General features: G+C 39.9%; 1 protein-coding gene across 2 annotated transcripts; it reads left to right on the top strand.

Annotated features, from left to right (window-relative positions):
• Positions 1-19,154: 19,154 nt before the first annotated feature.
• ZNF157 (zinc finger protein 157) lies at positions 19,155-48,528 on the top strand. 2 transcript variants are annotated; one of them, XM_043897587.1, is made up of 5 exons: positions 19,155-19,487; positions 21,513-21,719; positions 42,103-42,229; positions 42,523-42,618; positions 44,749-48,528. In XM_043897587.1, the coding sequence occupies exons 2-5, from the start codon at positions 21,555-21,557 to the stop codon at positions 45,771-45,773; spliced, it is 1,413 nt and encodes a 470-aa protein (XP_043753522.1). In that variant the 5' UTR covers positions 19,155-19,487; positions 21,513-21,554; the 3' UTR covers positions 45,774-48,528. The 2 variants fall into 2 exon arrangements, with proteins under 2 accessions (XP_043753522.1, XP_043753523.1); XM_043897588.1 differs by having other exon boundaries at positions 44,767-48,528.
• The last annotated feature ends 19,606 nt before the right edge of the window (positions 48,529-68,134 follow it).

The following is a 68,134-nucleotide window of genomic DNA, read 5'->3' on the forward strand; positions in this document are numbered from 1 at the left end:
GGCTCCAAAATCACTGCAGATGGTGACTGTAGGCATAAAATTAAAAGACGCTTGCTCCTTGGAAGAAAAGCTATGGCCCACCTAGACAGCATATTAAAAAGCAGAGCCATTAGTTTACCGACAAAGGTCCGTATAGTCAAAGCTATGGTTTTTCTAGTAGTTGTGTATGTATGTGAGTGTTGGACTGTGAAAAAGGCTGAGCACCAAAGAACTGATGCTTTTGAACTATGGTGTTGGAGAAGACTCTTGAGAGTCCCTTGGACTGCAAGGAGATCCAACCAGTCCATCCTGAAGGAGATCAGCCCTGAATATTCATTGCAAGGACTGATGCTGAAGCTGAAGCTCCAATACTTTGGCCACCTGATGCAAGGAGCCCACTCATTAGAAAAGACCCTGATGCTGGGAAAGATTGAAGGCAGGAGCAGAAAGGGACAACAGAGGATGAGATGCTTGGATAGCATCACCAACTCAATGGACATGAGTTTGAGCAACCTCCAGAAGATGGTGAAGGACAGGGAAGCCTGGTGTGCTGCAGTCCCTGCAGTCGCAAAGAGTCGGACACAACTGAGTGACTGAACAACAACAAAAATCTAGGATCAGTATTCTGTTTTTCTCCATCCTAAATTCCCTTCAGAGAGCAGTGGGGGAGCGGGGAGCAGGCAGCAGCTGCAGTGGCTGCTGGCCACAACACCCTTTGTTTACTGAAATGGCAGGTGACATTCTTTGTCCACGCCAATCCTTCCAGGTGTCCTTTTGAAGTTCTCTTTTGTCTTCATACTTTCTTCTCAGCCATCATTTCTTCTCACTCCGTGCACTCTGTATTAGTGTCGCTGTTCCCATGCCTTCAGTTGCCATGTTAACGCAGAGTGCCCTCATGTTTCTATTCCATACTTTTGTTTCTCAGGTTCAAGACAAGCATTTCAAAAATGGTTCCTTGGAACATGAGTCCCACAAGATACTGTATGGAAAGAAAACCAGGTCCATGGTCAAATGATTTTGGGAAATACCTTTGCTCTTGGAAGTTCACAATGCATATTAACATATTAAAGGTTCAGAACCTGTTTAACTTTGTGTAACCAAACATTCCCCTTAATTTCTTTTACATGGAGCCCTCTCCTTTATTTTTCCTTTAACATTTGCTAATGCCCTAAAGAACTATCATTTGGGGGGAAAACTGCTTTAGGAAATGCTGCCCTTAACCCCTTTATCCAACTATCTGATGGATATCTCTATTTGGATGTCACATAGATGCAACAAACTCATCTTGCTCAATACAAATCTCATCCTATCCTTATAATCTTCAGTTCCAGAATGCATGCATGCTCAGTCTTATTCAACTCTTTGGGACCCAGTGGACTGTAGCCCATCTTCTGTCCATGGAATTTTCCAGGCAAAAATACTGAAGCAGGTTGCAATTTCCTACTCCAGGGGATATTCCCAACACAGGGATTGAACCCATGTCTCCTGAGTCTCCTGCTTTGGCAGGCAGCTTCTTTATTGCTGAACCACCAGGGATGCCCCTCTCCCTGCTTTTTAAATTGTACTTTTTAATATGTATTTGTTGCAGTGAAGAGCCAATTCTGACTCCATGTTGGCTCTGCTTTTGTTATTATAATCATATATAATGACCTTCTTCAGAGAACACTGCCTCTCTGCCTGACTGTTGAACTAATGTGCCTTTGTTCAGCTCACAGAGAGATAATAAGACTGCCCACCTGTGACTGGCTGCAAGAAAAGAGATTAACACATCCCTTCCCCCATGTTGGCCACTCCAGGTGATGTTTTACAAGACTGATGGCTCTTTTTACTTCCTCACTACCTCTCCCTCTCTATTCTACCTTTTTATTTTAGTTCCTCACTGCTTTTCTCTCTGATTCTAAAAAAGAAATCTGCATCCAGACCTAGATAAGATGGTTATTTTGAAATATTAGTCTGTTATCATCTTGGTCAGCTGGCTTTCCAAATAAAGTCCTATTCCTTGTCTCAACACCTCATCTCTCAGATTTTTTGGCCTATTGTGTGGCGAGCAGAGAGAGTTTGAACTCAGTAACATTTATTTTCCTCTTTTCATCCTTACTTTACTTCAACTCCAGGCACACTCCTTAAAGCATCGTGTCATTTATGTCTAGCAACATATAGAAGTATTGGGTTGCCCTAAAAGTTCATTGCTTCCTTCATAGCTCAGTTGGTAAAGAATCTGCCTGCAATGCAGGAGACCCAGGTTCAATCCCTGGGTTGGGAAGATCCCCTGGAGGAGGAAATAGCAACTCACTCCAGTATTCTTGCCTGGAGAATCCCATAGACAGAGGCTTGCCTGGCAGGCTACAGTCCATGGGGGTGCAAGAGTCAAACACAACTTAGCAAACCACCACCAAAAGTTCATTTGACTTTTTCCATAAGATGGCTCTAGTAGCACTTAGTTGTCCTTAACTTGATTCAAAACAATTTTATTAGATCATATTGTGACAGCTGTCATATCAGCATGCATTAAAAAACTTACTAACATTGGTGATTTTTTGTGTAGTCATTTTAATATTGAAGAAAAAAGCAACATTTTTGGCATTTTATGCTTTATTATTTAAAGAAAGGTAACGCAAATAAAGTGCAAAAAAGATTTGTACAGTGTATGGAGAAGGTGCTGTGACTGAACATATCAAAATGGTTGTCAAAATTTCATGCTGGAGATTTCTTGCTGGACGATCCTCCATGATCAGATAGACCAGTTGAAGTTGATAGTGACCAAATCGAGACATTAACTGAAAACAATCAATGTATACCACACGGGAGATAGCCAACATACTCAAAATATCCGAATCAAGCACTGAAAATCATTTGCACTAGCTTGGTTTTGTTCATCGCTTTGATGTTTGGGTTCCACATAAGTTAAGGGAGGAGGACCTTCTTGACTGTATTTCTGCACGAGATCCTCTACTTAAATGTAATGAAAACATTCCATTTTTAAAAACAAATTGTGAAGGCAATGAAAGGTGGATACTGTAAAATAATGTGGAGTGGAAGAAATCATGGGGCAAGTGAAATGAGCCACCACCAACTATACCAAAGGCTGGTGTTCATCCAAAGAAGGTGATGTATATATCATGGGATTGTAAGGGGTCCTCTATTAAGAGCTCTTTCTAGAAAACCAAAGGATTAAGTACAAGAAGTACTGCTCCAAATTTGACCAACTGAAAACAGCACCTGGTGAAAAGCGTCTGGAATTAGTCAACAGAAAATACAAAATCTTCCACCAGGATAATACAAGACCACATGTTTCTTTGATGACCAGACAAAAACTGTTCAGGTTGGCTGGGAAATTCTGATTCATCTGCCATATTCACCAGACATTGCACCATTGCACCCTTGGATTTTCATTCATTTTGGTCTTTACAAAATTCTCTTAATGGAAAAAAATTCCAATTCCAAGGAAGACTGTAGAAGACACTTGGAACAATTCTCTGTTCAAAAAGATAAAAAGTTTTGGGAAGATGGAATTAGGAAGTTGCCTGGCAAATGGCAGAAGGTAATGGAACAAAACAGTGAATATATTGTTCAAGTGGGTAGCCTTTCTCTTCTCCAGGGGCTCTTCCCCAGGCTAGAATATTGGAGTGGGTAGCCTTTCCCTTCTCCAGGGGCTTTTCCCAACACAGGGATTGAACCCAGGTCTCCCACATTGCAGGTGGATTCTTTACCAAATGAGCCACACACACACACACACACACACACACACATGCATATATATATATCACCAGCAGTTAATATTTGTAAGTACATAGGGTGAATTGGAACTGCGTAACTCAGATGGGATTCAAAACCAGGCAAAACTCAGATTGAGACTTGAGCCTGTGGCCTGGGACTTGAACCTCACTGCCTTTTTTTGTGTGTATGCCAAAACTTGGGTTTGAACCCACTGTCATTTAATTGAAATCACTCACCTGGCCTCAGGACTTAATGCTTGGGTTTTTATGTCTTGTCACAGAAATAATTCAGAGAGAGACAAAACAGATTTGCTTAGAGAGATACACATTCCATAGACAAAATGCAGTTTGTCTCAAAAGGTGAGAAGGTCCCCAAAATTTGGGCTGGTTAGTTTTATGAGCTGGGTAAATTCATAGGCTAGTGAATGGGAGGATTATTTCAACTATTTTGGAGAAAGGGAAGGAATTTCTAAGATTTGGTCACTGCCCACTTTTTGGCCTTTTATGATCAGCCTTGGAGCTGTCTTGGCTCTGGTTGGTGTATCATTTGACATATGCTAACATATTACAATGAGTGTAGAATGAGGCTCAAGGTCTACTGAAAGTGGAATCTTCTGCCATCTTGGACCTAGTTGGTTTTAACTGGTATCCTCAATAGCTATGTCATTCTTTTAAAGGTTGTGCCCTAGCCCTTCCCTCCTGTTTCAGAATCAGCCACTATATTTCACCATTATGCAACTAAATCCACTTATGACCACTAAATGTCTTCATCTTAAGATTTAGAAAGATGCCCATATATCTAAATATAAAATATTTATTCTATTTCCACATGTGCATATTCATATGTTTCATTTATAACAAATACATCATATTATACATGTGTATGTGTATATAGATAGATAGGCAATTGAAACTGAGCAGAACCCTGTGGTGCCCTCGTAGGCACAAAAGACATTTTGTGTCCCTCATTTTCTCATTTGTAAGAAACAGGCTTCCTTCCACCACTTCTTTGACCTTCCCTAAGTGTCAGATTGCTACCAAGGCTTTTGCTCCAAATCATACCCTGGTTCCTCCTTCAAATGGAAACCATTTGTTCTTAACCTAAGTTTCAAGAGGAAGCTGCAAAGAGAAAAATAACTGGTTAAGACCAACTAGGCCCAAGGTGGCAGATTTGACTTCTGGTAGACATTGAGCTCATTGTAATACATTAGCATATGCTAAATGACACACCCACCAGTGCCATGACAGGTGGCAACTGCCATGACAGCAATCAGAAAAGCCCACACGAAGACTGAAAAAGCCTGTCCAAACCACACCCCTGTCCTCAGATTGTTGTTGTTCAGTTGCTCAGTTGTGTCCCACTCTTTGCAACCCCATGGACTGCAGCACACCAGGCTTCCCTGTCCTTCACCATCTCCTGGAGGTTGCTCAAGCTCATGTCCATTGAGTCAGTGATGTCATCCGACCATCTCGTCCTCTGTTGTCCTCTTCTCCTCCTGCTTTCAGTCTTCCCCAGCATCAGGGTTTTTTCCCAATGAGTCATTTGTTCGCATCAGGTGACCAAAGTATTGGAGCTTCAGCTTCAGCATCTGTCCTTCTAATGAACATTCAGGACTGATTTCCTTTAGGATTGACTGGTTTGATCTCCTGGCTGTCCAAGGGACTCTCAAGAGTCTTCCTAAACACCACAGTTCAAAAGCATCAATTCTTTGGTTCTCAGCTTTCTTTATGGTCCAACTCTCACATCCATACATGACTACTGGAAAAACCATAGCTTTGGCTATACAGACCTTTGTCGGTAAACTAATGTCTCTGCTTTTTAATATGCTATCTAGGTGGGCCATAGCTTTTCTTCCAAGGAGCAAGCATCTTTTAATTTCATGCCTACAATCACCATCTGCAGTGATTTTGGCGTCCAAGAAAATAAAGTTTGTCACTGCTTCCATTAGTTCCCCATCTATTTGCCATGAAGTGATGGGATCAGATGATCTTCGTTTTTTGAATGGTGAGTTTTAAGACAGCTTTTTCACTCTCCTCTTTCGTTTTCATCAAGAGGCTCTTTAGTTCTTCTTCCCTTTATGCCATAAGGTGGTCTCATTTGGATATCTGAGGTTATTGATATTTCTCCCTGCAATCTATACATGGTTTCTTCATCCAAATTGAGTTGAGAAGTTGATTTGCAAACTAGATTCCCGTTTCTTCATTCTTTGGCCACTGAATAAAGCTTGTGCTATTCCACTCTTAGCATCAGTTTCATGATTGACTGCAAATCTGATAGGAAAAATAAACTCCCTGACCTAGCCAAGTGTCCTCGGCCCAGGCTAGGACCCCAGGGTAGGTCTAGTTGAGCAATTTGGTAACAAGATCCCACAGGTTAAGGGCTCAGTTCTACAAGACTGCCCTCCCCCCAACGCCCTTCAGATGCTAGTCACAAGCCCAGATTGTCACCTGTACTTCTGACTGATTAGGTATAAACTAGGAATTTCCACAAAGCAGAAATCTGATTAATTCACAGAACTCAGAAAACATTTCACTTACTAGATTACAGGTTTATTATAAAAGAATATAACCCAGGAACAGCTGGATGGAAGAGTTGCATAGAGCTGGATGTCTGGGAAGGGAGGGAGGGGTGGACTTTTTATGCCCTCTCTAGATGCACCCCTTTTCCCAAATCTTCACATGTTCATCACCCTGGAAGCTCTTTATTTCCCCTTCTTACCTGAAGGATAGTTTCACCAGATAAAGAATTTGCACTTGACAACTCTTCTCTGTACTTTAAAAAATATTTTGTCACTGGTGAGAAATCTATTTTCATTTTTGTCTCTTTTGAATTTTAAAAAATTGAGATATAATTGACATATAGCATTGTATAAGTTTACAGTAGACAATGTATTAATTTGATACATTTATATGCTGCAAAATGATTATCATCACAGCATTAGCTAACACCTCTATCCCATTACAAATTATCATTTCTTTTTTGTGATGAGAACAATTAAGATTTGTTCTCCAGGTAACTTTCAAGTATATGATACATTATCACTAGCTATATTCACTATGCTGTGTATTAGATTTCCAGAACCTATTTATCTACTACTTGCAAATTTGTACTCTTAAACAGCATCTCTCCAATTTCCCTACTCATTTTGCTGTCACTTAAATTGGTGTTCCCCTCGAGGTAATACTGTTTTTTTTTTTTTTTCTGGCTGCTAAAGGGAGCAGATTTTGCCACCTCAAAATATGTCTTTTGGCATATTACTTTAAGCTGGTTATTTTTTAAAAGACAGAAGCCCTGAGAAAAGTTCTGAAAACTGAGTAGAAGTTACCCTTTTGTAAGAGACATTTACATTTATAAGAGAAATCTCCATTTGTTAGGATATCTCCCTTCTGTACCAGGAAGAGAAAGATGACTTTAAATCTCTAGAAAGCTCTTATCAATGGAGAAGGCAACAACTTCAGTCTGCATAACAACCTCAAGCCTGTGTACCATGCTTTCCCCAGTCATCTCCCATAACTGACTCCCCTCCCACACCCTCCAAGATTTTCTTTCATCTTTAGTTGTGGGAAATGAAATATTTCCTGCCAAATCCGTGGGCAAGAAATGTCACAGCCATCCCTGATTTCGGGCCTCCAAATGTGAATGAGGGCTCCCAAAAGAGAACACGATGCCTGTGATCCAGCATATGCTGCCACCCCTCACGGTAACTGCTGAGGAGTTAGGGGGAATGCGAACCCGGGTCTCCAGCATTGCAGACAGACGCTTACCCTCTGAGCCACCAGGGAAGCCCTCCCGACTGGGAAGATCCCCTGGAGAAAGAAATGGCAACCCACTCCAGTACTCTTGCCTGGAAAATCCCATGGACAGAGGAGCCTGGTAGGCTACAGTCCATGAAGTCGCAAAGAGTCAGACACAACTGAGCGACTTTACTTACTAGGAGGAATGCAAGAAGCAGCATCCACCATATGGGGGCTTCCCAGGTGGCGCTAGTGGTAAAGAATCTGCCTGCCGATGCTGGAGAGGTAAGAGATGCAGGTTCAAACCCTGATCAGGAAGAGCCCCTGGAAAAGGGAATGGCAACCCACTCCAGTATTCTTGCCTGGAGAATCCCATGGACAGAGGAGCCTGGTGGGCTGCAGTCCAACAGGGTCACACAGCGTCGGACACAATTGAAGCAACTTAGCATGCACGCGTGGTAAACAAGGAATTAAGGATGCAGACTATCAAGAAACAGGATTTGGATTGATGCTTTTGAACTGTGGTGCTGGAGAAGACTCTTGAGAGTCCCTTGGACAGCAAGGAGATCAAACCAGTCAATCCTAAAGGAAATCAACCTTGACTATTCATTGGAAAGACTGATGCTAAAGCTGAAGCTCCAATACTTTGGCCACCTGATGTGAAGAGCCCACTCACTGGAAGAGACCCTGATGCTGGGAAAGATTGAGGGCAGGAAGAGAAGTGGGCAACAGAGGATAAGATGGTTGGATGGCATCATTGACTCAATGGACATGAGTTTGAGCAAACTCTGGGAGATGGTGAAGGACAAGGAAGCCTGGTGTGCTGCAGTCCATGGGGTCCCAAAGAATCAAACATGACTGAGCCTCTGAACAACAACAAAGCTGAGGTGCATATGAACGGAATCAATTCAGTGAGCCCAGAGGCTTGCACCTTCCTATACATAGAACACTAAAATTCCTTAGCTGTATATCTGGTTTTCCTTACTAACAGTACTCTTTGATGTTCATACTGCCTTCCCTCTTTGTTGCAAATTTGTATATAGCTTGATTCCCTCTCCCATTTCCTTGGAGCAGTCACTCAGGGCTACTGAGGTGCGGCTTCCTGGGCTCAGAGTCCTTAACATTCCCACCAAATAAAATAACTCTCTATTTTCAGGTTGTGATTAATTTTTTAGTCAACAGTTGGAAGATGGTATTTAAGGTGATGGCTTTGGCCATTTCAGAGAGTTAGTTTTCCTGGGTATCTCCCATGTGTACAGGAGTTATACATGTTATTAAACTTTTGTTTTTCTCTTGTCAATCTGCCTTATGTCAGTTTAATTATTAAACCAGCCAAAGAACCTAGAAGGAACAATTTCTCTCTCCCTTCACTGCTTTTAAGTTATTTTTATTGTCTTTAGTTTTCAAGTTTAATTATGATATATCTTGACATGAATTTCTTTGGGTTCATCCTGTTGAGGTTCCCACAGCTTCTTGATCTGTAGGTTTGTGTGCGTGTGTGTGTGTATATGTGTGTGTGTGTGTTCAGTTGTGTCCAATTCTTTGCAACCCCATGGACTGTAGCCCACCAGGCTCCTCTGCAATGGGGTTTTCCAGGCAAGAATCCTGGAGTGGGTTGCCATTTCCTACTTCAGAAAATCTTCCCAAGTCAGGGATCGAACTCATGTCTCTTTTGTCTCCTGCATTGGCAGATGGATTCTTACCAACTGCACCACTTGGGTTTGTATCTTTTGCCAAATGTGTGACATTTCATTAATTATTCAAGTACTCATTTGGTCTTAGTGTCTTTCTCTTATCCTCCTGGTATTTCCATGATATGAATGCTGGGTCTTTTATTATTGTCTTACAGGTCTATGATGCTCTGTTTAATATTTTCAGATTAGGTAAATTCTTTTGATCTGTCTTCAAGTTTACTGATTCCATCTTCTGTCATCTCTACTCTACTAGTGAACCCATCCAGGGAGATTTTTATTTCTGTCATTGCATTTTTTGTTTCTGTAATATCCATTTTTCAAAATTGGGAAAGGAGTACATCAAGGCTGTGTATTGTCATGCTGCTTATTTAACTTCTATGCAGAGCACATTAAGCAAAATGCTGGGCTGGATGAAGCACAAGCTGAAATCAAGACTGCCAGGAGAAATATCAATAACCTCAGATATGCAGATGACACTACCCTCATGGCAGAAAGCAAAGAGGAACTAAAGAAACTTTTGGTGAAGGTGAAAGAGGAGGGTAAAAAAACTGACTTAAAACTCAACATTAAAAAAACGAGGATCTAGTCCCATCACTTCATGGCAAATAGATGGGGAAATAATGGAAACAGAGACAGACTTAATTTTCTTGGGCTCCAAAATCACTGCAGATGGTGACTGCAGCCATGGAATTAAAAGATGCTTGCTCCTTGGAAGAAAAGCTATGACCAATCTAGACAGCATATTAAAAAGCAGAGACATTGCTTTACGGACAAAGGTCTGTATAGTCAAAGCTATGGTTTTTCCAGTAGTCATGTATGGATGTGAAAGTTGAACCAAAAAGAAGGTTGAATGCTGAAGAACTGATGCTTTTGAGCTGTGGTGTTGGAGAAGACCCTTGAGAGTCCCTTGGACTGCAAGGAGATAAAACCAGTCAATCCTAAAGGAAATCAGTCCTGAATGTTCATTAGAAGGACGGATGCTGAAACTGAAGCTCCAATACTTTGGCCACCTGATGCTGACTCATAGAAAAGACACTGATGCTGGGAAAGATTGAAGGCAGGAGGAGAAGAGGAAGACAGGATGAGATGGTTGGAAGGCATCACCGCCTCGATGGACATGAGTTTGAGCAAGCTCCAGGAGATGGTGAAGGACAGGGAAGCCTGGCGTGCTGCAGTCCATGGGGTCACAAAGAGTCAGACATGACTGAGTGGCTGTATAACAACAGATATCTATTTGGGGTTTAAAAAAAAACTTTGCTGAGATTCTTCTCATTTTTCATTTGTTCCAATAGAATTTGTAGAGTTTGTAATGATTCTGAGCAGAGCTCTGTGGGACTCCTGGGCACAAAGGCTTTCTCTGTCCCCTGTTAAATGGAATATCTCCTGCCATACCAGTAAACAAGGATGTAACAGCCATCAGCGATTTTGGCCTCCAAATTTGAATGAAAGTTCACAAAAAGGAACACAACATCTGTGATCCAGATGATGCCACCCCTCCCCATGGGGATTGCTGAGGAGCTCAGGAGATTGTGAGAAATCAAAAAACAGGATGCTGGCTCCAGATAGCTGAAATGCATATGAAAAGAATGACTTCAATAATCCCAGACTCTTGCATCTTCCCATACATAGAGGAATTCTAAATTCCTTTACTTGATATCTGGTTTTCCTTACTTAACAATAATCTTTGATGTTCAGACTGTCTGTTCCCTTTGCTGCAAACTTGTATATAGCCGGACTCCTTCTCCCACTGCTTCAGAGCAGTCTCTCAGGACTACCTGAGATGCTATCTCCTGGGCTTGAAGTTCTAAGATTTTCCCACTGAATAAAACACTCTCTACTTTAAGGTTGTAAACTAATTTTTTTAGGCTACACTCCCATTTCTTTGATTACAGGAAACAGCTTTTATTCAGCCTCCATGATCTTCCCCGAGTTCCAATGGGCAGATTCAAGCAGTTGTTAATTAAGGAATGGAGGGTGTTTCAGGAAGTGAGACCCTCTCTAGGCCCTGAGAGTGGGCTCTTATCTAACACTCAGAAAGGAATTGTCTGAGGACACATGTGCTGATAAAGCAGGTGACTTTATTGGGAAGGGGCGCCTGGGGAGAGAACAGCAGGCTGAGGGAACCCAGGTGGACTATGCCACATGGCTTGCAGTCTCGTGTTTTATGATAATGGGGTTCATCTCTGGGTTGTCTCTGGCCAAACATTATGACTCAGAGTCCTTCCTGCTGGTGCATTCATCGTTCAACCAAGATGGCTTCCAGAGAGAAGGATTCTGGAAGGACATGGAGACTGGTGTCTCCTCTCTCCTTTTGAGCTTTCCTGAATTCTTCTGGTTGGTGGTGGCTTGTTAGTTCCCTGTTCCTTACCAGGATCTCCTGTCCTAAAATAACTCATGCAAATGGTTACTGTGGTGTCTGGCCAGAGTAGGCAGGTTCAGTCAGTGTTTCCCCAAGTGCAGCGCTGGGGCAAGGTCTTATTTCCTCATCAAGGGATACACACATTATCTTTCAGTTATTTTGCAGATACTGAAACCCCCTCCAGGTGGGAGAAGTTAACAATTAATAATGGTATGCTGCCTACAAGCATGTAGACCCCAGACCAGTTGGACCTGAAGGTTGATAATGCTGACTCCTACTTACCTCACCACCAACTCATCAAAAGAAAGTCCACGAGCTGATCACACCCACTCTGAACCATTACTATAAAACATCTCATTATCTTCCTCAAGTTGGGACATGCGGGTTTGAGAGGGCATTAGCCCACTGTGTCCCCCTTTACCTGGCAAAGCAATAAAGCTATCCTTTTTTACTTCACCAAAACTCTGTCTCTGAGATTTTATTCAGCACTGGTGTACAGAGAAGCTGAGTTTTTGGCATCAGTAATTGATTGTTGAAGCATTTTTATACTGGCTGCTTTACAATCTTGTCGGATAATTTGAACATCCAAGTCATCTCAGTGTTGGCATCTGTTGATTGTCTTATCTCATTCAATTTGATACCGGTTCTTGATATGACAGATGATTTTCTATTGTATTCCAGGCCTTAATCTATGATGTTAGGAGATGCTGGGTCCTATTGAAATGTTTTATTTTAGCAGTCAGTCACCCTCTTTTGGTTTGCTATGAAAATTTTGGCCTAATTTTGGTGCTGTGGTTCCAATATCAGTTTAATTTTCTGAGCTTTTGTGGTGTTATTTCCATCTGCTTGGTCTATCTGGTTCCTCTGGGGCTTCCACTTGTCTTTACTGGTGCTGTGTAAGGGTATGTAGGATTTCTACAGGTCAGACCTCTGGGTTTCTCAGTGATAGAGGGGTGTGATAAGCCCCACTGACCAATTCCTTCTGACTGCCCAGGTGTCTTGGTGCCAGGAAAGGGAATCTCAGATCTACAAGGTCAAAGTGACATCCTGGTTCAGGATGCTTGCTGTAGTTAGGTCCGTCTTGTTGTTTCTATCTGCCTGCCCTGGTGCCCTCGGCAGGGGAGAAGTTTTTCAAGTCTGGCTGCCTGGTGGGATTCTTTTTGCCTCATGTCTCCTGTTGGGAGAAGGGAATCTCAGATCTCTTGGGCCTTCAAGGTAAAAGAAATTTCTAGGCCTGGTCTCTTGCTGTGGCTGTATCTCTCCTGCAGGTTCCCTCTGCCTTCCCAGGGCCCACCGGGGAAAGGGAGCACTTCTCATGTCCCTTATTATAATTGGGTTCCAAATCCATCCCCTTGATGGTGTTGGGCTTGTCACATGTTGTCAGAGAGCCGTTGGGTACTGTGCCAAGTCGCTTCAGTCACCTCCAACTCAACTGTAGCCCTCCAGGCTCCTCTGTCCATGGGATTCTCCAGGCAAGAATACTGGAGTGGGTTGCCATTTCCTTCTCCAGGGGATCTTCATAACCCAGGGATCGAATCCATGTCTCCTGCGGTTTCTGCATTGCAGGCAGATTCTTTACTGTTGAGCCACCAGAGAAACCCCCTTTGTCAGAGAGACTTCCATTTAATTCAAGGTAGGAATAAGCCTAGTTGAGCTGTCTTCTGTTGCTGGGTTGGACATCAGGAAATGTTGGGCCTGAGTCACTGTCTTCTGTTGGGTGGGAGGACATGATGCCTGGCAGGTGTGTTGTTCCTTCAGTCCTAGGATCCTAAGTGAGTCCACCTTCCTTATACCATGTTTCATATTTTTCGTATGAATTTCCTTTGTTTTATTTCAAAGCTTGATAATTGTGTGTAGCAAGAAGGAACAGGGAGAAAACATATTTATGCTATCTTGCCTGAACTGGATCTCTCTCTATATTTTTTTTTTACCATCAACATCTTGGTCTGACTTCAAACTGAAACCTCTGTTAGCTCTTCCACCATCAGTGCTACTTTGGTCTGCCCTTGAATGTGAGCTTTTGTCATCAGTGCTCATCTTAGTATATCTTCAGTCCTAGTCTCTATGAACTCTTCTACCATCTCTGCTCCTCTGGCCTACAACTCAAAACCATGGCTCTTTCAACTTGACCACCATCAATGGCACATAGCTCAGAATTGTGCCAATTCAATATGGCAGATACTAGCCAGATGTAGCTTATTGAGCACTTGAAATGAGGCTGAAAATTGAATTTAAAATTTTATTAATTTTAATTAATTAAAAATTTAAAATAGACACACAAACAGAAGATCCAGTGCTTCAATAAAATGCATTACAACTTTGGATTAAGAGATCTGAAATGATGTCCTGTCTCTACTGGCCACCAATTGAGCTTTGAGATTATAATCACTCCTTTTTGTGGCAAACCTTTCAAATATCTAGCTGCCATTTGAAAGAAAAACTGTTCTAAATGTAACATTGTACATTTTGGTAATATTAGACATTTCTTCTGTTAAAAAATACTCAATTCAGTTATTAGAAAACTTTTAAAGTATGTTTGGAACAACTTGTGAATATTAACCTAAATTATCATCTATAAATTTTATTTTATTTTTATTTATTTTTGGCCACGCAGTGCAGCATATGGGATCTTAGTTCCCCAACCAGGGACTGAACCTGAGCCTCCTGCAGTGAAAGCACAGGGTCATAATAACTGGACTGTGGGGTAAGTCCTCCACAGTAAATTTTATAAATCTATTATATTTAGACTTCATAAGTATTTCTGATGAAAATTTAGCATTCAAATCGAGATATGTTGTAATTATAAAGTACACATCTGATTTCACAGGCTTACTACAACAAAAAGAATGCCAAATATCTCATTAATAATTTCAAAGATTGATTATAAGTTGAAATGGTAATATTTTGGATATGTAATTTAAATAAACTATATTATTAAAGTTATTTCATTTGTTTCTTTTCCTTTGTCACCTGTCTGCACCCCCTCATGCTAAGTTTCCTCCTCCTCTTCCTGTGTTGGAAATTGAGGCTGCTGCTCTTTGTCAAAGTGATTTAGATTCTCCAGGGGCTTCCCTGGTGGCTCAGATGGTAAAGAATCTGTCTGCAACATGGGAGACCTGGGTTCGATCACTGGGAAAATCCCCTGGAGGAGGGCATGGCAACCCACTCCAGTATTCTTGCCTGGAGAACCCCCATGGTCAGAGGAGCCTGTCAAGCTACAATCCATGGGGTTGCAAAGAGTTGGACATGACTGAGTGACTACCACAGCACAGCACGGGCAAGACTGAGAGGCTTCATTCTTCTGATACAATTTGGAACAAAGCTATTTCTGCATAGTAACAGGGATGTTAGCACTGGCTTCGGCAGGGAGACTGAAGTCTGCCTCCCACACAGAGCCATTGGCTAGCTGCACCGCCTGCCCAAAGCAACCTCAGGCCTTGTTTCCACTCCCACCCACTTCCACTTCCCACACACAGCTGTGTTACCTATCTGCACACCCTCAGGCTATGCATTGCCTTCTCCCTGCATTGGACAATGAGGACCTCCCTGATTTACAGACCAGGAAGCCTCATGTGCTTGGGGAGGCCAGAGCCCATTCTTACTCATCCGCTGGCTAACTGTCTTTTGTCTACAGCCTCTCAGGTGCCACTTTGGCTGCCTCCTTTCACATGGCAATAGGGGTTACTACTTGGCAATAGTTTACCAAAGGCTATAGAGGCTAAAGCCCAATGTCTGCAGTCATTGGCTAACTATTTGTCTGTAGCAACTCAGGCTAGACCCTGCCTCTCTCACTCTGCACATAGCAACAGGGGCTTCTCCCTAGTAACAGGCTGCTGTTTCATCCTATTGGTCACTAGAAACCAGATCCCAACTATTATACACAGCCATTGGCCAGCTGTACTATCTATCTGCAACCCCTAGGTCTAGACAAGAGAGCTCAAATTACTGGCTTCCATTAACTCTTCCACCACCACTGTTCATAAGGTGGTGGTGGTGGTTTAGTTGCTAAATTGTGTCTGACTCTTGTGATCCCATGGACTGTAGCCTGCTAGGCTCCTCTGTCCATGGGCTTTCCCAGGCAAGAATACTGGAGCAGGTTGCCATTTCCTTCTTCAGGGGATCTTCCCAACCCAGGAATTGAACCCAGGTCTACTGCATTGTAGGCAGATTCTTTATCAACTGAGCTATGAGGGAAGTCACTCATATGGTAGGACCTTGAATTTGGTCATTTGTTTACTAACCAACCATCAATGACTCTCTTGTCAAAAGCTAAAATCCAGGCCCCTGTTAACATTTCTACTACCTTTCAGCCAATTTTCAACCCTTTCAGTATTGCTCTAGTCTGACTGGTAATCTAGAGCTCTGATAATTCTTCTACCATCAATTCCTTCCTAGTATCATTTAGCATTCAGCCTTCAATGAACTATTCCTCTATTAAAGTCTCCCTGATCTGGAGCTGGAACCCAGGCCTGGCAATTTTTCCACCATCAATGCATAGTAAGAGTGATCTCAAACTCAACCTCTGTGAACCTTTCCAACATTAATGAGCTTGATAAAGTCCATCTGATAAAGACCACAAGTGTCACATCCATAGTCAGACAGAAATTTTTTTTGACAGTGCCCCCATGGCTTATGGGATCTCAGTTCCCCAATCACGAGTTGAACCTGGGCCATGGCAGTGAAAGCCCAGAACTCCCCAGAAATAGGTTTTAACTTGCTGTAACAAGGGAGACCACACATCACAGGAACTGTGCAGGATCTCACTTAAGGTGGCCAACTTGTTTCAGTTTTCCCAGGACTTTTCTAATTTTAGCACTGAAGTTCCCTTGTTTCAATAAACCCCTCTGTCCTACACACACAGGGATGGTTGATTACCCTAGTCCCACCAAACAAAGGAAGAAATAGTATTACTACAGGATGTTTGGGAAAAGTGGAGTTTAGTTAAAATTTAAATGAAGTATGGGACTTCCCTGGTGGTCCAGTGGTAAAGAACCCCCTTTCCAATGCCGGGGATGTGGGTCTGACCCCTGGTCAGGCAACTAAGATCCTAAATGCTGCAGAGCAGCTGAGCTTGTGTGCCAGAAGTACTGAGCCCACACACTGCAACCACTGAAGCCCAGGTGCCCTAGAGATTGTGCTCTGCAACAAGAGAAGCCACAACAGTGAGAAGCGCAAGTACTGCAACTAGAGAGTAGCCCCTACTCTATGCAACTGGAGAAAGCCCATGTACAGCAAGGAAGACCTAGCACAGCCAAAATAAATAAATAAAAGAGAAAAAAAAAAAAGATGTGACACTTCAGATGCCCCTTATTTGAATCTCTGAACCTGGGTTGGAAATCAATTCTGCTTTTCTGTGTCAAAGTAGCTTGGCTCCTCCAGGAAAGAGTGGGACATTTTATTCTTACTGACATAATTTCAATTAATAAAGTTCCTGATGTTAGAGAACAAGTTTTCTTAGTAGGGCTGGGACTAGGCTCAGGCAAAAGAGACACTCACTTCAAAGTGTTGCAGGAAGGGGGACCCCTTCTAGGGCCTGAAACTGGACTCTTGTCTAACACTCGGAAATGAACTGTCTGAGGAGACAAATGTGCTGACAAAGCAAGAGATTTTATTGGGAAAGGGCACCCGTGTGGAGAGCAGTAGGATAAGGGAACCCAGGAGAACAGTTTTGTTTAATGGCTTGCAGTCTTGGGTTTTATGGTGATGGGATTAGTTTCCGGGTTGTCCTTAACCAATCATTTTGACTCAGAGTCCTTCCTGGTGGTGCAGGCCTTGTTCAGCCAAGATGGATGCCAGAGAGGATTCTGGGAGGTGGTTGGACAGGTGGTGTTTCCTTTTGACCTTTCCCGTACTCTTCTGGTTGGTGGAGCCTTATTAGTTCCCTGTTCCTTACCAGGACCTCCTGTCGTAAAACAACTCATGCAAATAGTTACTATGGTGCCTGGCCAGGGTGGGCGGTTTCAATCAGTGTACTTTCCCTAACAAAAGTACAAAAGTTAAGGGGGAACCCGAAACTCAGTAATCAAAACAACATTTTAATGCAATATTTTCAAAAGTCAAAATACAAGAACACTGATTAAATCATTATTTGTTAGGGAAATTAAAATGGAGGTTGTCTTGTTCAGGTATCAGAATCAGGGGAGCAGGCCTCTGACTGAATTCTGACCCTGCCTAGACTTCATGCCTGCCTGCAAGCACACCAATTGTTACCAGCAAGAAGTGGCACTTTAGATAAGAAAGGGAGTAGGTCTTGGAATTTCTTAGGCTGCTGGGGACCTTGCTACTCTCCTGAGGTCTAATTTTATGACTCAAAAGGTGAAACAAACAGCATTATAAAAATTAAAGAAAAAAACCAGAGCTGCATTTTTGCCAGCAAATGGATGATGATATCAGTTTGTGGCCTGCGATTATATTGGGGAGCCTCCAAAGCTGCAGTGTGAAGTCTCACTCATGGAGTGGACTCTCTGCCCAGGGCCCTTTCTCAATTGGGACTCCAGATTGCTGTCATTTGGGACTTTCTAGCGCTGGTCAAGTCTGGATGTAAGTGTCAGACCAATTTGGCCATGTAGATGCTGTTGCTTTTCTCTATTGTTTCTATTTCTTTGGATGCTTCTAATGACTGTATATTGAAATTAAGTTAAATAGTCTTCTATCAAAAATTGAAATTGTTTATGTATGTATAACAAGTGGTTTCTTTTGTTAATGAATCCTTCAAACCTAAAAGGAAAATAAAACTTTCAGTAAAGCATTAATAGAGAAGAATCCCGATCACATAGGTGTTGGTAGAGTTAAGAAAAGCTCAGCTTTGACATCAGTTCAGAGAGGCATTGATGGTGGAAGTAAACAGGGTCTAGGATTTGAGATGTTGACCAGAAATCACAGCAATAATAAGTTTTGGAAATTTATGTAGAGGTGTGTGTGTTACAGCAATGTTCTCACATTTGCCATCCTGTCTCCATCCAGTTCATAACTACTCCAGATTATTGAGCTGAGGCCCAGAGAGAAGAAATGAATGTCCTTAGGGTACTCAGCAATCCATACCCACACTTAGCCAGGGTCTACCTGCTGGGTTTGAAACACCTTCAGAAGGGAAAAGAGCTCTTTACCTCTTGTCAGAGTAGATTCCCTGCAGGAGGGTATACTAGGACCGGGTTTTAAAGAATGTGCATAGGAATTCAGAGGTGAACACCCAGAATTTTCTTCTGTCCCAAGAGACAGCAGCAGCTCCTGAATTTCCACATAAGAGAGGCTAACCTGGTTGATAGCAGATGTTGGGGGCGCATCTTAGAGATTCATTTTCATTGAAAGTGTGCTTATAAAAAAAAAAAGAAAGTGTGCTTATAACTTTTCTAAATGTCTTTCTATTGATAATTTTCTGAAAAACATTAGTTATCTATATCAAAGACTAGTAATATTATTCCTAGCTACAACCATTTTTGTGGGGTAATGAAAATTGAAGGGATCAAACACTTCTTGATATCAATTCCACAATACGTTAAAAGGAGACTGTACCACCTTGACTCCTCCTCTCTCTTCTACAGTGGTATTGCCCAGGAGGGGACCTGACTTTCCCCCCTCTTACCAGTGGTATCCTCAAGGAGGGGATTGTACCACCCTGACTCCTTCTCTCGTCCAGTGATATCTCCCAAGAGGAAACTGTGATCCTGCCTTTCTTCCCCCTTCTTAGTGGTACCTCCCTGGAAGATCTGGACACATCTCCCTTTCCCCTGGGATGCAGTTTGAAACTTCTGCTTCTGTAAACTTTGCACAGACCTATAGAACCCAGTTCCAAAAGCCAGTTTCTCCTGAAACCTGGCCTTCAGAAAGTTTCTACGCATGAGCGACGCCCCCCGCCATCGTCCTCTATGGAACAGCCCGCTGTACGGAATGGACGCTAAGATGGCGGCCCTCATAGTGGAACACCTCGGCGCAGCCATGTTCCTCGCCCGTCACCGCAGCTCTTGGTTCAAGTCTCTGCAGATCTCTAACTGCACATTGTTCAGAGTGAGTTGACCACAGTCTTAGAGCTCTTGTTTGATTGTGTGCGAAATTAACACCCCCAGAAGGGGCAGTGGCAGAGGTGAGGACAGGAAACGGAAGTGGCCCTCCGACTGTTTTAAGTCTTGTTGGCGCGCGGCACTAAAGTGAGTGAGTACACGAGGGTTTGTGGCGTAATCACTGACAGTCATCAGTGATTTTGAGGTGATGGCTTTGTTGGCTCTGGGGAGTTGCAGACTGTCAGTTTGTGGGGTCAGTTGGTGGGGAATTAAAGAGTCTGATGAATGAGAATCTAGCAGGTCAGGGATGGAGGCTTCTTAGGTAGTCAGTTTTTAGATTCTTTGCTGCATCTTGTTGTCAAGTCCTAATAGTGCATGTGTGTTTAGATGTTTTCCTTAGTCTCCCCAGAGATTTGCTAGTTTTATTAGCGCTTCCCAAGAACCACCTTTTGGTATTGTTGATCCTCCCTGATGTACCTCTGTTTTCAGTTTCCGTAATTCCTTCTAATTGTACTATTTTCTCTTTTATCTAACTTCTTAAATTGGTTGTTAATTCATTAATGTTCAACCTTTCTTTGTTAAAAAACATTTAAGAGCATGAATTTCCCTTTTAAGAATCTCTTTAGCTGCATTCTGCAAAGTGTTCTAGACAACATCTTATTATTATTGAGCTTTATGTTTAATTTTTCTTTTTCATTTATTCTTTGTTATAATGCTTTTGGGAGGGTTGACATTGTAATTAAATCTTTTCATCCATTTTAATTAAATCTTTTTGTCTGTGACTATATCAGTTTTTTTAATTTAAAAATTTTAAAATATAGCTCCTGTTTATTTTACATACTTTTATATTTTTCTTATTATTAATGGTTTTTTCTGTTTTCTTGTGATTATTGTTATTAAACAGAAAAAAACTATCTGCTCTTATAATTTTATCTTGTATCCAGTCCTGTATCAAATTACCCTATGAATTCTGGTAGAGTCTGGTAGGTTTTCTATGTATAAAATCATATCACTGACAAAGAGAGCTATATTTTCATTTCTTTGCAATATTTATTCTGATTATTTCATCTTTCGTGTGTGCTAGAGTCAGGAAAATTTTGAATTGTATTGGCCATCCCTATCTTTTTACTAATTTTAATGGCAGTTGCTTCATCATTTTACTTTTTAGCATAGTATTTCAGAGCTATTTTTTTGTAAATGATTTTTGTGATATTTAAGTGATTTGCTTCTTCCCTAATTGTGAGTTTTTATTAGTAATGACTGCTGACTTGTGTCAAATGCCTTTTTCTTGGTGTAAGTTAAAAGCAGTGTGTTTCCTCCCCCTCTAATTTGTTGATTTAATAAATATTACTAATGTTGAACCATCTTCTAGAAAGAACAGGCTGAGAACTTCCCTGTAGAATATTTTTTAATTTATTTTTATTTATTTGGCTGCTTCAGGTCTTAGTTGTGGCACACAGGATCTTTGTTGTGTCACGTGGGCATGGGTGCCAGCTCAGTACTTGCAGTGCATGGGCTTAGTTGCTCCAGGGTATGTTGGATCTTAGTTCCCTGACCAGGGATCAAACCTGTGTCCTCTGCATTGGCAGGCAGATTCTTAAACACTGGACCACCAGGGAAGTCCCCTTGTAGAAGAATTTAAGAGAGATTTTTCACCCAGAATGGCGAAATAATTAAAGTAGGCAAAAGAGATCCCTTTCATTTAGATTACCAAGTTTCCAGGTTTTCTGCTTCCACAGTCACCCACCAGGACCCCATGGACAAGTCCTTCCTCTGCCTATCTCATGGGACTTCAGCACCATTCACTTGCCTCAGGTCTACCTTCTCCTCAAACCCAGATCTGCCTTGAACCTGGAATTGAGGGATAGGCTTGTCGGGTAAAATGTGAAGCACCCCTTTGAGCTCATTAATTTGACTCCAAGTATCATAATTATTTCCATAATCTGCCCTGAATAATGCTCAGAGAGGGAATTGCTGAAATTTGTGGGGTGAATGTGGAATGACATTGATGACATGGATACTGTCCTTTTAGGATTTGTTGGTATCTCTATGGAGCTGTTGAGCTTTCCCCTTAATGGAGGCTGCAGGATCTTCCATTTATTTTGACTGCAGCCCATATACATACACCTCTCCAGCTTTGGAAGGTGGACTGGTATCCAGAGTGAACATGCCAGCTAATGGGAAATCACCCCAGAGGTTTCCTGCCCTGGTTCCAGGACAACCTGGTGGATCGTTTGAGGTAAGTAAGAGGCGCCTACTTTTCCCATTTTTCTCTTTTTTTAATTTTTTAGACAAAATTTTTTTACTTTAGACAGATTTTATTTTTTTTTCATTTATTTTTATTAGTTGGAGGCTAATTACTTTACAATATTGTAGTGGGTTTTGTCATACATTGACGTGAATCAGCCATGGATTTACATGTATTCCCCATCCCGATCCCCCCTCCCACCTCCCTCTCTACCCAATCCCTCTGGGTCTTCCCAGTGCACCAGGCCCGAGCACTTGTCTCATGCATCCAACCTGGGCTGGTGATCTGTTTCACTATAGATAATACACATGTTTCAATGCTGTTCTCTCGAAATATCCCACCCTCGCCTTCTCCCACAGAGTCCAAAAGTCTGTTCTGTACATCTGTGTCTCTTTTTCTGTTTTGCATATAGGGTTAGCATTGCCATCTTTCTAAATTCCATATATATGTGTTAGTATACTGTAATGTTCTTTATCTTTCTGGCTTACTTCACTCTGTAAAATAGGCTCCAGTTTCATCCATCTCATTAGAACTGATTCAAATGAATTCTTTTTAATGGCTGAGTAATATTCCATGGTGTATATGTACCACAGCTTCCTTATCCATTCATCTGCTGATGGGCATCTAGGTTGCTTCCATGTCCTGGCTATTATAAACAATGATGTGATGAACATTGGGGTGCACGTGTCTCTTTCAGATCTGGTTTCCTTGGTGTGTATGCCCAGGAGTGGGATTGCTGGGTCATATGGCAGTTCTATTTCCAGTTTTTTAAGAAATCTCCACACTGTTCTCCATAGTGGCTGTACTAGTTTGCATTCCCACCAACAGTGTAAGAGGGTTCCCTTTTCTCCACACCCTCTCCAGCATTTATTGCTTGTAGACTTTTGGATAGCAGCCATCCTGACTGGCGTGTAATGGTACCTCATTGTGGTTTTGATTTGCATTTCTCTGATAATGAGTGATGTTGAGCATCTTTTCATGTGTTTGTTAGCCATCTGTATGTCTTCTTTGGAGAAATGTCTGTTTAGTTCTTTGGTCCATTTTTTGATTGGGTCATTTATTTTTCTGGAATTGAGCTTCAGGAGTTGCTTGTATATTTTTGAGATTAGTCCTTTGTCTGTTGCTTCATTTGCTATTATTTTCTCCCAATCTGAGGGCTGTCTTTTCACCTTGCTTATAGTTTCCTTTGTTGTGCAAAAGCTTTTAAGTTTCATTAGGTCCCATTTGTTTATTTTTGCTTTTATTTCCAATATTCTGGGAGGTGGGTCATAGAGGATCCTGCTGTGATTTATGTTGGAGAGGGTTTTGCCTATGTTCTCCTCTAGGAGTTTTATACTTTCTGGTCTTACATTTAGATCTTTAATCCATTTTGAGTTTATTTTTGTGTATGGTGTTAGAAAGTGTTCTAGTTTCATTCTTTTACAAGTGGTTGTCCAGTTTTCCCAGCACCACTTATTAAAGAGATTGTCTTTTTTCCATTGTATATCCTTGCCTCCTTTGTCGAAGATAAGGTGTCCATAGGTTCGTGGATTTATCTCTGGGCTTTCTATTCTGTTCCATTGATCTATATTTCTTTCTTTGTGCCAGTACCATACTGTTTAGACATACTTTAATTTTGAGATAATTGTAGAAAAGGCAGAGGAACCAGAGATCAAGTTGCCAACATCCGTTGGATCATCAAAAAAGCAAGAGAGTTCCAGAAAAACATCTGCTTCTGCTTTATTGACTATGCCAAAGCCTTTGACTGTGTGAATCACAGCAAACTGTGGAAACTTCTGAAAGAGATGGGAATACCAGATCACTTGACTTGCCTCCTGAGAAATCTGTATGCAGGTCAAGAAGCAACAGTTAGAGCTGGACATGGAAAAACAGGCTGGTTCCAAATCAGGAAAGGAGTATGTCAAGGCTGTATATTGTCACCCTGCTTATTTAATTTCTATGCAGAGTACATCATGAGAAATGCTGGACTGGATGAAGCACAAGCTGGAATCAAGATTGCCTGGAGAAATATCAATAACCGCTAATATGCAGATGACACCATACTTATGGCAGAAAGCGAAGAAGAACTAAAGAGCCTCTTGATGAACGTGAGGAGAGTGAAAAGGTTGGCTTAAAACTCAACATTCAGAAAACTAAGATCATGGCATCTGGTCCTATCACTTTGTGGCAAATAGATGGGGAAACAATGGACACAATGACAGACTTTACTTTTTTGGACTCCAAAATCACTGTAGATGGTGACTGCAGCCATGAAATTAAAAGACGCTTACTCCTTGGAAGGAAAGTTATGACCAACCTAGACAGCATATTAAAAAGCAGAGACATTGCTTTACGGACAAAGGTCCGTATAGTCAAAGCTATGGTTTTTCCAGTAGTCATGTATGGATGTGAGAGTTGGACCATAAAGTAAGCTGAGCACTGAGGAACTGATGCTTTTGAACTGTGGTGTTGGAGAAGACTCTTGAGCATCCCTTGGACTCCAAGGAGATTAAGCCAGTCAATCCTAAAGGACATCAGTCCTGAATATTCATTGGAAGGACTGATGCTGAAGCTGAAACCCCAATACTTTGGCCACCTGATGCGAAGAGCTGACTCATTGGAAAAGACCCTGATACTGGGAAAGATTGAAGATGGGAAGGAGAAGCGGATGACAGAGGATGAGATGGTTGGATGGCATCACCGACTCAATGGACATGAGTTTGAGTAAGCTCCAGGAGTTGGTGATGGTCAGAGAAGCCTGGTGTGCTGCAGTCCATGGGGTCGCAAAGAGTTGGACCTGACTGAGCGACTGAAGTGAACTGTAGATTCAATTTACCCAGTTTCCCCCATCATAACATCTTGTAAAATCTTGGTACAATATCACAACCAGGATATTGACATAGAACATTTCCATCCTGTTGCACTTTAATAGCCATGCCCATTTCCCTTCTCCTGCTCTCCCTCCTTAACCCCTGGCAACCCATAATCTGTGCTCCAGTTCTATAGTTTTGTTATTTCAAGTGTTATATAAATAGAATCATACAGTATGTAACCTTTTGGGACTGGCTGTTTTTTATTCAGATAATTCTCTGGAGATTCATCCAGATTGTTGCATATATGAATAGCTTGTTCCTTTTTATTGCTGAATAACATTCAGTGGTATGGATTTATTGCAGTTTGCTTAACCAGTCAATAGTTGAAGGATATCTTGGTTATTTCCAGTTTTTGGCTGTTACAAATAAGGATGCTATGATTGTGTAAGGTTTTTGTATCAGATGAATGAACGTGAGTGCCATTGCTGGATTATATGCTAAGAGTGTTAAAGTAATTAAGTGACCTAATTTTTAGTACAGTTTTAGATTTACAAAATAATTGAGGTGATAGCATTAGTGTGGTACATTTGTTAAATAAACCAATGTTGATATGTTATTATTCAACAGTTTACAGTATGGGTCACTCTTTGTGTTGCATATTCTATTCAGTTCAGTTCAGTCGCTCAGTTGTGTCCGACTCTTTTCTACCCCATGAATCGCAGCACGCCAGGCCTCCCTGTCCATCACCAATTCCTGGAGTTTACTCAGACTCATGTCCATCAAGTTGGTGATGCCATCCAGCCATCTCATCCTCTGTCGCCCCCTTCTCCTTCTGCCCCCAATCCCTCCCAGCATCAGGGTCTTTTCCAGTGAGTCAACTCTTCGCATGAGGTGGCCAAAGTATTGGAGTTTCAGCTTCAGCATCAGTCCTTCCAGTGAACACCCAGGACTGATCTCCTTTAGGATGGACTGGTTGGATCTCCTTGCAGTCCAAGGGGCTCTCAAGAGTCTTCTCCAGCACCACAGTTAAAAGCATCAATTTTTCGGTGCTTAGCTTTCTTCACAGTCCAGCTCTTAAGGACATGTTTCCATCATTACAGTTCATACACGACAGTTTCATCTGTGCTTAGCTATTCATCTTTCCTCTCCCTCTGCCTGAAACTCTGGTTATCACTGACTTTTTTTTACTGTCTCCATAGTTTTGCCATTTCTAAAATGTCATGTATTTGGAATTGTATTGTCTGTGGCCTTTTCAGATTGGCTTCTTTCACTTAGCAATTTGCATTTAAGGTTCCTCCATTTTTTTTATCACTGAATAATATTCCATTGGAGGGATGTACCACAATTTGCTTACCCATTCACCTATTGAAGGACATCTTGGTTGTTCCCAGTTTCAGGTGATAATGAATAAAGCTGCTAAAACATGTATGTACAGAAGTTTTCAGTTCATTTGGGTAAATAACTCAGAGTGCAGTTGTAGGTCATATGATAAGACTTTGTAAGAAGCTGCCAAACTGTCTTCAAAGTTTTTCACCATTTTCATTTTTACCAATAATAAATGAACATTCTTGTTGTTACACATCTTTGCCAGCTTTTGGTATTATCAGTTTTTTGGATTTTAACCATTCTAATAAATGTGTAGTTGTAACTCATTGTTTTAATTTGAAATTCCCTAATGAAAAATGATGTTGAACATGGTTTTACATGTTTATTTCACATCTGTATATCTTCTTTGGTCAAGTGTCTATTCACATCTTTTGCATATTTTTAATGGGATTGTATGTTTTCTTATTGTTGATTTTAGAAGTTCTTTGTATTGATATATTTTAAATACAAGTCCTTTATCAGATATGTGTTTTGCAAATATTTGCTCCTGTTCTGGGCATGTCTCTATTCTCTTAACAGTGCCTTTTAAAGAGCAGAATTTTTTAATTTTAGTAAAGTCCAACTTGTCAGTTTTTCTTTCATGTAATGTACATTTGGTGTTATATTTTAAAACATTGCCAAACCCAAAGTCACTTAGACTTTCTCCTGTTATTTGCAGTTTTCTTTCTTTCATTCTTTTTGGCTGCACCATGCAGTTTACAGGATCTCATTTCCCTGACCAGGGATTGAACCTGGGCCACAGCAGTGAAAGCCTGGAGTCCTAACTACTAGGCCACCAGGGAACTCCCTATTTTGCAGAAGTTTTACATTTTTGCATTTTGCAAATAGGTCTAAGATCCATTTAGAGTTAATTTTTGTGAAAGTTGTAAGGACTTGGTCTGGATTTTTTTTGTGTGTGTGTGGATATTGAAGTGTTTCAGTGCCATTTATTGAAAAGTCTATCCTTTCTCCATTGAATTGCCTTTGTTTCTTTGTCAAAGATCAGTAGTCTATTTTTGTGTGGTTCTATTTCCTTGCTCTCTATTTGTTCCATTGATAAATTTGTACATTTTTACCAATACCACACTTTTACTTATTTATTTTTAAATTGAGGTATAAGTGACTTACAATATTATATTAGTTTCAGATGTACAGCATAATGATTTGATATTTGTATGTACTGTTAAATGATCACCATAAGTCTAGTTGACATCCATCACCATACAGCTTTCAGATATGCAATACAACAATATTATTGTCTATAGTCACCATGCTGTACATTACATCCCCATGACTTATTTATTTTTAGCTGAAAATTTGTGCCTTTTGATGCCCTTCATGCATATTACCCCCTCCTCTCACCTCTGGCAACCACAAACCTGTTCTCTAAATCTATGAGCTTGGTTGTTGTTTTGGTTTTTTTGTTTTAGGTTCCACATATAAGTGAGATCATACACTATTTATCATTCTCTGTCCTACTTATTTCACTTAGCATAATGCCCTCAGAGCCCATCCAAGTTGTTGCAAACAGCAAGATGTCCTTCTTGCTCATGACTGAATAATATTTCTTTGTGTATGTGTATATATCTATATCTATCTCATGTTTTCTTTATCCATTCACCTTTTGGGTGGACACTTAGGTTGCTTCCATATCTTGCCTATTGTAAATAATGCTGCAGTGAACATGGGAGTACAGGTATCTTTTCAAGTTAGTATTTTCATTTTTTTTCAGATAAATACCCAGTAATGGAATTGCTGGATCATATGGTTGTTCCATTTTTAATTTTTTGAAGTATCTCCATACTGTTTCACATAGTGACTGCACCAATTTGCATTCTCACCAATGGTGCACAAGGGTTCTCTTTTCTCTATGTCCTCGCCAACGCTTGTTATTTGTTGTCCTTTTGATAATATTTGGCATCCTAAGAGGTGTGAGGTGACAGCTCACTGTGGTTTTGATTTGCATTTCATTGATGATCAGTGATGTTAAGCATTTTTTCATGTACCTATTGGTCATCTGCATGACTTCTTTGGAAAAATGTCTATTCAGATCCTTTGTCCCTTTTTAAATTGGATTGTTTGTTTTTTGCTATTGAGTTATATGAGTTCTTTGTATATTTTGGATATTAACCCCTTATCAGATATGCGATTTGCAAATGTTTTTTCCCATTCAGTAGGTTGCCTTTTCATTTTGTTGATAGTTTCCTTTGCTGTGCAGAAGAATTTTAGTTTGATGTAGTCCCACGTGTTTATTTTTGCTTTTATTACCTTCGCTTTTGGAGTCAGATCCAAAAAAAATCATTGCCAAGACTGATGTCAGAGAGCTTACTGCTCATACATTCTAGTTTTTATGGTTTCAGGTCTTACATTCAACTCTTTAATCCATTTCAAGTTAATTTTTTGTATGGTGTAAGATAGTGCTCTAAAATTTCATTGTTTTGCATGTGGCTGTCCAGTTTTCCTAACACTATTTTTTGGAGATATTGTTCTTTTCCCATTACATATTCTTGGCTTCTTTGTCATGAATTAATTCACCATGTATGTATGGGTTTATTTCTGGGCTCTCTATTCTGTTCTGTTGTTGTTTGTGTCTGTTTTTATACCAGTACCATACTGGTTTTTTTTATTCACTAAATTTATTTATTTAATTTTTATTTTTTAATTGAAGTGCAGTTGATTTACAATATTGTGTTAGTTTCAGGTGTACAGCACAGCGATTCAGTTATATATGTGTGTGTGTGTATAAATATATATAATTTTTTTCAGATTCTTTCCCCTTATAAGTTATTTCAAAATACTGAGTATAGTTCCCTGTGCTATACAGTAGGCCCTTATTGGTTATCTGTTTTAATCCTAAACTTCTAATTTATCCCTTCCCCTCTTTCCTCTTTGGTAACCATAAGTTTGTTTTCTATGTCTGTGAGTCTGTTTCTGTTTTGTAAATAAGATCATTTGTATCTATTTTTTTTGCCATGCCACAAGGCTTGGAAGATCTCAGGTCCCCAACCAGGGATTGAACCCAGGCCATGGCAGTGAAAGTGCTGAGTCCTAACCACTAGGCAACCAGGGAACTCCCTGTATCTTTTTTTTTTTTCAGATTCCACATATAAGTGATATCATATGATATTTGTCTTTGGCTTACTTAAGTTAGTATGATAACCTCTAGGTGCATCCATATTGTTGCAAATGACATTATCTCATTCTTTTTCATGGCTGTGTAATATTCCATTTTATATATACCACATCTTATTTATCCATTCATCTGTCAGTGGATATTTAGTTTGCTTTCATGTCTTGGCTATTGTAAGTAGTGCTGCAGTGAACATTGGGGTGCATGTATCTTTTTGAATTATAGTTTTCTCCCATACTGTTTTTGACTATCATAGCTTTGTAATATACAGTTGACCCTTGAACAACACAGGTTTGAATGGTGTAGGTCCACTTATAAGTGGATTATTTTCAACAGTAAATACTACAGTACTACACAATCCACAATTAGTTGAATCTCTGGAAACAGAGAAACTGGGAGTAAGGGGGAACCAAGTTTACAGTGGACCAACTGTAAATTCTACAGGGATTTTCAACTGCACAGTGCATTGATACTCCAGTCCCTCATTGTTCAAGTGTTTGAAATTGAATACTGTGATGCCTCCAGTGTTGTTCTTCTTTTTCAACATAGCCAGTGTGTTGTAGTACTTATGTCTTGCTTTTTTGATTTTGTTAGATTTATAATTAAGCATTTCATACTTCTGAGTAATTATCAATGGTTTCATATTTTTTTGCTTTGAAGTCCACATTTTCATTGCTAACATATAAAAATACACTTGGTTTTTGTGTGGTTTTCTGTGCTTCCTATGACCTTGTCATCTGAAAATAGGAAAAGTTTAATTTCTTCCTTTTTATTATGTATGCCTTTTAATTTCTTGCCTTGCACTGGTTAGAACTTCCAGCACTATATTAAATAAGAGTCATGAGAATGGACATTCTTGTCTTGTTCTTGGTCTTCAGTCTTTTACCATGAAGTATTGGGTTGGTCAAAATTTTATTACGGAAAAACTCAAATGGACTTTTTGGCCAACCCAATATAATGTTACCTGTAGTTTTGTTTTAGATGCACTTTATCAAATTGAGGTGGTTTCTCTGTATTTCTATTTCTATTCCGGTTTTTGCAGGAGTGAATGTTGTATTTCTTCAAGTGTTTTTCCTATATTGATTGATATGATCATGTGATTTTTTTTTTTTTTGATCATGTGATTTTTAAAATCCTGTTAAAGGGTGAGGTGGGGAGGGAGATGGGAGGGAGGTTCAAGAGGGAGGGGACATATGTATACCTATGGCTGATTCATGTTGATATTTGGTAGAAACCAACACAATTCTGTAAAGCAATTATCTTTCAATTAAAAGATAAAAAAGAATCTCAAACTTAATAATAAAATATATATATATATATATATATATATATCTATATCTTTAATTTAAAAACTCCTGTTAATATGGTGGATTTCATGGATTGGTTTTTGAATATTGAACCTGTCTTGCATCCCTGGAATAAACCCTAGTTGGTCATGATGTATAATTCCTTTAATATATTAATGAATTATATTTGCTAATATTTTGTTAAGAATTGTTGCCTCTATATTCATGAGTGCTATGGGTATGTAGTTTTGTTTTTTGTACTATATTTATCTGATTTTGTAATCAGGGAATGTGTTAGTTTCATGTGGCTGCTGCAACAAATTACCACAAACTTAGTGGCTTAAAACAGTAGAAATTTATCCTCTCATAGTTTTTGAAGGCCAGAAATCCAAAATAAGCATCACTGGGCCCAAATCAAGGTGTCGCAAGGGCTTACTCCCTGCAGAGGCTCTGGGGGATCTGTTCCCTGCCTCTTCTAGCCTTTGGGGGCTGCAACTATCCCTTGGCTTGTGGCTTCATCCCTTCATTTTTCGTGGTCAGCATCCTCAAATCTCTCTCTACTGTCTTCACATCACTGCTTTCTGTGTGCATCAGATCTTCTTTGGCCTCCTTCTCCTAAAGGATATTTGTGATTACATTTAGAAGCCACATGGATAATCCAAGATACTCTCCTTATCTGAAGATTCTTAATCACATCTGCAAAGACCTTTATATTTTTGCCATATAAGGTGATATTGATGGCTTCCAAGGATTAGGATGTGGATATCTTTTGGGGGCCTCTTTTTACCTATTCAAGGAAAATACTCGCTTCATTGAATGATTTTGAAAGAGTTATTTCCTCTTTTGTTTCCTGCAAGAGATTATGTAGTTGTGTTAATTTTTTGTTAAAAATTTGGTAAAATTCTTCAGGGAAACCGTTTGGCCAGAGATACCTTTTTTTGGGGTTGAGTTTCATTTTTTTATTTTTTAAAATTTTTATTGGAGTATAATTGCTTTAAAATGTTGTGTTAGTTTCTGCTGTACAGCAAAGTGAATCAGTTATAAAATACATATCATAGACCCACTATTTGTAGATTCTTTGGTGAGTTTTAAATTATGGATAAATTTTCCTTAATAGTTATAGGGCTAGTCAAATTATCCGTTTCATATTGGATGACTTGTGTTTATTTGTGTTTTTTTTTATGAATTGCTTCATTTCATCTAAGTTATAAGTGCAGAATTATTCATTGTTGTTGTTTAGTCACTAAGTCTTGTCTGACTGTTGCAACTCCATGGACCATAGCCTGCCAGTCTCCTCTGTCCATAAGGTTTCCCAGGCAAGAATACTGGAGTGGGTTGCCATTGCCTTCTCCGGGGACCTTGCCAGATCAGGGGTCAAACCATGTCTCCTGCATTGCAGGAGAAATGCTGAGCATAAATTATCCTCTGATTGGTTAATTAACTCATCTGACCCAAAGTCAAATTACTCAGTGGTATACCAGTTTCTTTGTATGGGCTTAAGCATTTTTGACCAAAATATTTCTAAACAAAGCATGATATCTGAGAGCACAGGGATACTTGGTACATAAAATACTCCATAAGAAAGCTGATGGAAGGTAATTGTGTCAGACCTTTAGATTCTTTTTTTAAAAAATTGAAGTATAGGACGTCCCTGGTGGTGCAGAGGATCAGAATTTGCCTGCAAGTGCAGAGGACATAGGTTTGATCCCTGGTCTGGGAAGATTCCACATGCTGCGTAGCAACTAAGTCCATGTTTCAAAACCACTGAGTTCATTCCCTAGAGCCCACAAGGTGCAACTACTGAGCCTGTGTGCTGCAACTACTGAAGCCCACGTGCCTAGAGCCTGTGCTCTGCAACAAGAGAAGCCACCACAATGAGAAGCCCACATACCACAACGAAGAGTAGTCCCTGCTCACCGCAATGAGAGAAAGCCCACACAAAGCACAGCCAAAAATAAATAAATAAAATTTAAAAATCTATTGTTATAAATAGATAAGTAATAATTGAAGTTGATTTACAATATTGTGTTAGTTTCTGATGTATAGCAAAGTGATTCAGTTTCACGTATATATATTATATATATATATACTTTTTCATTACAAGATTGCATTATTATAAGATATTGAATATAGTTTCCTTTGCTATACAGTAGGACCTTGTTTATCTATTTTACATATAAGACCTTTAGATTCTTTAGGCTTCTAACAGTTGATTGCTATATGTAAGGGCTTCACAACCCATTCCTTATTTTATCTCTTGGCTTTTCTGAATTAGACAGTTTTAACCCACATCCACTAAACAGTATTAAAGACACACTTTAAAATAAAGACTAGTTGGAAAACATAAAGTAATCCTACATCCCAGTAGAATTTCAGATGAATTAAATTGTAAGAGAAATGCAATACTTATTGCGCATATTGTACTAGTCTCACACTGTCATGGGGAGTCCATGCACATGGAATTTGCATTCCAAGTGTTTTCATCTTGACCATCATTGAGTCCTTAATCTATCTCCCTCCCTTTTTGAGGTCTTCTGTCTGCTTTTCTGACACTCCTTTCTGGCTGGTTCTGTTTTTCTCTGAGTTGCTAGATGGTACACAGTTTGAGGGTTCTGATGATGTTATCAAAGAAGTCTGAGCAGGAGGAGCGTTACTGAATAAGAAATTGCTAATCAGTGTCGATGAGACAAAGTATGGATAAAGTACTGTCTCCAGCAGTGTGCAAATGGCTCCAATGGGAGAGTGCATCATAAATGTAGTTGATCTTTTTGACTGTGCAGCAAACAGCCATGCTTTTTCTCCAGGAGCATCCAGAGGGAACTGACTTATAAAGAAAGAAAAGAAGAACCATTAAGAAGACAGAATCGAATTATTGCAGCAGTGTTTCTTTTTCTAGCATAAGTTTTCCCTTTTGAATTCCACTTTTGCCTGTTGTCAGCAACATTCTGTTCAGGATGCCAAAAGACGGTAAGAGAGCTACTGCTTTTTTCGATTCAGACATAGCTTACTTTTTTTCAGGCCCTTATACAAATATGGCCTTCTTTGGGGTCATTTGATAGAGAGGAACTAGCAATGTTTGCAGATGTGGAACATGCATCCTGCATAATCCAAGTGACCTGCTCAGGTGCTGCATTTCTTAGTAGCAGGGGTTGGCAATAGCAGTTCATTTTTTGTTGCCTATGGAATGTCATGTGTGGCTCCTACCCAGGGTAGTCCTAAGAATTTCACCATTCAAGTGGGCCCTTAGATTTTTGTTGGATTTATCAACTAACCTCTGCTGATTGTATGTGTCACTATTGCATTTAAGCCAATCTTAGCTTGATCTTAGTAATTTTCTAATATTATCTAATATTAGATATCTAATATTATCTAATATCTATTTCTAATATTATCATGTTATCATCAGTATAGTATATTATTAAATATACTTGGGACCTGCATCAAGTCCAAATCCCTTCTAAATTATGACAATTGAAGAATGAAGCTGGTGAATTCAAATAACATTTTAGCAGTACAGTAAATGTAAATTAGGACCTTCTCGCATGAAAGCAAACTGCTGTTGACTCTTTTCCTATGTTGAGATAAAGGAAAAAAGCATTTGCAGGATCAGTCACTGAGAACCAGTTTCCTTTAGCTTCAGTATTTTCCTACTGTGAAACCAAATTAGGAACTACCGATGCTATGGTGATACTAATTAATTATTGATGGTCTGCTGTTAGTCTCCTTGAGCCATCCACCTTTTTCATGTGCCACCCAGGGACACACAATAGCAACTACATTTGCTATTTTAGTTACTCCAATTACTAAGGGATGACTGAGTCTTCAACTAAAATAAATGCAAATATGGAGATATACACAGGCGAAAAGGGAGGGTTCTGAGAGCACATGGTAAAATAAATAAACAAAAGAGAGCTTATACGTACTTACTTCACTTTTAGTTTTTGATGGTATATATATATTTTAAAAACCTATTTAAGAATTCACCTGAATTCAAACCATGTAGTCAAAGCTATGGTTTTTTCAGTAGTCATGTATGGATGTGAGAGTTGGACTATAAAGAAAGCTGAGCGCCAAAGAATAGATGCTTTCAAACTGTGGTGCTTGAAAAGACTCTTGAGAGTCCCTTAGACAGCAAGGAGATCAAACCAGTCAATTCAAAAGGAAATCAACCCTGAATATTCATTGGAAGGACTGATGCTGAAGCTGAAGCTCTAATACTTTGTCCACCCGATGCAGAGCCGACTCATTCGAAAAGACTATGATGCTGGGAGAGACTGAGGGCAGGAGGAAGAGGGGATGACAGAAGATGAGATGGTTGAATGGCATCATCAACTCAACGGACCTGAGTTTGAGCAAACTCCAGGAGATAGTGAAGAACAGTCCATGGGGTTGCAAAGAGTTGGACATGACTGAGTGACTGAACAACAACAAGTTAGAAGTATTCCCCTGTCACATATAATATCCATCTGAGGAATTCGTTTAGATGAAGGAGATGTACTTCACTTAAAATCTATTCAAATATTCCTATTTTCCTGCAAACTTTCACTTTAATTCCATCAACTGTTGTATCCCTGTAGCCTTTGTTGTGGCCCTTGTTAGGACTTGACCAACAGATTTTGAAATCACACTGCATTATTCTTCCATGTCAAAGAGTCCCAGAAAAGTTTCTTCTCTGCCTTCTGACCATTTACCTACATATGTCCATATGGCTTTTGGGTGCCCATCTGGGTGTTGAGCCTGGCTAGAGACTAAGATAAACCATGAGTTCATACTGATAATAAATGATAGAATGAGGGAGACGGGGAAAGCTCTTCTTTAAGGTCCAGTGCCAAACAGTATGGAGAAGGAAATGGCAACCTACTCCAGTATTCTTGCCTGGAGAATCCCATGGACAGAGGAGCCTGGTGGACTACAGTTCATGGGGTCACAAAGAGTTGGACACGACTGAGCGACTAAGCACACACGCACTCCAAATAGTAATATGGAACAAATGATGGAGTTAGAAAAATAACTTTTTGCAACCACTGTAGTTAGTAATAACTGAGCCAAGAAAGAATCACTGATGGATGCCAAAGCTATTGGATGAAAGTTTAAGGAGGAACAAAGTATTTACATAGTTTCAAGGTATATTCCTACAGATTACTCACTTATTACATAGGGAAATTGGTAACTTTATAGTGGAGAAACCTGGTAAACACTAACTTAATAGAAACATAAAAATTTTAATTTGAAAAGTCCTCATAATCTCATCTTTTGGAGATAATCAGTCTTAATTCAGTAAATATCCTTCCCCTTCATGGATCGCAGCCTTGTTGTGGTGAAGGGGCTGGCATAACTCAGTGAAGCTATGAGCCATGCCATGCAGGGCCACCCAAAATATACGGGTCATTGTGAAGAGTTCTGACAAAACATGGTCCACTGGAGGAGGAAATGGCAAACCACTCCAGTATTCTTCCTGCGAGAACCCCATAAACAGTATGAAAAGGCAAAAAGATATGACACTGGAAGATGAGCTCCCCCCAGGTTGGAAGCTGCTGGGGAAGAGCAGAGGGCAATTATAGGAATTCTGAAGTTTTTCTGGATGTGACTATCGATTATTCCAGAGACATTTGTTCAAAAGCGTATCCATTCCCCACTGAATATTCTTGACACCTTTGTCAGACATCAATTGATCATATATGTGTGAATCTATTTCTAAATTCTATTTTGTCTCATGTATATCTTTACAAAAATACTACACTGTTTTGAAAACTATAGCTTTGTAAATCTTGAAATGAGATAATGTAAGTCCTCTAACTTTTTTCTTCTTTTTCAAAATAGCTTCATTTATTCTAAATCATGTGGTTTTATTTCTTCATTAATTTTAGAATCAGCTTGTCAACTTTTAATTATTAAATTTCTTTATTGATTATAATTAGTGTTATTTGTCTTATTTCTATTTTAAACTTACCAAGATTGTTTTTTGTGTGTGTGTGCTAGTATATGATCATGCTTTGTGAATGTTCCATGAACACCTGAGAAAAAGTATATTCTGTATGATCTGGATGTAGTGTTTATTCTTTCTTTTTCTCTCCCTTTCTTTCTTTCCTTCCTTCCTTCTTTCCTTCCTCCCCCCTCCTTCAAGTCCCACCTTATTGATTAGCTCTTTTATAGCATTACCTATTTCTTTTTTGTTTACTTAATCTGGTTACTTCTATGAATGGTATGTTAAAAGTCTTCCACTAGAAAAAACTTCTATTTCTTCTTGTATCCCTGTAGTCTTTAGCTTATGTAGGCTTTTGCTGTGTTACTTTGTGCATAGAAATTTACAAATATCTTTATTTTTATATCTTCATTGTGAACAGGGCTTTTAACATTACAAAGTATCCTCCTTTATCTCATATAATTGCTTTTGGAATTCTACTTTGTCTGGTATCAGGATTTCAATCCCTGCTTTTATATCATTTTCATTTGGTAAACCTTTGTCCATCTCTTTAATTTTAGCCTTTTTGAAAGACTGTTTTAAGCATGTCTCTTGTATACAGCATTGTGTTGGGTTTTGCTTTAACAAGGCAATGTGAAAATCTATTTCTTTTAATAGATGAAGTAAGCCTATTCACATTTATTTGTATTACAGTTTGTAATATAATTAACACAAAATGTCCTCAACTTTCTTGTTTTATCTTATGATGTAATTACAGTGTGTAAATGTTATATTTACTCTGTTTCTTTCTCTATTGAGCGTTTCCTCTAAATGTTTTTGGTAATTAGGAAGGTTTGTATTTTTATGCTGGTGGTTGTGATTAGTTGCTCAGTTGTGTCTGATTCTTTACGATCCCTTGGACCGTAGCCCACCATGGGATTCTCCAGGCAAGAATACAAGCAAGATACAGGCAAGAATACAGGTGTGGGTAGCCATTCCCTTCTGCAGGGGATCTTCCTGGCCCAGGAATCAAATCCAAGCCTCCTTTATTGTCTAAGGCACCAGGGAAGACCATTCTGGTGGTTACCTTTGTATTTATCCCTTCTGTGGTATTCTTACTCAACCCTTTTATCTTTTTATTTACATATTTATTTATAAAATTGTATATATTTAAGATGTACAACATGATTTGCTATACATATACATAGTGAAATGATTACTGCAGTTAAACTAATTAACTTATCATCTCCTTACAGTTACCATTTTTTGTGTGTGATGAGTACACCTGAAATTTGCTCTCTTAGCATATTTCCATTGTTCAGTATAGTATTATTATGTATAGTCATCATGCTTGTATATTAGATCTCTAGACTTTATTTATTCTCCATAAATGTAACTTTGTCTCTTTGACCAATCTCTCTCCCCTTTCCCCCATACCCTTGGTGACTACCATTCTCTCTTTGCTTCTGAGTTTGACTTTTTTTTTAGATTCCACATATAAGTGAGATCATACAGTGTTTGTCTTTCTGTCTAACTTATTTCACTTAGTGTAATGTCCTTCAGGTTCATCCCTGTTGTTGCAAATGGCAGGATTTACTTCTTTTTCATGACTGAAGAATATTTCATTGTTTATATACCAGATCTTTATCCATTCATCTGTTGATGGACACTTAGGTTGTTTCCATATCTTGGCTATTGCAAATAATGCTGCAGTGAATATTTGGGATAGTGATTTCCTTTCCTTCAGATATATTCCCAGAAGTGGGACTGATGGATCATATGGTAGTTCTAGTTTAATTATTTGAGGAACCTTTGTGCTGTTCTCCATAATGGCTATACCAGTTTATCTTTTTTTCTTTTTTTAAAAATTTATTTTTAATTGGAGGATAATTGCTTTACAGTGTTGTGTTGTCTTCTGCTATACAACAATGTTAATCAGCTATTAGTATACATATATCCCCTCCCTTTTCCTTTTTTCTTTATTAATCTTTTACTGTCTAATTTGTCTCTCATCTGTTCCCTATACAACAATGATCTTGTTCAGTTTTAGTTACATTTTAAAATTATTTTTTTGTCTTAGCTTTGCAGTTAAATATATGAAATGCTTACTGTCTGTCCTTTTGCCAGAATTTTCCCATTCATTGTTTTTGGTTGAAGCTCACTATTTAGTATATATATATAAAAAAAGTTGCTCAGTCATGTCCAACTCTTTGCAACCCTGTGGAATTCTCCAGGCCAGAATACTGGAGTGGATAGCCTTTCCCTTCTCCAGGGGATCTTCCCAACCCAGGGATCGAACTGGGGTTTCCTGCATTGCAGGTGGATCCTTTACCAACTGAGCTATCAGGGAAGCCCTATTGTTTAGTATAGTGGTATACAATAAAACTTCCTGTAGTGATGGGAATATTCTGTATCTGTGCTGTCTAATACTGTAACCAACCACATGTGGCTACTGAGCACTGGAAATGTGCCTAGTGTGACTGAAGAACTGACTTTTAAATTTTCTTCCACTTTAATTAGTCAAAATTTAAATAGCCACATATGGTTGGTGGCTACCATATTAGTGCAGCTCTAGCAAATTCCTTATGAAAGGCACACATATTCTGGCACATTTACAACTTTTCCTAAAACCCTTGATATTTGAAGGGTATCTTTGGCTGGATATAATTTCCTTTATTTGTATTTTCTTAAGTTTCTTGAAGCTGCTATATTGCCTTGCTTTGTATGTTGTTTTTGAGAAATTGATGCCAATCTAATTTTTTTTTTTGCCTGGAGGTCCTGAGGAATTTTTTTCGTTGTCTTTAAATTCTAGTAGTTTTAATTAGGATATATCTCAGAGTTGATTGTTCCAAGTCAATTTCCCTTGGTACCCAGTGGGCCCTTTGATTGCTTTTGGATTTCTTTTATGATCCTGGATATGGTCTAGCTTGGTGAACATTTCATGTGTTCTTGAAGAAACAGTTAATCTCTCAATTTTGAGTGGAATGTTTTACGAAATCATTGGTTGATTGGTAGTGTTCAGTTTTCTATATCATTGTTGATTTTTTTTGTCTACTAGTTAGCTCCTTTAATCACTAAGAGAGGTGATAAAGGTTGGCAGCCATGTTTGTGCATTGTCCTATTTTTTTTCCAGATTTTTAAAATTTTGCTTCATGTATTTTGAAGCTATATTATTAGGGCAATCTTCCCCACACCTCTGTTCCCAGGGCTTCCCCTTCCTCTAGTTGGACAGTTAGGGCTTTCATCTCTACCCTGGCATTCACTTTCTACAACTAGGTTTGCCCTTGGGGCCAAATTGTGAGAGGTTATAAAAAAGGCAATGGGGGATCCTTCTAACACTCTTCAGAACATTATTCCTCTGGCCAAAGAAGAGGATTCTTCTCCCTTGGAGTCTGAGGGGCCTGCTACTGTGAGGTTGCAGCTTTGGTACTGGGATTTACTTTGGAACAGGACTCCATGACAAAGAAAAGAGAGGCTTTCTCTGTCCCACAGGAGCCCCCCAACTCCTTTTCAATCTTCATGTCATGTTGGTATACCCACTGACCATGCACTTGATGCCTCTCTTCAAGCTCTGTGTTCTCTTAGCCATCCAGTTTATTATGGTGCCTTCAGCTAGTACTGAAATGCTATTGCCTCTAAATCCTTGGTCTGTCCTAGCCTTCTTTCAGAGCTCCAGCATCATATATTAATCTGCCAGCTGGACATCTCTATCAGTATGTGACATAAACACTCCAGCTCAGGTCCAAGATCGATCTCAATCTGCCCCTCTGCCAGCCCATTGTGTTCCTTTTTTGCTAATCTCAGTACATTGCACTGGGGCTTCCCTAGTGGCTCAGCAGTAAAGAATCTGCCTGCAGTGCTGGAGACCGCCTGCAGTGGAGAAGTGTGCATGCGTGCTAAGTCGCTTCAGTCGTGTTCGACTCTTTGCGACCCTATGGACCATAGACTCCCAGGCTCCTCTGTCCATGGGATTCTCCAGGCATGAATACTGGAGTGGGTTGTCATGTCCTCCTCCAGGGGATCTTCCTGACCCAGGGATTGAACCAGCATCTCTTATATCTCCTGCATTGGCAGGTGGGTTCTTTACCACCAGCGCCACCAGGGAAGCCCCTGCAATGCACCAAAGTGGGTTCAATCCCTGGCTTGGGAAGATCCCTGGAGAAGGAAATGGCAAACCCCTTCAGTATTACTGCCTGGGAAAGGACAGAGGAGCCTGGAAGGCTAGGGCTACAGTCCATGGGGTTGCAAGAGTCAGACACCACTTAGCAACTAAACCACCACCACCATATATGGCACCAGCCTCAACTCAGCTGCTCATGCTGTTATCCTAGGAGTAATATTCTCTCCCTTTCTCTTACTTGACAGTACTTCTGTGTAATTTATAAATGTAAATATATTATGGGAGGGTCAGAAAATATTCTGATCGTATAGTCAAGTATTTTGGAGATCGATGATCTTTAGAAAAAAGAAAAAAAAGTTGGCAATCCCTCCACTGCCTGACCCTGAATGTCTCTGTAGCCCTTTATCTCATCACTGTCCAAAGCACTATTTTCCTGTCATACTGTGCTATATGTAGTTCTCTTAACTCATCTTGCATGTTTCGTGTCTTCCTGCCTTTTTTTCATGTTACTGCCCCATATTTGTGAGGAAGATTATATACTTGTTTAAGGATTCAAAGCTCTGCCTCCCCAAGTGAAGTTCAGTCTGTTAACACAAGGTGTAATCTTACTCCATCCCTTGTAAAAGCCCATTGCACCTTGTGTCCATGTCCAGCATAGCTCCTGTAACATCTCATGGCAAGGGTGTGTTCATATACAAGCATACCTTTGAGATACTACAGGTTGGTTTCCAGACCACTGCAATAAAACAAATATTGCGATAAAGTGAGTCACGTGAATTTTTTGGTTTCCCAGTGCATATAAAAGTCACACTGACATTATACTGTAGTCTATTAAGTGTGCAATAACATGTCTAAAAAAACTATGTACATACCTTAATTAAAAAATACTCTGTTGCTAGAAAAGGCTAACCATCATCTGGACAGTGCAGGGTTCCCACAAACCTTCAATTTGTGAAAAAACATGGTATCTCTGCAGCACAATAAAGCAAAGTGCTGTAAAACAATGCATACCTATGCAAGTCTCTTTACTGGGTTGAGAGCAGACACTCTATTTCCTCAGCAATTAGGACAGGTCCAGACACAGAGTATTAACTCAGCAGTCAGTGGTCTTTTCTCCATGAATTGAGAAGTTAATACACTAGCAGGACTGTTCTGGGTTTTTCTCTCCCAAAGGATAGTATCAAGCAAGACAGAGTCAGGTTTCCAGTGCCAGCTAAAGATTGTCACTTGTTCTTTGCCTCTATAAGGATTAGGTCACTAGCCACTGTAGTCACTGACCTTTAGCATATCCTGAAAGGAGTTGAGGGCAGAGATCAGGAATGAGACAATCAGTGCTCTGGAAAAAACTAGTAGAGCAGGCCTTCAGATAGATATTTTCAGGAGAAAATGTTCTGAACCCAATTTCTTGTATCTTCTCATATCTAGAAAATCACTAAGATCATTAACAGAAACATCTGCCTCTTGTGACTAGGAACAGTCTTCTACCAAGATGTGTGCTTGATTGCATGTACCCCCTTCGCCAAAATCACATATATATTGACCTCCCCTTTCCTTGTCAGAGCAGTTCCTAAGAGCTATCTGAAATGCTGTCTCCCAAGCTATAGTTCTCATTTTGCCCTAAATAAAACTTAACTCACAACTCTCACATTGTACATTTTTTTCAGTTGACACCAGTGAAGCTTTTTCTAGTCAACTTTCAAAACTGCTCTACTGGAAGAATTAGTTCCCACATATCTTTTCCAGGTGTTCTATCCTGATCATTGCAGATTGTTGTTACAGGTATCCGTGTCATTCGAAGATGTGGCTGTGGATTTTACCCGACAGGAGTGGCACAGACTGGATCTTGCCCAGAGGACCATGCACAGGGATGTGATGCTGGAGAACTACAGCAACCTGGTATCTGTGGGTGAGGATTATTGTCCACCTAACTCCTGGTAGCATGTTTTTCCTTTCTTGGTTGCTATAACCTGGGAAGCCTTTGTAGAGTTCAGTGATACTTTAGTTCTAGATTCAAGGGATCACAGATAATTTATCAGTTTGGAGCACCAGGAAGAGTGTGTGTGTTCTCACTTCCCCCAGTGAAAGGTTTCAGTGGGTACCCTTCCTTGTGCAGTTCATGAAGATGCACCTTTCTCCTCCATCAGAGGCCCTAAAGCTCAGGCAACCTGGCCCACGTCCTGTGCCATTTCCCATTAACAGGCCTCTGCGTGGCCAAACCAGAGATGATCTTCAAGTTGGAGCGAGGGGAAGAACTGTGGATGTTAGAGGAGGAATCCTCAGACCATGGTTACACAGGTGAGTGAGCAACATCTCAACATATGAAAAGTAGGAAAAATAAGACTTCAGGAATTCAAATCAAAGGTTATGTTTGGGTAGTATTTTTCAGGAATCTCTTTTCAGAGGCCCTTGCTCTTTGAAAATGACTGGAAGACAGAAGGTCTATATGCTTTAGATACCTAAATCCTACATCCCCATATCATGCTCACACTTAAGTGCTCTCTCTTATTTTATCTTGATTTTTTTTTCTTCTTCTTCTTCTTCTTTTTTTTTTTTTATTAGTTGGAGGCTAATTACTTCACAACATTTCAGTGGGTTTTGTCATACATTGATATAAATCAGCCATAGTTTATCTTGATTTTTGTAGTTATTTACCACTCTTGTATTTTCCTGCCTGCCTCAGCTTAGATATTTATTCTTAGCTAGTCTGTTTCTCTTTAGTATTCTCAATTGTCTTCCTTCCCTCCATCGCCTTGGATGCCTTCTGTTGTCAAGCACTCATTCATACATTCATTTAGTCATCTACCAAATCTTAAATGAGGGTCAACTGTATGCTGGTCACCTTCTAGGTGGGGGGGGGGTCCAATAGTGAGAAAAGTAATATCTCTGTTCTCTTGGAGCTTGCAGTCTAATGAGGGAAAGAGACCAGAAACAAATGAATACATGCTGTTTGGTGGAGAAAAGAAAATCAATTCAAGATTAGAAGAGTAAACAGTGATGGTTTGTGCTTTTGGAGAATGTGGTCAGGGAAGACTCTTTGGGGAAGTTAACATTAGTACACCAACATCAGTGAAGTGAGACAGAGCCATGTAGATTTTAGTAGTATTCTGAGCAGAGAGAACAGATAGTGCCAATCTAGTCTGAAGGATATATAATAGGAATAGCAAAGATGCTGGTGTGGATCAAGGTTGGGTGTGGATCAAGAGTGTTAGGAAGTGATATCTGAGAGTTCAGTTCAGTTCAGTCGCTCAGTCATGTCCGACTCTTTGCGACCCCATGAACCGCAGCACTCCAGGCCTCCCTGTCCATCACCAGCTCCCGGAGTCCACCCAAACCCATGTCCACTGAGTCGGTGATGCTATCCAACCATCTCATCCTCTGTCGTCCCCTTCTCCTCCTGCCCTCAAACTTTCCCAGCATCAGGGTCTTTTCAAATGAGTCAGCTCTTTGCATCAGGCAGCCAAAGTATTGAAGTTTTAGCTTCAAAATCAGTCCTACCAATGAACACCCAGGACTGATCTCCTTTAGGATGGACTGGTTGGATCTCCTTGTAGTCCAAGGGACGCTCAAGAGTCTTCTCCAACACCACAGTTCAAAAGCATCAATTCTTCGACGCTCAGCTTTCTTTGTACACCAACTCGCACATCCATACATGACCACTGGAGAAACCATAGTCTTGACTAGATGGACCTTTGTTGACAAAGTAATGTCTCTGCTTTTTATATGCTGTCTAGGTTGGTCATAACTTTCCTTCCAAGGAGTAAGCGTCTTTTAATTTCATGGCTGCAATCACCATCTGCAGTGATTTTGGAGCCCAGAAAAATAAAGTCAGCCACTGTTTCCATTGTTTCCCCATCTATTTGCCATGAAGTGATGGGACCGGATGCCAAGATATTAGTTTTCTGAATGTTGAGCTTTAAGCCAACTTTTTCACTCTCCTCTTTCACTTTCATCAAGAGGCTCTTTAGTTCTTCTTCACTTGCTGCCATAAGGGTGGTGTCATCTGCATATCTGAAGTCATTGATATTCCTCCTGGCAATCTTGATTCCAGCTTGTGCTTCCTCCAGCCCAGTGTTTCTCATGATGTGCTCTGCATATAAGTTAAATAAGCAGGGTGATAATATACAGCCTTGACGTACTCCTTTTCCGATTTGGAACCAGTCTGTTGTTCCATGTCCAGTTCTAACTGTTCCTTCCTGACCTGCATACAGGTTTCTCAAGAGGCAGGTCAGGTGGTCTGGTATTCCCGTTTCTTTCAGAATTTTCCACAGATCTGAGAGTTAGCTGGGGACTAAATTATGTAGAGTTTTTATAGGCTTTGTTAAGCTTTTTTACTGTGACAAGGGAAAGCCTATGTTGGGTTTTGAGTGAGAGTGATATGATCTATTTTTTTTTAATTTTTTTTTTTGATCTGATTTATTTTTAAAGGCTCTTTTTCACTGCCAGGTGCCAACAGTTCTGTTTGGAGTAATTCCCTCAGGCATGATAATGACCTTCAGCATCAGAAGATTCAAACTTTGGATCAAACTGTTGAATATCAGAAAGCCTTCTACAAGAGAACAAGCTTTGTTGGACACAAAAGAACACACACGGGAGAGAGAAACTTTGAATGTAATGAATGTGGGAAAACTTACTGCAGGAAATCAAACCTTATTGAACATCTGAGAATACACACAGGGGAGAGACCCTATAAATGTGGTGAATGTGCAAAAACTTTTAGTGCAAGATCATACCTCATTGCTCATCAGAAAACTCACACAGGAGAGAAGCCCTTTGAATGTAATGAATGTGGAAAGTCTTTTGGCAGGAAGTCACAACTCATTCTACATCAGAGAACACACACAGGAGAGAGACCCTATGAATGTACTGATTGTGGGAAAACCTTTTCTGAGAAGGCAACCCTCATGATTCATCAGAGAACTCACACAGGGGAGAAACCTTATGAATGTGGTGAATGTGGGAAAACATTTCGTGTTAAGATATCCCTTACTCAACATGAGCGAACTCACACAGGGGAGAAACCCTATGAATGTGGTGCTTGTGGGAAAAACTTTGGTGCAAAAAAATCCCTAAACCAACATCAAAGAATTCATACAGGTGAGAAGCCCTATAAATGTGGTGAATGTGGGAAATTTTTCAGATTGAAGATGACTCTTAATAATCACCAGAGAACTCATACGGGTGAAAAACCCTACCAGTGTAATGAATGTGGGAAATCTTTCAGTGTGCACTCATCTCTTGGAATACATCAGCGAATTCACACAGGAGAGAAACCTTATGAATGTAACAAATGTGGTAATGCCTTCTATGTCAAAGCACGCCTCATTGAACATCAGAGAATGCATTCAGGAGAAAAACCCTATGAATGTAGTGAATGTGGAAAAATCTTCAGTATGAAGAAATCCCTTTGTCAACACCAGAGAACTCACACAGGAGAGAAACTTTGTGAATGAAGAAATGCCTTTTCTGTGAAAGTATGCCTCATTAACACAGGAGAGACCCTTCGAATGTCAAGAATGTGGGAAAGCTTTCTGCCAGAAGGCACACCTCACAGAACATCAGAGAACTCACTTAGGCCAGCCCTTGCCTTGTACTGTGGAGAAAGCTTCTCTAAGAAGACTCCCCTCATCATTTGGTCAAGCCCTTTGGGCCATCTGATTACTGGGGCACACAGAGTATACCTGTAACAATATGGCTCCTGCCTTGGTGTGAAAATTGTCCTGATCCCCTTAGGGAGTGGCTCATTGTTGTTTTCATTTCATTTGGATTTCCCTAATTGGTGGTAAGGTTGAGAATCAGCTTACCTGTTGACTGGTCATTGTTATATTTCTTCCGTGCAATGACTGTTCATATCCTTTGCTCATTGTTTTCTAATAGGCTGTATTTTACTTCTTGGTTTAAATGTTGTTTTCCTTGTTCTTTAAAAAATATATGAGAACATAAAAATCCCTTTTCAGTCATTTGTGTTTCAGATATCTCCTCTCAGTCTGTGACTGGTTCTTTAATTTTGTTAACTCTTTTCTTCTGCCTAAGGTTTTATGTTTTCATGTTATCATGTTATCAGTTTCAAGGTGATAATATTCTCCTGTACTTTCCTTTAAAATGAAGGTTTCATTTTCAACATTGAAAATTTTAATCTACCCTAAGTTTTTTCTGTATAATATGAAGTCTTCAATATATAATGCTATATTTTAAAAACTTTACATCAGTAGTTTGTTTATGCAGCTTGCTTTTCTTCAAGAAATGTTACCTTTCCAAGATCTATCCATGTTGGTAAATATAGCTCTGGTTTATTTATCTCTTCATTCCCCTAGTGAAAGGCATTTGTATCATTTCTGTGTTTAGTATTTAAATCTAGAAGTGGCAATGATGGGTCATAGGGTGTAGGCAGTATGCCAGTTATTAATCCATTGTGCCCCAGTTCCAAACCTGCCCTTCTATACCGGGGCTTTGTGATGCTGGGGCCATGACTCTATAGAACACATTCCTGTCTTGCCAGTTGCTACTCTCTGTTGGGTCTTGCCAATAAGAGATATGAAATATAAATGTTGAGCCTATGGACGGAAGAAGGGACTTGCTCTTTTTTTTTTTCAATTCCAGTTGGCTCCCTGTTTATCTGAGTATCAGCCCAGCATTGCTTCTTCACTTGGGCAGCAGCAGATCCTCATGGTAGTAGCAGTTTAATCCAGTTTGCACTTTCCCAGCACTAACAGCTCTATGGTATTGCGCCCCCTCAGAGACATTTGCAACATCTGGCTAGTGCCACCTCCTTAGAACTATGAATCTCAGTCACATGAGACCCCACTTACAACCTTCTGTTTTTAGTAATTCCAACTTCTTCCCTTTTTACCATAGTCCCACTGCTTTCTGCAGTTGCTGAGTCCATGAGAATTTTAATGTTCTTTTTGTTTTTAAGTTAGTTGGTTAGTAACTTCATAACTAGTTAAAAATTTTTTATAATAAATTGTCTCTATTAAAATAACTGGTATGGTTTCTGTCTCCTAGCTGGGTTCTGATTGATATAGAAGTTTTTCAACTTGACTAAATATTAAAGTTTTTAAAAATTGCACTATTTTACACTCTCATGAGCAGTTTGAGAAAAAGTTTACATTTTCCCACATATTCACTAGGACTTATCTGTTATTTTTTTGATAAATTGTTGCCTATCTGAAAGGTGTAAAATGGCCTTAAGCCCTTCCATCCTTGAATGTGTTTGTCTTTTTATTTAACTCATTTAAAATCTATTAAATTTTAAGTAGTATTTTATGGTTTTCTCTAAGAAATTGTCTTTGAAAGTTAATCTTTTAATAGAAAATTTGCTCATATATATGTATATACATATATTTTAAAATATAATGATGTATTATGGGGTGTATATATATATATATATATATATGTAATATATGTTTCTATCTATATGTTAAGTGTGTGTGTGTATACACGTGTGTATGTCTCCCCAGAAAACACTTTTGTTTTATATATTCATTTTGTTTTACCTACATATTTACCACTTTGGTTGCTCTTTAATTTTTCTCATTTCCTTCATGATCATTTTCTTCTTTGCCTGAAAAATATCCTTTAGAGTTTTCTTTAGTGGAGGTCTGTCAATGACAAATCTCTCAACCTTGTGAATGTTTCCCCTTGTACTTTTTTGATAAGCAGAAACAAATCCTTTACTTTTGGTAGCACTGTACCATAATAAATATTGATGCTAAATTACATAATTTTTTTGCTTTTTCCCCTGAGTGTTCCATAATGATTACGACAACCCAGGGTATTTGAATTAATTGTTAGATGCCCCCCAATACAGCATACACTTGAATATACATATTACACTTTTCTCACTTTGTATATAGCATGCCCTCACCCTTGTTTACTAAGCATTATGTTTATCAAGATGCCGTCTCTTCACTTCTTCCAATCTTCAGCTCATCCATTAAAAAATTAAATCTGATGTTTTAAAATGACTATTATTATGGAAAATGTCAAACATGAAAAAAAGTAATCTATGGTGACAGAAAGCAGATCAGTGGTTGCCTCTGGGGTAGGAATTAACTCCTAAGAGGTAGGAGGGAACTTCCCTTGGCGTGATGGAACTATTCTGTATCTTGACTGTGTGTTAATGAGAATACACAAGAGTCATCAAATGATTAAATTTAAGATTTGTGCATTGTGTTGTATGTAAATTATTTTTCAATTAAAACTTTAAAGCACAATAAAAAGTTTCCCATTTCCATATCAGGAGTCAGATGTAGGCTGCCTGGGAGAAAAACCAAGAATCTTGACTACTAGATCAGATGAAAGACACTGGCAATGGGAGACTTCAGTCTTTCAAGGCTTTAGAAATGGTTTTGCTCCATGAAAAATGACCTTTACTAAGGCTCTATGGTGGGTTGTGCTGGCCCTCCATTAGCTACCATCACTTATGTGATAACCCTACTGGCCAACACTACTGTATGTATGTGGCTCCCGATAGCCTAAGCACAGTCTCTCCTCATACTCCATTAGCTACCATGATGGAGTTTTTACCCCCATGACATGTCTGCACAGTGTCTACTAACACCTCATTAGTTTATAGCAGTTCTTATTACTGCCACTAGTCAAGAGCACAATGTCTGCTAACCTACCATTAGCTCACAATAGCTTGTCTTCTTCCACTTTTTGTTCCAGCAGAGTCTGCTCACTCCCATGTCTCGCCACCTCTTTTAGCTGCCATTACAATTTTTGCTGACCCCCATTTGCTCACAGCACACCATCTTTTCACTCCTTTTGCTTACAGCTTAGTGACTGATGATCTACTATCACATCTTTTTGCCCTCCTTTAGACTCAGCATGGTGGCTACTAACCTCCCTTCCATTGGCTCCCAGCAGTGTATCTTATCACCTTCCTTTAGACCTATTGCAGTGGCTGTTGACTCCATGTTGGCTTTCACTGTTTTGTCTGTTTATTCCCTATCAGCCACTGTACAGTATATTTAACTCAATGAGTTCTAATTGACATGTCTACTCATCCTACATTAGATCTCCTCACTATATCTGCTGATTTTTTTTATTAGCCATCAGTACAGTGTCTTTGGGGCTTCCCTGGTGGCTCAGATGGTAAAGAATCTGCCTGCAATGCGGGAGACCCAGGTTCGATCTCTGGGACAGGAAGATCCCCTGGAGAAGGGAATGACTACCCACTCCAGTATTCTTGCCTGGAGAATTCCATGGACAGAGGAGCCTGGTGGGCTACAATCAACGGGGTCGAAAAGAGTTTGGCACGACTGAGCGACTAACACTTTCACTTCACTTTGACAGTGTCTTTGACCTCATGAACCCACAATGCAGCATAGTTACATCAATATTTATCTGCTGTTCCCTAATTAGTCACCAATAGACTTTGATCCTCTTGAGCCCCAGCACAGTGTCTGTAGAACTTGACCTTGTCATTCTATCTTCTGGCCCCCTATTTACTAAGTTCCAAGTTCTTTACCTAAAGACCCCTAAATAGCCCCCATCATCAGTGTATCTGCTGATCACACATTAGTCTTCTGATTTGTAGACAACCATACAGAGTATGACCTCCTTGAGGACCCATTACAATGTTTTTTGTTCTTACAGTAGCCAAATCCCTGTGTCTGCTGCTGAGTCCTCTTCCCCCACCTTTAACTGCAAGTATTGTGTCTTTGGGGCTTCCCAGGTGGCTCAGTGGTAAAGAATCCACCTGCCAGTGCAGGAGACATGAGTTTGATACCTGGGTGGGGAAGATCCCCTGGAGAAAGAAATGGCAACCAAGTCCAGTATTCTTGCCTGGAAAATCCCATGAACAGAAGAGCCTGGAGAGCTTCAGTACATGGGGTTGCAAAGACTTGGACACAACTTAGTGACTGAGCAGCCACAGCAGCATTGTGTCTTTGATCCATTGAAGCCATAGAGTTTGCTGACCCCACATTAGCTCCCATCACAGTGTCTGTTGATCTTCAATTAGGCAGCAGTACAGTTTCTTCAATATGCATGAAGTTCCAGCAATATATTTGCTGATCCCCAATTAGCCATAAAATCAGAGACTAACCTCCAGGAGCTTCCAGCACAGTATCTGCTGATTCCACACTAGTCTCACCTTGCTGACCACCCATTAGCAATGAGTACAATGTCTCTGACCTTCGTAAGTCACAATCACAGTGCTACTGATCCTGCATTAACCATCATCACTGTGCCAGTTGATTCCCCATTAGCCATTAATACAGTATCTGAATGCAATGATGCCCCAGTTCAGTGCATGCTGACCACACATTACAGCACATCTCCATATTTGCTAACCCTATACTGGCCTCAACACTGGGACAGATGATTACCAGGCACTAGTTTAGAGTCTTTGCCTCATGTTTTTTCACAGTAACTGCTGCTCATCCTATATTAGTGTGTCGTCACTGTGTCTGCTAATCTTGGTCACGAGTAGAGAGTGTCTTTGAGTCCTCATAAAAAATCTGATTAGTGTCTGCTGATCTCATATTAGTACTTTATCACCCTGCTGATTAGCCATTAGCCACCACTAAAGTGATTTTTGTCTCCGTCTAAGCATCAGCCTATTTACAACCCTCAATCCTGTGGATGCCAGTTCTTCATCCTCTAATACAACGTATTATCCTCATGAGCCCTAGCATAATACCTGGGCCTCATTAGAGCCTTCCCTACCATTAGACCCTTCATAGTTTCTGATGATCTTCTATTAGTCACCAGTACAGTGTCTGACTCCCGTGAGCCCCCCATAATGATATCTGCTGGTACTATATTAGCTCCCGTGACTTGTGTCTGTTGAATCCTCACTAGTCATTAATATACTGTATTTGATTTCTGTGATTACTCCCCACAGTTTCTGATGACCCTATGTTAGGACCAGTAATCATTTTCCAATTTATGTAAATTGGAAATTTATGTAAACTGTTTCAATCCCTGTAACTGTTCCTTGGATTCTGGTGATTCCCTAGTCCTGCAGACTGCTTTAAAAATTTTTTTATTCCCTGCACCTCAGAGACTCTTCCTTGATGTTATTGGCCTGATCCTCAGGGTTTAGTCCCTGTTGTTCTGGCTCTTTTGTTGCCCCTCTGACAGTCTTCCAAATAGAAGGACTGTTTTGTGGTCTCTTTAGATATTTGATGATCCACCCCACACCCCACACCCCGTTTCTCAGGTCCAGACACTATCCCCATGTCTGGCTAGCTGTTTCCTTGTTTCTCTGGCTGTGCTCTCGGCTTGAGATTGTTCTCTTAGCTGTCTTGCTGTCTCCTAGGTATTTCTAGCTGTTGTATGACATTTAGGGGTGTTTTCTCCTTCCATTTGACTGTTATGGAGCATCTCTGGCTGTCCTCTAATTACAAGGACTGTTTTCTGGTTCTTTGGCCATTTGATAGTTTCTCTGACTGGTCACATCACTGTTGTGACTGTTTACTGGTCTGTATGGCTGTTTTCTAGTGTCTGGGGATTTTTCCTCAGCCCTGACCTATTGTCTGGAACCAGAGACTGCCTATTCTAGCAGTTCCCCAGTACATGAAATAGATTACTTTACCTTTCCTGATCTTACCTAAATTCTAGGCTTGTTCACACTTCCTATTGCCTATTTTCTGGTTTTGCCAATTATTTCTCAGCACCAAGGACTTTGTATACACTGGATGTGAAAGTATTGGTTGCACAGTCTTGTCTGACTCTTTGTGACCCCATGGACTGTAGCCCACTAGACTCTTCTGTCCATGGAATTTTCCAGGCAAGAATACTGGAATGGGTTGCCATTCCCTTCTCCAGGGGATCTTCCCAACCCAGGTATTGAACCTGGGTCTCCTGCATTGCAGGCAGATTCTTTACTATCTGGGCCTTAAACAGCAAGTGGTAGTTGCAGGCTCCAGAGGGAGTACCTTCCTTTCAGTAGATCCTTTTAGCTGTAGCTGCCCTGGAGACGCAGACCCTACAGAGAGGCTTAGTTCAGAGTCCTGATGTGAGTCACTATGTTTCTTCTTATTACCTTTCTAGAAAATCCATTAAGGTAAGTAAAGTGAGTTATCCCTCACCCCCACATTCATGTGTCTGTGTGTGAATCTCTGATTGGAAGAGACTCTGATGGCTGAGAAGAAGCTCGAAGAGGGTGGCAGTCCTATGTGGTGCGCAGCATGGGGTCCAGCTCTCTTATGGCTCAGCTGGTAAAGAATCCACCTGCAATGCAGGAGACCTGGGTTTGATCCCTGGGTTGGGAAGATCCCCTGGAGAAGGGAAAGTACCTACTCCAGTATTCTGGCCTGGACTGTATAGATCGCAAAGAGTCGGACACGACTGAGTAACTTTCACTTTCATTTTCACTTTCTTTACTATCTGCGCTATCAGGGAAGCCCCACATACTATAAAACAAAGGAAATAAATTGGACTTCATCAAAATTAAAAACTTTTGTTCTGCAAATAATATTGTCAAGAAAGTAAAAGGTCAATGCACAGAAATAGGAAAAAAATATTTGTAAATCATATATCTGATAAGGGATTTATATCTAGGCTGTATAAAGGACTCTTATAACCCAATAATAAAAACATAAGTAAATAACCCAACTTAAAAATGGGCAAAGGGTTTGAATGGACATTTCTCCAAATGAGATGAACAAATGGCCTAAGCACATGAAAAGCTGTACAGCATCATTAAGCATTAGGGAAATGAAAATCAAAACCACAATGAGGTAACACTGCACAGCCACTAGTATGGCTAGAATAAAAAAAAAAACACAACAAGTAGAATAAAAAAACAACAACAAAGATGTAGAAAAATTGGACTCGTTTTACATTGCTGGTAAAATGTAAAGTGGTATAGCTGTTCTGGAAGAAAGTTTGGAAGTTTCTCAAAATGTTAGAGTTACCACCTGATCTAGGAATGCCATTCCTGGATATCCACCCAAGAGAAAATAAAACATATATCCATACAAAAGCTTACACACAAATGTTCATAGCAGCATTATTTATAGTAGCCCCAAAGTGGAGACAACCCAAGTACCCATCAGTTAATGAATGGGTGATCAAAATGTGGTATATCCATACCATAAAATAGTATTCAGTAAAAAGGGATGATGTACTGATATATGATACAAAATGGAGGAACTTTGAAAACCTGTTAATTTGAAAGAAATCAGTCACAAAAGACCACATATTGTATGATTCTATTTATATGAAATGTGCAGAATAGGTAAAACTATGGAGACAGAGTAGATTAGTGCTTGTCTGTGGCCAGGGTTGGGGGAGGAGGTGGGAGACATGGACAGTGAATGCTAATGGGCTTCTTTTGGGGATGAGGAAAATATTCTAAAATTCTATTGTGATGGTTGCACAACTTTGTGAATATACTAAAATTAATTGTCATATTAAATGAGTAAATTTTATTGTATGTAAATTGTATCTCAATAAAGTTTAAGAAATATTATAAAAATAAAAAATGTTAACTAGGTCAGTATTCCTCAATTTGATTCCTTGTAATATTTTTTAAAGAAAAACAATTCCTGCTTATGATTTTGAGAAAGAAATCCTGCCTTTTCCTAACTGTGTGTCCTTGGGGATATCATATTGCTTCTCTATGCTTCAGTTTCTATATCTGTAAAATGGGGGTAAAAATAATGCATAACTCATAAGGACAGTGTGAACATTAAATGATATTATATATATATTATATTATATATATCTTATATGTGTGCTAGGCACATAGCTCTCTGTCTTAGTTATTATCAGTAATAGTAATGGTAAATGTAATTTATAACAGTAGTGATAAATCTTAGTAATGACTATTTACATTATTGCAAATGTTTTAGGAATGATAATTTACAATATTGGAAATAATATATAATACTAGTAATAATACTTTCATGCCCTCTGGCACCTTTAATTCATGATTTTGACAAGTCTCTCTTTAATATGCTCATTTGTAATGTTTTTCTTATGATGATGCTCATATACTAATTTCTAATGTACAAATGCCCCCACTGAGAAATACCAACATTGTCAAAGACTTCTGAGGACAGCCACCCATCCCCCAAGTGATATTGTTCCCACTTTTATTTCCAAGTAAGGTCACATTCTGAGATGGTGAGGGTTATGTATGTTTTTGGAAGACACAATACAAACCATAATAGTTCCCCATTATGCAGTCCTCACTATGGGCAAATCCCCATGTTTATAAATCTCTACTACTGATAAGAACCTATGACAAATCCCCAAGCCCTGCATAAAAAATTCCCTTGAAAAGTACCCTGTTCTTAGTGCAGCATATTTCCCTTCACAAATACCCAAGTGGCAAATACTGTATTAATTTTCTGTCACTGTGTAAGATTACTACAAACTTAGCGGCCTAAAACAATTTATGGTCTTACAGTTCTGTGGGTCAGAAGTCCAAGTGAGCTTGACTAGCTTCTCTACTTAATGGTCTCGCAAAACCAATGTCAAAGTGTTGGCTACACTGGTCTCTTCTAGGAGGCTCTTGGGAAGAATCAATTTCAACCTTATTCATGTTATTGGCACAGTTTATTTCCTTGCAGTTGTAGTAATGAGGTTCCCATTTCTTTGTTGGCTGTCAGCCTGTGGTGGTTGCTCTGTGCTTCTAGAAGCCAACTTCATGCCTCATCATGTGGGCCTCTTGGTCTTCAAAGTCAATTAGGATGTGCCAACTGCTTCCCATGCTTCCAATTTCTCCAGCATCTGTGTCACCAGCAGGAGAAAACTGCATTTCTGAAGGGCTAATGTACTTAATTAGATTAGGCTCACCTGGATAATCTCCCTATTATAAAGCAGACTGATTAGTACCCTTAGTTACATTTGCAATTAATTTGTTATATAATTATAATCAAGGAATTGTATCTCATCATCCCTACCAGTTGACCCACAATCAAGGGAAGATGTTTATACAAGCTAAGAGAGATATTGGAGGCCATTCTTAGAATTCTGCCTCCTGCAATCACATTGTGCTATTTTTTTTTTACACATAAATTTTAACTTTATCTATTAAAATTTATTTATTTTTTTGGCTGCACTGGGTCTTCATTGCAGCACATGGGATCTTCCTTGTGTCATGAGAGATCTTTTGTTGTGGCACATGGACTCAGTAGTTGCAGAGCACAGCCTCTCTAGCTATGGTGCGTGGGTTATGGAGTGTGCAAGATCCTGGGCTCAGTAGTTGCAGCAAGGGGGCTTAGTCGCTCTGCAACATGTGGGGTCTTAGTTCCCTGATCAGGGATCGAACCTGTGTCCTCTGCATTGCGAGACAGATTCTTAACCACTGGACCATGAGGAAAGACCTCCACTACATTCTTATTCCCAAATATTCCACTGGCATTGCTTCATTGATGATCCCCATTGGCAAATCTCTCATCTCATAAATATCTGTGTGTGCTCAATAGCTCAGTTGTGTCTGATTCTTTGCGACCCCATGGACTGTAGCCCTTCAGGCTCTTCTGTCCATAGGATCGTCCTGGCAAGAATACTGGAGTGGGTTGTCATTTCCTTCTCCACATAAATATCTGCTTATTGGAAAATCTTTCATTCATAAACCTATTAGGGAAAAAAATCACCCCATTTAAAAAAAAACCTTTAAAATATCTCTTTTCATGACCCCTCTTGACAAATCTCTTCACTGAGAAATAAAAACTATTAACATATTGGTAGATGTCTGCCAGTGAAAAATCTTATGCATAAACATCCATTGGATTCTTTACTTATAATCCTTATTGAAAAATCTTTTTATAAATAACCTCCATAATACATACTTCATTGTTGTTTGTCCATTGAAAAATCTCTATAGTCTTAAACACCCACCTGATGGTGTAATCTATGTATGACCTTTGATGACAAATTTCCGTTTTTTAAACACTTGTCTATTGGCATATGTCCTATTGCCCAGCTTGTTTTACAAATATACCCATCATAAATATCTCTGTTGACATATACCCCACTGACAATATCTATTGTATATCTCTCTATTTGTATTCACCTATCAAAATATCCCTAATTGGCAGCTCCATATTTACCAGGATTATATTCATAAAAACCTCTCCTCACAACCAGGTATAACTTCATTAATGATTACTGGTGACAAATCACTTTATTCTTAAATACTCACCAAAGGCATGTCATTCATTGACAACCCAATTTACAAATCTTCTGATTTGGAAATACCTGCCCGTTGGAATTTTTATACATTGAGAATACTAGTTGAACGTAAATTTTCACCTACTGGAGAATGTCTTACATTAACCGCCTACATTGACATATCTCCCCTTTCTTATTAATAATATTTTCTTAATAAATACTTCTCAATCTATCCCACACTGATGAGCACTTAATAGATACAAGTTCCCCGTTTATAGATACAGCCTCATTGGCATTCTTGTCTCAAACTCAGGTTATAATATTCCTCACTCATAAAAATCACACCAACTCAAATGTATCTCTTACTGATGACGTCCATGGACAAATCTCCACATTTATAAATTCCTGCCTGTCACTTCTTCCAGCCAACATGGAGTCCCAGGGCCTGGATTTACCCTCATGCCAGGAACAAACAGAACAAAAACCAGACAAAGTACATTGAGAAAAAAAAAATAAGCTGTTTTCAAGACACTAGATATCAGGCAATAAAGAATAGCGATCCCTGAGAAAAGGGAAATAAATTAAGTGAGTCCTATGATTTGTCCAATATACTTCCTCGAGAAAGTTGCCAGGGCACTGCACAGAGAGGGGAAACTGAGGAAGAGACTGGGGAATTCCCTGAGTTGAGAAGGAAGTGAGACTCTAGGGAGAAAAAGGCAGCTAGAATTTGTAGGACATACCACCACAGTGGAGAAAACTGCACTGAAAGAAGATACAGGTGATCTGCCTAGGGTCCTCCTTGAGTATTCTCTATCGAGTACCAATCAACACATGTGTGTGAGGAAACTGAGGCCAAGAGGAGAACCATCTGAAAGAATAAGAAGAAATGGTTTCTAATGCTCACACAGGGCTGGAAATGGTGCCTGTTCTCAATAGCTGGACAGGAAAAATAGGGTATTGCGTAGAGAATTCAGGAAGCTATTGCCCCAGTAATGGGGAATAATTAGCCCTAGGCTGAGCACTGCTCCGGGCTTCCTTCATAGTTCAGTTGGTAAAGAGTCTACCTGCAATGCAGGAGACCCTGGTTTGATTCCTGGTTGGGAAGATCCCCTGGAGAAGGGAAAGGCTACCCACTTCAGTATTCTGGCCTGGAGAATTCCATGGATTGTATAGTCCATGGGGTTGCAAAGAGTTGGACGTGACTAAGCGACCTTCACTTTCACTTTGAGCACTGCTCCAGTTACACCTAAAAAATTATATTAGCAATATCTTCCAAGGATCAAACTCCTTCCAAGAAACTTCCAAGAGTCTCCAAGAACAAAACTCCAGGTGACTTCTAGAAATGCATAAATATCTAGTACCTAACAAAATAATATTCACACCTGGCATTCAATTAAGAATTACCAGGGATGAAAAGAGTTAAGAAAATAGAAAGTGTAATAAGAATAATCAAGCAACCAACCAACCCAGAACTGACACCGAGGTTAGTATTAATAGACAAGGATATTTTAAAAGTTCTTGTAAATGTATTCCACATGCTCAGAAAGTAAGTAGAGACTTGGGAAAATATTTTAAAATATCCAATTACAGGACTTCCATTTCTGGGGAAAAGGAGCAGATGTATTTTTTTCCTATTCCTCCTGCTAAGTACAATGACAAACTTTGAAAATGATGTTTATAAAACAAACATAAGCTGACTCGGAAAGGTGGAGTGAAGGAGGTAGACTAGGAACCTCAGGACCCCAAAGAAAAGAGCATATTGGGAGTTTCCTGGTTGCCTAATGGTTAGGACTTGACACTTTTACTGCTGAGGCCTCGGTTTAATCCCTGGTTGAGGAACTGAGATCCTGCAAGCTGCAGGGTGAGGCAAAAAACAAACAAAAAACAGAACACATCACCCCCCACCACAACAAACAAAACACATTGGTTCCATGGGTTTTCTTTCTGCCTTATATATCTGACAGTGGTGAAGAACTTGGCAACCTAGAAATACCAATGGGCCCAGACAAGATAAAAGACCCTACAAAACCTGTTCTGTCTAGTAAAGGAACCAGGAAATGGGTAGCCGTCTATGGGGTTGCACAGAGTCGGACCCTACTGAAGCGACTTAACAGCAGCAGCAGCAACAATATGGTAAACTTTCAGAAAATAGTTGCTTTACTGCATCTCAACAGTATAGAAAAAATGTGGCCAAATTCCCACCCATGCAACAAATGCCAAGTGAGGAGCTTATATTTTCCCCTCAACAGACTGTAAGAGTCATTCCAAACCCCTCCTGAGGCGGTGTCAGAAAAAATTGACTATGAAGCCAGGACTCTTGTCCCCACTGGGTGGTAACAAGTCCTCCCCTATATGGTATCAGTGGAGACCATATGGAGAGCCTAGACTTCTTTCACATGTCAGCATGAAGTCACCCCTCCCTTTTTCCCCAGGATGGTGTCATCGGAGGCCATGTGGAAAGAAATAGGGAGGCACTGCTACCTCTTCCAGCCAGGGAAGTATCAGTGAAGCTCTACTTGTTTGTGGAACTCCCAGCCCTGCCAAGCAGTAGCAAGCAGCCTCTACCTTCTGTTATCAACTGAAGTTGAGTGGGGAAACAAGACTTCTCCTCATAGCTGGCATTAGCAAACTGGCACCCTCCACTCCTTTTCCATCTGGAGTGGTGTCAGAAAAAGCCACCTTAGTAGGAAAGCTTAGGAAATTTCCTTGTGGTCCAGTGGTTAGGACTCAGTGCTTTCACTGCTGTGGCCTGGGTTCAATCCCTGGTCAGGGAACAAAGATCCTGCAAGTCACATGGCTATATTTAAAATGGGTAACAAACTCAGTCCTACTGTATAGCACAGGGTGTTAAGTCACTTCAGTCATGTCCGACCCTTTTCGACCCTATGGACTGATCCTGCCAAGCTCCTCTGTCCAGGGGATTCTCCAGGCAAGAATACTTGAGTGGGTTGCGATGCCCTCCTCCAGAGGGTGCCCCCAACCCAAGGATTAAACCCATGTCTCCTGCAAATGCTGCATTGCAGGTGGATTCTTTACTGCTGAGCCACCAGGGAAGCCATTATAGCACAGGGAACTCTGCTCAATGTTATGTGGCAGCCTAGATGGGAGGGGAGTTTGGGGGAGAATGGATACATGTATTTATATGGCTGAGTCCCTTTGCTCTCCACCTGAAACTATCACAACAGTTTTAATTGGGTATTCTCCAGTATAAAATAAAAAGTTTAAAAAAGCAAAATAAGAAGTTTTAAAAAAAGAGAAAAGGAAGAAGGCTTAAGAAAACCAGGATCTTATAATATTGAAAATGTTCATCTTTTTCTTCTTTTTTTTTGGCTATGCAGCTTGTAGAATTTTAGTTCCCCAACCAGGGATTGAACCTGGGCCACAGCAGTGAGGACACAAAATCCTAACCAATGGACTGCCAGGGAATTCCCTGAAAATGTTCATCTTTCAGTTGAAAATCACTTCTTATACCACAAACCAGGAAGATATCACATTGAATGAAAAAGACAACCAATACATGTGAGCACCAAGATGACAGAGTTGTTAGAGTTATCTGACAAAGATTTTAAAGTAGCCATAATAAAAATGCTTCCACTTGAAACAAATGACAAAATTGAATCACAGAAAACAAATAGAAAGATCCAGCAAAGATATAAAATAAAAACCAAATGGAAATTTAGAACTGAAAAATAGAATGACCATAATAAAAAAAAAAATTAAAAGATGACCTCAGTGGAGAAACAGATGAAAGAAGCAGTGAATTGGAAGACAGAAGAACAGAAGTTACTCAATTCGAATAACAGAGAGAAAACAGAATTTGAAAATGAAGGGATCTTCAGGGACTTGTAGGATTACAATAAAATATTCAATAGTCCTGGAGGAGAGGAGAAATAGGGCATGCCTGAAGAACTACTTAAAGAAATAATTACTGAAGACTTCCTAAATTTGGTAAAAGACAAACCTACAGATTCAAGAAGTTGAGTGTTTATCTGCGAGCGTGTTTATTCTTCCTTCATTTTTAAAAGAAATTTTTGCCGGATATAAGATTCTTACTTGGTAGGTCTTTTCTTTTGGTACTTTGGATATGTCATCCCATTGCCTTCTAGCCTTTGTTGTTTTTGAAGAGAAGTCAGTTGTGAATGTTATTGGGGTTTTCTTCTATATGATGAGTCATTTTTCTCTTGCTACTTTCAAGATTTTCTCTTTGTATTTGCCCTTCTGCATTTTTATTATGAAGTATCTGGGCACGGATCTTTTTTTTTTTTTAAGATTTATTTATATATGGCTGCACTGGATCTTTATTACTGTGTGTGGCTTTCTCTAGTTGATTTGAGCGGGAGTTACTCTTTCACTGTGGCTTCTCATTGCAGCAGCTTCTCTTGTTGCAGAGCATGGGCTCTAGGCATGTGGGCTTCAGTAGTTACAGCACATGGGCTCAGTAGTTGCGGCTTGTGGGCTCTAGAGAACTGGCTTAGTAATTTTGGCACTTGGGCTTTTAGTTGGTCCGTGCATGTGGAATCTTCCTGGACCAGGGACTGAACCCATGTCCCCTGCATTGGCAGGCAGATTCTTAACCACTGGACCACCAGGAAAGCCCTGGATCTTTTTAAATTTATCCTACTTGGAGTTTGTTGAGCCCTTGGTTATGTAGACTAATGCTTTTCAACAATCTGGGAGGCTACAAATGGGTCCTGACAGGAATACATTCTGAACTGAGCTGTGCATATCTGGTGGTAAATGCAAATGTTCATAGTACTATAAAAAGACCAGAACAGAACACATTGTATTGATTTGTACCACTGAGTTACATTCTTCAGACCAAGGAACACACTTTAAAACTGTATTAGTCTGCTTGGACTGCCATAACAAAATACTACAGATTGGGTGACAAAAAAACAGATTTATTTCCTTACAGTTCTGGAGACTGGGAGTCCAAGATCAAACTGCCAGTAGGGTTGGTTTCTGCTGAGACCTCTGTTTCCAGCTTATAGACGACCACCTTCTCACCATGTCCTCACATGACATTGTCTCTGTGCATGCACACCATTGATGTCACTTCCCCTTTTTATAAGGACATCAGTTCTATTAGATTAGGGCACTACCCTTATGAGCAGAGAGTGGCGGCTGTGCGGGGCTGGAGCAGTGAGTGGCTGAGAGGAGATACCCGACGTCCAAGGTCAGGAGCGAAGGCCATGAGGAGGAGATACCCCACGTCCAAGGTAAGGAGCAGCAGCTGTGCTTTGCTGGAGCAGCCGTGAAGAATACCCCATGTCCAAGGTAAGAGAAACCCCAGTAAGTCAGTAGGCAGTGAGAGAGGGTATCAGAGGGCAGACAGACTGAAACCAAATCACAGAAAACTAGCCAATCTGATCACATGGACCACAGTCTTGTCTAACTCAATGAAACTAAGCTATACCGTGTAGGGCCACCCAAGACAGATGGGTCATGGTGGAGAGTTCTGACAAAATGTGGTCTACTGGAGAAGGGAATGGCAATCCACTTCAGTATTCTTGCCTTGAGAACCCCATGAACAGTATGAAAAGGCAAAGAGATAGGACACTGAAAGATGAACTCCCCAGGTCAGTAGGTGCCCAATATGCTACTGGAGATCAGTGGAGAAATAACTCCAGAAACAATGAAGAGACAAAGCCAAAGCTTTGTTTCCAACACCCAATTGTGGATGTGACTGGTGATAGATGCAAGGCCCAATGCTGTAAAGAGCAATATAGCATAGGAACCTGGACTGTTAGGTCCAAGAATCAAGGCAAATTGGAAGTGGTCAAACAGCAGATGGCAAGAGGGAACATCGACATTTTAGGAATCAGTGAACTAAAATGAACTGGAATGGGTGAATTTAACTCAGATGACCATTATATCTACTACTGTGGGCAGGAAAGCCTTAGAAGAAATGGAGTAGCCATAATAGTCAACAAAAGAGTCCGAAATGCAGTACTTGCATGCAATCTCAAAAATGACAGAATGATCTCTGTTTGTTTCCAAGGCAAACCACTCCATACCAGGGTAATCCAAGTGTATGCCTTGACCAGTAATGCTGAAGAAGCTGAAGTTGAACGGTTCTATGAAGACCTACAAGACCTTTTAGAACTAACACCCCAAAAAGATGTCCTTTTCATTATAGGGGACTGGAATGCAAAAGTAGGAAGAAAAGAAACACTGGAGTAACAGGTAAATTTGGCCTTGGAGTACAGAGTGAAACAGGGCAAAGGCTAATAGAGTTTTGCCAAGAGAACGCACTGGTCATAGCAAACACCCTCTTCCAATAACACAAGAGGCGACTCTACACTTGGACATCACCAGATGGTCATTACTGAAATCAGATTGATGATATTCTTTACAGCCGAAGATGGAGAAGCTTTATACAGTCAGCAAGAACAAGACTGGGAGCTGACTGTGGCTCAGATCATGAACTCCTTATTGCAAAATTCATACATAAATTGAAGAAAGTAGGGAAAACCACTAGACCATTCAGGTATGCCCTAAATCAAATCCCTAACAATTATACAGTGAAAGTGAGAAATAGATTTAAGGGGCTAGATCTGATAGACAGAGTGCCTGATGAACTATGGACTGGGGTTTGTTACATTGTATAGGAGACAGGAAGCAAGACCATTCCCAAGAAAAATGCAAAAAAGCAAAATGGTTGTCTGAGGAGGTCTTACAAATAGCTGTGAAAAGAAGAGAAGCAAAAAGCAAAGGAGAAAATGAAAGATATACCCATTCGAATGCAGAGATCCAAAGAATAGCAAGAAGAGATAAGAAAGCCTTCCTCAGTGATCAGTGTAAAGAAATAGAGGAAAACAGTAGAATGGGAAAGACCAGAGATCTCTTCAAGAAGATTAGAGATACCAAGGGGACATTTCATGCAAAGATGGGCTCAATAAAGGACAGAAATGGTAGGGACCTAACAGAAGTAGAAGATATTAAGAAGAGGTGGCAAGAATACACAGAAGAACTGTACAAAAAAGATCTTCACGACCCAGATAACCATGATGGTGTGATCACTCACCTAGAGCCAGACATCCTGGAATATGAAGTCAAGTGGGGCTTAGGAAGCATCTCTGTGAACAAAGCTAGTGGAGGTGATGGAATTCCAGTTGAGCTATTTCAAATCCTAAAAGATGATGCTATGAAAGTGCTACATGCAATATGCCAGCAAATTTGGAAAACTCAGCAGTGGCCACAGGACTGGAAAAGGTCAGTTTTCATTCCAATCCCAAAGAGAGGCAATGCCAAAAATGCTCAAACTACTGCACAATTGCACTCATCTCACATGCTAGCAAAGTAATGCTCAAAATTCTCCAAGCCAGGCTTCAGCAATATGTGAACCGTGAACTTCCAGATGTTCAAGCTGGATTTAGAAGAGGCAGAGGAACCAGAGATCAAATTGCCAACATCCGTTGGATCATCTCAAAAGCAAGAGAGTTCCAGGAAAAACATCTATTTCTGCTTTATTGACTATGTCAAAGCCTTTGACTATGTGAATCACAATAAACTGTGGAAAATTCTGAAAGAGATGGGAGTACCAGACCACCTGACCTGCCTCTTGAGAAACCTGTATGCAGGTCAGGAAGCAACAGTTAGAACTGGACATGGAACAACAGACTGGTTCCAAATAGGAAAAGGAGTATGTCAAGGTTGTATATTGTCACCCTGCTTATTTAACTTATATGCAGAGTATGTCATGAGAAACTCTGGGCTAGATGAAACACAAGCTGGAATCAAGACTGCTGGGAGAAATATCAATGACCTCATATATGCAGATGATACCATCCTTGTGGCAGCAAGTGAAGAAGAACTAAAGAGCCTCTTGATGAAAGTGAAAGGGGAGAGTGAAAAAGTTGGCTTAAAGCTCAACATTCAGAAAACTAATATCATGGCATCTGGTCCCATCACTTTATGGCAAATAAATGGGGAAACAGTGGCTGACTTTATTTTTTTGGGCTCCAAAATCACTGCATATGGTGACTGCAGCCATGAAATCAAAGGACACCTACTCTTTGGAAGGAAAGTTATGACCAACCTAGACAGCATATTAAAAAGCAGAGACATTACTTTGCCAACAAAGGTCCATCTAGTCAAGGCTATGGTTTTTCCAGTAGTCATGTGCGGATGTGAGAGTTGGACTGTAAAGAAAGCTGAGCACCGAATAATTGATGCTTTTGAACTGTGGTGTTGGAGAAGACTCTTGAGAGTCCCTTGAACTGCAAGGAGATCCAACCAGTCCATCCTAAAGGAAATCAGTCCTGGGTGTTCACTGGAAGGACTGATATTGAAGCTGAAACTCCAATACTTTGGCCACCTGATGCGAAGAGCTGACTCATTTGAAAAGACCCTGATGCTGGGAAAGATTGAGGTCAGGAGGAGAAGGGGACGACAAAGCATGAGATGGTTGGATGGCATCACCGTCTCAGTGGACATGAGTTTGAGTCAATTCCGGGAGTTGGTGATGGACAGGGAGGCCTGGCTTGCTGCAGTGCATTGGGTTGCAAAGAGTCGGACACGACTGATCGACTGAAATGAACTGAACTGAACCCTTATGACCTCATTTAAACTGTAATTACCTCCTTGAACTTCAAATATAACCACACTGAGGGTCAGGGCTTCAAAATATAAATTTTGTGGGAACCCAATTCAGTCCACAATAATAATTCATAATGTGCAAAAATGAACAAAGGGATATTCTAAGAGCAGTGCTTTGATGGAGAGCAGGCAATTGAAACATTTGTTGTCTAAAACTGGGGGAGAGGGACTTCCCTCGTGGTCCAGTGGCTAAGACTCCGTGCTCCCAATGCAGGGGTCCCAGGTTCGATCCCTGGTCAGGGAACTAGATCACACATGCCACATCGAAGAGTTTGCATGTCACAATTAAAGATCCTGTATGCCACAACTAAGACCTGGTGCAGTCAAATAAAAAAATAAAAATGATAGATATTAAAAAATAAAACTGGGAGAGATAAAAGCATGAAGGGCTGACTTTCACATCTTCACAAGTGTGTGCTCACACTCAACATGAGGATGGCCAAGGGGAGTTCTCCAATAGATAGATTCCTTCACTTTTTGGAAGAATCTGGGGAAAAGAAGGAGGGGGAGGATGCCACTATGACCATACAGTTCTCCCTCCCTCCCCAACAGCAGCTCAATGTTGTTTTATTCCTACCTGATGCAGTGGTCCCAGGACCAGGGCCACAATTGCAGGGGCCAGAAGCAGGGATGATTCCTAAGCAAGAAAATTTCACTGTACTTTCAAACTTTAATGTCAGAATTTGTGATAGCCTAATGTGATAGACTGTGCCTTCACTCAACTTGGAAAATTGGGGTCGATGGTGAATACAGCTATATTACCGAGTGGTTGAGACAGACCATGAGTTCCACACCTATGCAATGTTACCCTATACAAATGGGAGTGGGTTGAAGGGGAAGCGTTTGCTAGACTGATATTGCTGATGACCATCTGAACCAGCACAGTGGCTGAACCTATTGTCTCTTTCAAAGATGGAAAAATTTAGGTCAAATTCAATGATAAATGGAGAGAATGAGAAATAGAGTTGAAAGTAAAAGAATGAAAAAATAAGTTATATAACAAGGGAAATCCATTACATTGGTGCCCTGAGAGGCTCAGAATAAGAGATAATACTGTATCAATTCAATTAAACCAGATACCAGAGAGAATGAAGCCACTTGTTGCCAAGACTACTCTTATTTTTGAAACCTGAGAAAGTCAAATGGAAGTCTGCAAACCTGAGCGATATTGTTCTGGGTGATGAACTGGACTAATTGTTGATGACCTAGTGGGACTCTAGTAATGTGCCAGTATCTTTTGATATATTTTATTTTGGAAAAACACTTAACAGGACATCTACTCTTTTGAAAAATTTTAAATGCAGAGTATATAATGTTGACTATAGGCACAACATTGTATGCAGGTTACACATATTATCAATGTTGTATGCAGGTTACACTACTTTCACGGTGTAACCCTGGCATTGTTGCTAAGATTATATTTGTATTGACGGTCAAATATATGGTGAAATTGAATTAAAGGATTTTTCAGGATATAATACTGATGGCAAATGACTAGTTTGAGGAACAACTGGATCTAGCTAATCATAAGCTAAATAGTTCCCTACAAGTTTATCATAAGGTACAAATAGAGGCAGAACAGAGAGGAAGAATAATCAAATTGTTATAAAATATGAAAATGTATTTAATGGCTTGAGAGGATGGATTGGAATGATTAAAATTGAGGGTGTTCTTAGAGACCCTTGAACTTGCAGTTGGTGTTGGAATGAGGGCAGTCTTATGTAGGGACTGTTCCCTCTAACTTCTGCCCAAGATAAGCCTACAAACATCAGTTGCTTTTCTGCGTACATGCTAAATAAGTCACTTCAGTTTTGTCTTACTCTTTGCGACCCTATGGACTGTAGCCCGCCAGGCTCCTCTGTCCATGGGATTCTCCAGGCAAGAATACTGGAGTGGGTTTCCATGCCCTTCTTCAGGCAATTGCTTTTCTACATACGAGTAATTAACAATAAGTAATTGAAAAAAATAAGTGAAAAAAAATGAATACTATACAATAAAGTGGAAATAAAACATCAAGTAAAATAGCATCAAAATATGAAATACTTAGGCAACAATTTGTCAGAAGATGTAAAAGACCTGTACACTGAAAACTACAAAATACTGTTGAGAGAAATTAAATGGAGAGATGTGCCTTATTTATCGGTCAGAAAACTCAATATTGTTAACATTTCAATTCTCCCCAAATTGATCTATAGATTCAAACCAATCTCAATAAAAATCACAGCAGCTTTTTATGTTGTTGAAATGAACAAACTTATTCTACCGTTTATAAGGAAATGTTAAGGACCTAGAGAGCCAAAACAACTCTGAAAAAGAAACAACTTTATTGAGGTATAATTTAGGTTCCATATTTAAATCGTACAGTTCAATGACTGTTTTTAAAAAGTTTATTTTTAAATGTACAACAGGCTCCAAGACAACACTTCATTCTAGATATGGGTGGCAATAGATGTTATGGCAGGGAACCCAGATGCTTAAACAGTAGTGGAATTGAGGATCAATGACCTTCATTAAACTTACCTAGTTGTGCAACCATCACCACAGTCAAGTTCTGTAACATTTTAATCTCCCCAATAAGATTCCTCTTACTAATTAACAGTTAGTGATGATTCCCATTCTTACCCCTATGGTCAGTAGCTCAGTCGTATCCTATTTGTGACCACATGGACTCCTCTGTCTATGGAATTTTCTAGGCAAGAATACTGGAGTAGGTTGCCATTTCCTTCTCCAGGGGATCTTCCAGACAACCACTGATCTACAGAGCTTTATAGATTTTACTTTCGTGGGCATTTCATATAAATGCAATATTCAAATATAATACTATATGTTTTGCATTGCACTTCTTTCACTTAGTGTATTTTTTAAGTTCATCCATATTGTAGTATTTGTTTTTTTATTGCTGAATATACCATATTTTGTCTACTTGTAAGTTGATGGATATTTAGATTGTTTCTACTTTTCTGTTTTGTATGAATAATGCTGTTATTAATATTCAAGTGCAAGTGTTTGTATGAACACATGTTATATATCTTTTGGGTAGATTATAGAAGTGGCAGCACTGGGTCCTCTGGTAAATTTATGATCAACTTTTTAAGAAACTGCCAAACTTTCCCAAAATGGCTAAGTCATTTTA

This window comes from Cervus elaphus, chromosome X (genome assembly GCF_910594005.1).
Source record: "Cervus elaphus chromosome X, mCerEla1.1, whole genome shotgun sequence".
NCBI lineage: Eukaryota > Metazoa > Chordata > Mammalia > Artiodactyla > Cervidae > Cervus > Cervus elaphus.

Coding starts and splice junctions, on each gene's coding strand:
- ZNF157 (XM_043897587.1), top strand. CDS start 21,555: ATGGAGGCTGCAGGATCTTCCATTTATTTTGACTGCAGCCCATATACA. Junction 42,230..42,522: donor CAGCAACCTGGTATCTGTGG/GTGAGGATTATT, acceptor TCCCATTAACAG/GCCTCTGCGTGGCCAAACCA. Junction 42,619..44,748: donor CTCAGACCATGGTTACACAG/GTGAGTGAGCAA, acceptor TTATTTTTAAAG/GCTCTTTTTCACTGCCAGGT.